The 72,089-nt window shown below is 41.9% G+C and overlaps 1 long non-coding RNA gene across 1 annotated transcript; it reads right to left on the bottom strand.

Moving 5' to 3' along the window:
* Nucleotides 1–12,571: 12,571 nt before the first annotated feature.
* LOC136017180 (uncharacterized) lies at nt 12,572–25,864 on the bottom strand. The gene is made up of 3 exons (XR_010613854.1): nt 25,726–25,864; nt 24,046–24,150; nt 12,572–13,015 (listed from the first exon to the last, which is right to left on the bottom strand). It is a non-coding gene; the product is annotated as an uncharacterized LOC136017180 (long non-coding RNA).
* Nucleotides 25,865–72,089: the final 46,225 nt, after the last annotated feature.

Here is a 72,089-nt window from a genome sequence, read left to right as displayed (position 1 = left end):
ACCTGCTTCTGGTTCAGCAGGACAAGGAGATCCCAAGATGTCCCTTCCAACTTTGGTGATCCCAAGATGTCCCTCCTAACCTCAGTGATCCCATGTGAACATCATGAAACATGTATGATTAACAATATAAGGATGGTAATTCAAAATCAGGGCCTGGGAGATGGCTAAAAACATAGACATCCAAGTGGCATCTTCAGTCTGGACCTGAGTAGATCTTAAGAAAGTCCTGCAGGATCATATATATATGGGAAGAAATGCCTTCATGTTTCCTTAAAAGCATTTCTGAGGGGTGAGAGGAAAACTTGGCATTTTGTGAGTAAGTCAAAACTGACATTTCTGTAGAAGACTGCCTAAAATTTGATGATTTCTTCAGGTCTTTTTCTTGCTAGAATTAGCTTGAAATGATAAAACCAGGTCTCTTAGGGCCTGTCCTGGATAATAGGCATGGCAATTTTTGTGTGTTTTTGGTGGTAAGGGCAGGAGACCATGTGAAATGCAATTATGTGGGTGTGCATGTTTGCTGTGAGTATCTTGGTACCTTAGCTAGATAGATTAATTTTAGATGTTCCTAATTAGGTTTACACTGAATGTTGATAAGGGAATGCTTACCTCAGCCCTGAACCTTCTGTTTCAACTTCTCTGACTAGGGCTAAATCTTGTAATGCAGTGGGATTCACCAGCCCTGGCTTAGATAAGTTTTTAAATCTCAGTGTAGGCTACACACTTTGGGCCTGTGTATAGCCAATGGAGTGAAGCATTTGCCTTCAAAGAGCGATTCATCTTGTCTTCTGGCAGATGTCTAAGTTAAGACTCACCCTTTGCATGTGTCTATCTCTGAACTCCAAAAGTGAGGAAGAGCAGCCAAGTTAGATGTATAACAATCAATCATTGAAATTGAGAATCAATCATTGAAATTGAGATGCATCTTGTATGTTGTGTAAATTCCATAAATATCACAGATGTCATAGTATTTTGTACCAGTCAGAGTTTATCAGAAAAAAAAAGTGAAAACGTGTCAAAACTTTTTCCTACAAAAACCCTTTTCACTTGTTTGTCTTCTAATCTTCTTCTAATATGTTCTCCATAGACTTCATCAGCAAAGCATTTTTGTTTTGGGTGTGTTGTTTTTTATTTATTTATTTATTTATTTATTTATTTATTTATTTAACTCTTTTGGTCCAAGCTCTTCTTTCTTCTACTGGATCTGGTTTGGTAAAGATCCAAAGATACAGAACTGGGAAAATCAACAGTTAATATGAGTAACCTGTGATTGAGCCCAAAGCAAAACAAGGAATGAGCAGGTTAGCTGCCACTGAGTAATTCAAATTCCTAAGCAAGATAGGAGATGAAGAGCTGAGGCTCTATCAGCCTCAGACAAAAAAACATAGAAAGATTACTGTAGTGGATTTTCTACTTAGAGCGACAAAGAACCAAATATACCCCTTCAGTAGAGCATCCTCAGGTTCCCAAAACATCAGGTTGCTGAGTTCATGCTACCAGGGACTGCCTGTCCCTACTTACCGCCATACAGGTCTCTGTGTATCTCTGACAGTTTTTCTTAAAAAGTCTGCTTGGACTTGGCCCTGTGTGGTAGATTTGAAAGAAAACTGCACCTTATCTTGGGACAGACTTTGAAGGTCACTGCTCAGCATGTCTTTAAATCATCCAGTTACTATAGACACTAATGTTTCTATGCTGTTTTCTTCACTAATGCTTTCTGTATTTGTATATACACTTGTATATACTCTTGTTGCAAATCTAAGTGGGAAAAAGACAAAGACTAGCAACACCTCAGCTGTTCAAACCTGTTTAAATGCTAAGGCTAATATTATAAAACAATTTCTTGTTCTGGTAGGTAGCCAAGAAACTTATTCATGGGAGACAAAGTCAGTTCCTACACAGATTTGACAGAAGAACCTTCTTGACCTATGAAGCACAAGGTACACGTGAAGTATAGTTTGCACCTTGCTGCTAAGTGCTGACAATAAACCTGAGGACAACAAAATTGCCTTTTTCTTTCTGAACACAGTGGGAAGGGTCATAGAGCATCTAAGCTTCTGCCTCTGCATTATAGCCTCTAGAACTGGGTCGATTTCTGCAGTGACAGCTGCCACAAATACTCCCAGCCAAAGAGCTGAGGATCACTGGGGCAATCCCATCTAGATGTAGTCAGAAGGCCACCTCTGTCATGCACCTGCACCCCAAAAAGGTGCCAGAGGAGATCAGTAACATCCAGTGAAATAAGTTCAGCTAATCCATTATATCAAAAATATTTAAGGCAGTAGATTTATGTTGTTGTCTTGAAAGGAGAATGGCTGAGGATCATAGGTCACATATGATCTAGGAAGGATGTGCATGGCCAAGGCTTCTGTCAAAGACAGTTACTGCGGACTCTGTTTCTTGTTATTTCCAGTTAACGGACTCTGAAGCATTTTCTTTGTGAACTGAATTCTCCAAACCCCACACACATTGTTGGATGAAAACCAGGTAATATCCAAAGTTAAATGAAAGGTCTTGGGACATGCTTCCTTGTGATGAGCAAGAAAATTAGGAAAAAAAAAGACTAGTTAAGTCCCTGTAATTCTGGGTTTGAGTTTTGTTTCAATTTTTTTTTTTCCAGATAGATTTGCAAGATTTAAGTAGAAAATTTAGGCTTGGTTCTCAAAATATTCAGCATGTGATATCATATATTACAATGTAATGTCATGAAAGACTTAATTGCAGATAATCATTATAAACTAGCAGTGATGGATGGGGCAGAGGAAAGGGATGGAGCCAATGACCTTGGAGCAATCGAAGATAAAATTACTCAAGGTCTCAATTATCCCTTTCCCTGCACTCCTACTGGTACCTCAGTACAACGGTGGTGCTGTTGTAAATTAAGGCAGAACTTGGATCTCTTTCTCAAAGCAGACTTTCTGTGGGCTGTCTGTAGGGAATCTCAGTAGTCAATGCAATGTGTCAGTAGCCTACAGTTCAGAAGAATGATCCCATTGTAACAAATCAGAAGAACAAAGAACTGCACCGGTGGTCTTATGACACAAGAAAAGTCAATATTATGTGATGTTGGAAAATGCAGTGGATCAATCAAGATATTCCCATGTCATCACACTAGCCAGTGTCCTTTCTGGACATCTGGAGGTTACAGTCACTATTACTACTCCACGTGCATTATCTTGCAGTTTATTGTTAGTAGGCACTTTATGGATGCAATAGCAATATTTAACATGTATGGAAAAAAGGTGCTCTCTTTTTGATAGGGACACAGTCCTGAAAAGTGGATTTTTGACAAGCAAATATCAAGGGGATCAAAATAATTTGACATATTTTTCTTCCTTTCTTGTTTTTTATATACTTAGTAATAATTTAGTATCTATGGAAAAACTGGTGCTCAGCATCTGGTTCAGTTTTTAGTTATATATTTCTAGGCTATTTGTGCCACGAAGGGTCCTGGGAGCATGCATAACCCCAAGTCTGTGACCTATGTCACTGAAATTAATTGGTGTGTTGATTTGCTTGAATGCTTTGATGACAGGAATCCTATTGACAGAAAAGAATAACACAGGAGTTCACATTCAGCATCTTGTCCTGAAAATTATGTCTTTTAATTTCAAGAATTCAAGTTGACAAATGGATATGTACCACAAGAGCTGTTGTGATTGCTTCTGAAATGCTTTCCCAGAGTGTACTGCACCTGCTAAGTGAAAGCCTCCTAGAATACAGTTTTATCTAATTGTGACAAGGATGATTATGAAATGCATCCATTACCTAGATTGCATGAGTCCTGTCAAAATAGGAATCCATTATGTTGGGAATGATACATGCACTAGATACTGCTATTTTAACAAGCTCATTAGGAAACACAAACATGATGAAAGGTAGGGGGTAGGAGAAACAGATATTGTGAGTTGAATATAGGGCTCAGGAACAATTTTGCTTTTATGCTTAGAGGTCTTTGTTGCATGGTAAAACTTGTATGATACTTCAATCAAAGTCCCCCAAACATGACTTGAGAAATTATTGTGTTTATTAACTTTACACTAGATATTCACATAACAATATTTCTGACCTTCAATTGTGAAATCCAAGATTTCCTGGTAAAGACAACATGAAAACGTAAATGTTCCTTGTAGGAGTGTATGTTATTTTAAAGCTTCTAAAGCAGTGTGCTTCAAGTAGTGGCAAGCAGCTTTCTGACAGGAAAAAATTCTTAAGATATTATTTGAGAGGCAATTCACAAAATGTATGCATTAATGAAGACCAATCTTGCAATTTTTTTTCCAAACATGTGCTTACTTGTGACATTCTTGAAGTATGGATAAAATAATGGTTGTCATACTGTATGCCATAATCATTATGAACTTGATGGATAAGAAAATTGTGTCCGAGCTGTGAATTGGGATTAAACAGATCAACACAGATGTGCAAGAAGGAAGCAACAGCAAACTGTGTAAGTCTAGTTTTTCTTGTGTCATTGGTAGTGACTTCAAATAAAGTGCAGGAAAGTACCAAATCCACCTTAGTGATTATCCTACTTCTTATCAGGCTCAATGTCAAATAAAAGTGACAAAGATTTAAGGTCTCAGTGATAAGGGTCCAATTGGAAATGCACTTTTATTATGTATTTATAGCCTGTTAACCAAACCGAATCTAAAACACTTGAGCCATTGTGAGATGCAGTTCTCATGGTCTAATACTAATTTTCATTGATCACTTTTATGACACAATCATCACCTTTGTGAGATTCAGCTTTTGCTGCAAACTTGATGCCACCATAATTTGGGAATATAATAGCATGTGACTTGCTAATGAGACAGCCTAAGTATCTCTGCATGGCAATCATTTAAAACCAGTCTGAGCATGGGTTGTTTATCAGGCATTCTCTGCTATAAGGAGCATTTGCTTCATTCAGATTTCAGCTACAAAATATTTATGGGATCTAATATTGAGAGGAGCTGCACTCATGGTAATGGGATCAAAGCTTTCAAATGCGAGTAGAGGTGGCATGAAAATGGCTGTATCTAAAAGGGCATTGTTTTGTCTCTCCCTGGAGAAGGTTTGATATAAATGATACAGAACAATTGTATATCAAATGCCACAGTCAAAATGGAAATGCTTTTAAATCCTGGAATTCATGTGGCAGTTTTACTGGGACACATACAGGTCAGGCAGTATAGACTGGCTGTAATTGAGAAATTAATAGAAACACTAGTGGAAAAGCCAGCTTTACCATAGCTTTGAAGAAGTTCGAGTCTACATACTTGACTGATAGCACTTAATATTCTCTTTCCATGTATATAGATAAAATTGGGATGCAATGATGTAGTGATATAAAAGTTAACCTCATTAATGGACACCAAAATTTCTTGTAAAACTTAAATTTTAAATGCCACTGTTTACTTATGACTGTGTCTGGTGTAATGAGGATAAGAAAAAGCACACATTAAGGTTTCTTTGCTGTCACCCTTCCAGGCATAAATATGCAATGTGAACTTTTACCAGCTGGAGTGGTTATTGTGGTGAATCATTAAATTTCCTTTCTCTGGAGTTATAAAAAATAATCTCTGCCTCAGTGAATGAGTGACAACTTTTGGATAACAGTTAGAAGAAAAGAAAAGGGCCACATCGTCTGCTGGTGCATGCTGGCAGAGCTTCATGGCTGCTCCATCAATTTGCATTGACAGAGTGTCTGGCCCAGTGGCTGTGAAAAGTTCAACATCAGCACTGGGTGGGTTAGGAGAATATAGATGAAATTATTCAGGAAGGTGCCAGAGAGAAAAGCACATGGTGTATTCCCTTAATTAGTGCTTTAAGTGATGCCAGACTGTATGATGTGTATCCCATTCTTTAGGACTAATGAGCAGCTACCATTACATTTTTATCACTCACAGCTTGGCAAATGCACAGCAAAATGAAAACCAAAAAAAGGGGAAAAATCATCTTGAGAGTGGTATTTACAAAAAACCATAATTGGTTACATGCAGCCTAAGGTGGAGGTATTACAGTGGCTGTTTTTAATCACTTCATATACATGTCCTCAATATTGATGTATCTATGGGACTATCTTGCTGTGACCGTGCCTAATTACACACACCAATCATGCATTGCTTTTGGTTATAAACAAGTTAGAACAAGAAAATGCTAATAGAGAGTTCAGCCTGAAGTTTCCCAGGGGCTTAGAGCCTGTCAAATTAGTGGGACAGAAATATCTGGCCTTGTGTTAAGAGTTGCCTAAGACTTCTGCTTTTTCTCTGTAGCATCTTCTTCACTTCAGTGGGCATCATGGACAAGGTACTCACATTTTTATTTTACACCTTCTGTGCTCATTTTGCTTCCCCTTCGTTTGCTGTTTTTGCTTCCTGTGCTTAGGATTTGTATCTAGGACTGTTTAATGAAGATATTTGTATCTAGTATCTGCATTAGAAATAATTTTAGGGTGTGTTTGCTTATGAGGTTGTGGCTTTTTTTTTTTTTTTTGTATTTTTTTTTTTTCCCCCCAAGATCATGACCTTAAGCACTTGTTAACTTTCTGAATAGGGCTGGCTTGAAATAAGGTATGGGATTACAAGCAATGTCTTGTGTACGTATGCAGCACAGTTGACTGTAATACATGCTTGTGAGCACAGGGATCAAAGCTTGCTGCTCATGTATAGTTTATAATATAAAAAAAATGGAATACCTTAAGATCAGTTTTAGGACCAAGCTAATTTAGACAATCTTTTTTTTTTTTCCTTTAAACGACTGGGGTGGGTGTGGGGGGAAAGCACTGATTTCACATAATCATTCCATACAGCAGATTAAAAAGTGCTTTGTTTTGGGCGGATTAAAGAGTATTGTGAAGAGATCATAGAATCATAGAATAGTTAGGCTTGGAAGGGACCTCAAGATCATCCAGTTCCAACCCCCCTGCCATGGGCAGGGACACCTCACACTAAACCATCCAACACAAGGCTTCTCCCAACCTGGCCTTGAACACTGCCAGGGATGGAGCACTCACAACCTCCCTGGGCAACCCATTCCAGTGTCTCACCACCCTAACAGGAAAGAATTTCCTCCTTATATCCAACCTAAACTTCCCCTGTTTTAGTTTTAACCCGTTACCCCTTGTCCTGTCACTACAGTCCCTGATGAAGAGTCCCTCCCCAGCATCCCTAGAGGCCCCCTTCAGGTACTGGAAGGCTGCTATGAGGTCTCCATGCAGCCTTCTCTTCTCTAGGCTGAACAGCCCCAACTTCCTCAGCCTATCTTCATACGGGAGGTGCTCCAGTCCCCTGATCATCCTCGTGGCCCTCCTCTGGACTTGTTCCAGCAGTTCCATGTCCTTTTTATGTTGAGGACACCAGAACTGCACACAATACTCCAGGTGAGGTCTCCCAAGAGCAGAGTAGAGGGGCAGGATCACCTCCTTCGACCTGCTGGTCACGCTCCTTTTGATTCAGCCCAGGATACGGTTGGCTTTCTGGGCTGCGAGCGCACACTGAAGCCGGCTCATGTTCATTTTCTCATCGACCAGCACCTCCAAGTCCTTCTCCGCAGGGCCGCTCTGAATTCTCAAGAATACCAAAGTTAGCAAGTGATCACAGGACAAATCCTTACCTGCAGTGTTTTGGCAGCAAAACCCATTCGGCCTTTGAGTCCTTCCGCTTTTCCTGTTACTTTTTTTGATTAGAAAGTGTTTAGTAGACTTACCAATGTGTTTTAGTAAATTCAAGTTCAATTCTTTAACAGTTTCCAACTGTATCCTTTGTCAGATCTTCTGTTCTCCAGAAACAATTTTCCTACTTTTAGTTAGAAACTAAATAATTTAATTTCAAAGAATCAATGGGCATAGAGAAATCATGATCTGATTAAATTAAATTATTCAGTGGTGTGAGAACTTTTTTTCCCACATTGAATGCAAATCCCTAGTAAAACAGAGTAAGAATGGTTGAACAGATCTAGAAATTGCAAAATAAGAGTATGTGCAAGCAAAACAATTACATGCTTATAGATTGAAATTCCTTCCCTCCCTGATGAATAAACCACATGACTTAAAACAAAAGAGGGAAGGCACTACCAGTTTAGCTTTTCAGCTAGGTTTTTTCTCTCAGGAAAGATGTTGATTTATGTCATCTGAGAAGATGGGGGAGAAGGGAACCTGTGTGAAATTTTCATAAGCTTTCCATAAATAACCTCAGTTTGTCTCCATCTTCCTTTTGGAAGCACAACAGATTCACATTTGAGTCTTGTTTTGGGGTCTGAGCTGAAACATCAGGCGCTTAAAAAGAAAGTACCAATTCATATTTCTTAAAGTATGCTTTAATTTATATATTCTTAGGCAGACTTATTTATATATTAGAATACAATAGCAAAAAATGTTTATTCAGTTTCTTTGTTTGCCAGGATGAGTGTGATCCGATAGAAAAATGGTTGGTAGCAGGGTCTACTGAGAAATTCTTGATTGTTCATTGAAATGGAGGGAGATGTAATTTTGAAGGAAATTGCTATATACATGAACAACTTGCTGTTTGTTTCATAGATGGGACAGGAGAGGGCAAATGTACTCGACCTCTTATTTCAGACTGTAGAGCAATGCAGTAGCCAATTTGAATATATCTGCCACTGCAGAAGAATGAAAATGATGTTTAAGAGGCTTCTTCCATTCTTTGTTAAAAAGAAGCACTGCAAACAGCAGCCTACATGAACTGTTCAAGGGAACCCTTGGCAAATGTCATGAGGTGGGGATAAAACAAACCAGTCATGATGGTAAGCACAGTTAGATATTGAAAGGAAGTTGCTCCTCAGTGTGGAGGAAAAAAGCTGGCTTCTACCTGAACTTAAATATTCATTTTATTTGCTGGAAACATGGAAGGAAATAAATGTTCATACCTTGCTATGAATGTGTCTTTTGAATTTTTATTTTCCTTGTTCATGAAACATCCAAATTCATCTGTGGAGCTAGTGCTGTGAATTTCTTTGTCACCACTTTTATTCTGTCAAGATGTCTTACCTATAGATAGGAGCTCTAGTGTGTTTGAGAAAAACGCTGAAGGAGTGAGAGTTCCCTCTTGTAGACGGGGCTGCGCATCCTGCACAACTTCAACCATGTGGGGATATGGGACTGTAATGCTTTCCTTCTCATGAAAGGTTCTCATAGTTTTGTAAGCAGAGGGCAATCCTAGGAGTTTGTGTATTGAACAGTCTGGTGGTCAAGAGATCTTTTTTGTCTCAAACCAACTCAAAAGATAAGAGGAACTGAGGGAGGTTGTTTGTGGTGAGCAACATGTTGTCACTTGAGCAAACATCAGGGGGGCAGAGAAGAAGATCATTCTCCACAGAGTTGGGGGATAGTTTTCCTGTGTTGCCTGCCCTGAGGCTGCAGAGATCAACTGCCCAGGCAATGAAGTGGTCAGAGACAGCGCTACAGACACTGTGTCTGTGCCGAGGGCACAAAGTCAGCTAGGTCTGGGGGCTTATGAGATACCCCGCTACAATCTGGAACATTCTAGATTAGCTCTCCATGCATGTGCTAGCATGCAAATGAGTCTCCGCCTGTGGGAAGATTCCAAGGGAACCTGACCCTATAAAAAGGCAACTGTTTTTCAGCCGTGTGGTGCACGCTCCTCCACCCTGGACCTCAGCAGGCTCACTGACTAAATGGATATCAACTCACAGAGAAGTTACAGGATCCATGGGGTGCTGATCCTATTTATCTGTTTTCTCTAATTCTTTCTTTCCTTTCTCCTTTTCTCCCTCTACTTTGGATCTTTTATAAGAGTAAGAACTTGCCAAGAATTTTGTTCCTCCTGACACAGTTTAGGAAAGTTTACAATAAGACTAGTTGTTGTTTCATTTCAGCCTCTGGATAGCCTGTGGTTTCTCCAGTGAACCACAGAGTATTGTAAAAGATCACCCTCCCCCACACCTGCTGAGCAGGACAGGACAAACAGTCATCACATCTGAGAAGGGAGAAAGCCATACTTTGTGCTACTGATGGAAAGATTCTCTTTGATCTGCTTGGGCTCCGCTTCAGGTTTGTGATGGGTTATCCTCCCTGTTCTGTGCTTTGTATTGCTTGGGATTTTTAAACACCACATCTTTACAGGGAAGACTGGTGAAGACATAACTGCACATAATCCAAGATGTGAAAAGGGCTGTGTGGAAGAGCTTATGTGTATATAAGCATCTATATGTGAAATGGCAGATGTAGAGACTCTCCACCAGCAATAATGAGTTAGAAAAGGACCAGGTTGCATGATGTAACAGGGGAAAGAACAGAGAAACTATGTGGTATTGACCAAGGGCAAGTAATAAATGTTCAAAAGAACATGATGGCTAAAAGCATGATGATACCAAGAGCAGATGCACTGTACACAAAGCACATCTCACCCACCACTGCCCTTGCTTGAACCTGGGAGCTCACCCCCAGCACACAGCATAGCTCAGGCAGCAATGACAGTGGTGCTAATTAGGGTGATGTGTTTTATGATGGTACTATTAAGCAGGATTATTTATACCATCATACTTCTTGCTTATCGCTTGCCAAATTCAAAGTGTTCTCCTTTCAGGTAATGAAGCTCAATGTTTTTGTACCTTGTGATGTCCCATTATTCTGCAAAGACACCTATGTTGGTAAGGTACAGTGAGCTGACAGTTTTATTCATTGACTACTGTTAAATACTCATATTCTGTATGGAGCTATTATGTGTGTTGTACTTTAGATAATGGGCTGTACACAATAACAAAATCTAGTCACTGAATGCCCTTATAGGTGACATTAAATTTCACGAAGAAATATGATAGGGCCATGCAGAAATAACTTCTACAAGGCAACCTTAATTTTCATCCTCGATTTCTAAATATTGCCTAATAGGTTCTGTGGATTCTGAAGATTTCATTTTTAGTCAATGATGACAAATGAAATTCTCTTTAAGTGTATCAGTTCACTAAATAGGCCTGCATGGTATTTTTATGTTACCCTGGAAGCCTTAGACAGTACCCATCTGGGCCCTGTCCCTGCACAGAAAAAAAGCAGAAACTTTTCACACGAACACCAGACAAGTGGTGAAGGATGAAATCTTAACCTGAGAAGGATTTTTTTTGTTTTGTTTGGTTTGTGGTTTTTGGTTTGGTTTTATTTTCATCCCTTAAATGTTGATAGCCATTCTGAGGTAGTTTAGTTCTCTGTTCCCTTCTCCAGGACACTTCCAAATATCTAGTGTATTATCCAGGTGAGAAAAATCCTGACCTTGCTGACTTGACTGCAAAATTCCCCCAAATCTGCTGGTTTCAGGAGTTTAAATATTAAATATTATATTAAAAATTCTTATGCTATATATTGTTTATAGAATCACAGAATCATAGAATAGTTAGGGTTGGAAAGGACATTAAGATCACCTAGTTCCAACCGCCCTGCCATGGGCAGGGACACCTCCCACTAAACCATGTCACCCATATTTAAAGTTTCTCAGACACATACACACATGTGCATATATGTATATACACATACACAAAATGCCCTTTGACCACTGTTTTCTTTCTAATCCTGTCCTGGGAGGAACATCTTATCCCCTCACGTTGCTAAATTATTGTGCCAAACACTTGTTTTCTTGCTTTAGTGAACTGTCTCCTTCTATGGCACATCTCAAGACTTGCCTGGAAATGCCACAAAAGGGTGTACTGAGCTTGCCCCAATATTGCCTCCTAATCACTCCTTGCCTTCCTTATTTGATCATATGTTTGACTTCAAATGTTCTTTATTGCTTTCCATGTTATCTGCTTGATGGTCCAGATCTACTCTCCTTCTGTCATATCTACCACAGTACCTTCTCTTTGACTGCATTCCCCCTAAACTGTTATATCGTGGCTGCTCTGATGTTCTCCTCTCCCTCCTGGCCCACTTCTTGTGATGCCTTTACTGCTTCCTAGTGCCAGTATTAATGTGTGCTGCTGCTGCTGTCCCCTTCGATCACACTTCTAAACATCAATGTCTTTAAAGTAATTTCAAAGCTTTCCTTCCCTCTCCCTTTGTAGTCTTTAGTGCAGGTTAGATTCTGTATCAAAGGCTCTGTGCTCCCTGAGGAAGTAGGTACCCAAGCATCATATTTAAAAAGTTGAGATTTTATATTGGAAACCAAATGTTCTCAGGTGCTTTGCCGTAGGCTTGAAGGGCTGAGCTGGCTCTGGGAAGCAGCTGAGCAACATCCGCAGGGTGGCCAGGTTAGCCATCTCAGTGAGCAGGCAGCCTTTGCTCTTGGTATGATAGTCTTTCACCAGCATATTTCCCAGTGCCTGACTTTCCATATGCCTACCACACTTCTGAGGCTGACATCAGCAAATTTTTACCTTTTCTGGAGTTGGGAACTGTTTTCCAGAACGTTTGGATGGTGAGGCTTTTCCATGGTGTGGGAGAGAGGAAACAGAAGTATGTACTAAAATAGTTTTAATACTAAAGAGCTCTACCACATGTGCACCTCAGTAGTACATATACTCACTAGTATATTTAGTGAAATTGCTGAGTAAGTGATAAACGGAGGCAGGGAGCAGACCTTGCTGTGCAAGAGCAGCTTCCACCGGTTGCAGAAAGGTGGAGCTGAGTACCCAGAACTTTGCATTTGTTATTGTGCTCCTGTAGCAGCCAGAGAGTTCCACTGAGATAGGAAATCCTATTAGGATAGGTAACACAAAAATGTGGATGTTACTCTCGTCACCCACCTTTAGATTAGGTTTTAGTGCTAATCAACCATTTATTTCCTTTTATAACCAGTGGATACAAAAAAAAAAAAAAAAGAGTATGGAGAGCAATTCTTAGCAGAAAGTGAGTTATCTTGTGGAATTACTTTTCTCTCCCTATTAATAAAGGAGCTCTGAAGAGTTGCTTAGGATGAGCACCCAAATTTTTGTATGTTAACAGATAGTCCACAGAGACAAAATGTTGGGAGAGGAGTCAGACTTTCCCAAGGTGAGTAGTTTAATCCGGAGTGAAATCCAAGACGTGACTTGCAGTTCAGCTTTCTATCCAGTAGAGACTATTATCCTTGGACAAAAAAAAAAAAAAAATAATAAATTGTAAGAGAAGGAAAAGGAGCCAGCATGGGTTTTTGCTGAGCAGTAGATAAGAGCTAGAGATAGGAAACACTGGTAGAGAAAATTGAATCTAGTGCTATTAGGTGGGAGATCATAGGGCAGTTCTGGTATATAGGAAAAGGCTTCTCTGACATGATCATTAACCAGCACCTGAAGGGTATGAGGTGGTGTCCTGAAACAGTGTGGCCTCAGTCCTGTGAAGTCCCAAGTGTCCAAGGACAGAACACTCTTCCCAACGGTGTCACAAGTCCATCTTACCTCTGCTAGAGGTCAAACAGTGTGAACAGCAATTTGCTTTACTGTGACTGGCTGGCTTCAATGTCTCCGTATAAAATCCAGATACAGAATGGCTTCATACGCATTCCTAGAAGCTGATGCCTGAGATCTGGTTCATTAAAATACAAATAGTAGACTAGTAAAATGGAGTCTACCAAAGTACCAAATTTGCACATTGAAAAGTAGGATGCAGTCAGATTTTTCCAATCATTTATGAGCAATAAGTATTCAGTAGTTCAGAATACTTTTGACTTTTTGGCTGCAGATTCTGGAGGAAAAGTTTGGGGACATGTGGGGACAGAACTTGCTAACGCTGAGGATACCCTTGGATGGCATTGATGCACAGCACTGATCTTCACAGCATTGATCTGAAACCCTTGGATTTAATGCATCATCTTGCACAGTGGACTTGCTGTTAGCAGCTGGAATATGCCACTTGCAGCATTTTGCTTGTGAGTTTGTGTGCTGAGAGCACTTTCTGCAGCCCGGCTTAATGTACAAAACCTCTCCACAGAGAGGAGGGTCCCACCAGGGAAGAGGGAAGAACAGCTTTTCTGCAGCAGAGCTGCCAAAGTGGTTTGTTCAGCGTGCTTTGTTTCGGTGTTTTCAGAATAGGGATATTACTCAGCCAGAAGAGCTTTGCAGTTTGGAGCACAAGCTGGTTTAGAATTGGGACTAATTTATATGGAATGGGTTTATTTCTGCAGTAATGGTTTCTTCTAGGATGAGAATGTTTATGTCTTTTCCCTTTGGAATCATTGTTGCTCAGACCAGACTGTCTAGACAACTCAGTTTTCAGGCATATTCACTGCACTGTGCCTCTACAGTGGATAATAATATGTAAAAGCCACAATATTGCCAGCTAAGACAATCTCTGCAGGGAGAAGTGACTCTGGTGTCTCTTTTCTTGGGAGTGAAAGTGAAGAAAGTCTAGTTTTGTTACTGCTGTTCAGGAGAAGAATGCCCATAGTCTACTGCTCCTCCGGCCCACATGGTCTGCTGCTCCTCCAGCCTGCATATTGCGGGTATGAGCCCATGACCCAGGAGTCTTGGGCTCTCAGATCTGTCACTTCATTAACAATTCCTTTACCCCAATCTGCAGGAATATCTGGAGCATTTGCAGAAAACAAAAGAGCCAGGAAGCTTTTAGTTGCCTACTTCAAGTAATACATTCTTTAAAATACATTTGTTTTTCGGAGAAATAGCTGGTGATCATGCTATGTAAATACCATTCTAATGGTAGTCCACAGGGAAATGGAATAGCCTTTTCCCACCACTTTGTGGTTCCAGGTCATATGGAAGATCCTGACTAGCTTGATCTTGTTTTATGTAGCCCTTCCTTCAAGGATGCTCAGGAAGCATGGAGTGATTTGCCATGTGTTAAATGACCAAATAGTACTGTGAATGAAGTTGTGGGTGATATTTTCCCATGATTTGGAGTTTTGTAGACTGTGCTTTTGCTCCCTTTGGTGAGAACTCAGAATACTGTAGAAGCATAATTAATTTCAAGTAGATGCCTGCTGGGCCCTTCTGCACAGTCTTTGAGATTTTAGAAAGTGTTAAGTAACTTTTTAAGCTCATTTTAAAAACTTTTGGAAGAGAAGAACTGATGATACCACATAAGTAAATTCTGAAATGAGGATTCCCTTTCATAGGCTACTTACATACTACACAACCTTATTAACATAGACTACTTGCACATCCGAAGTTACAATACCTGCCCTAGGATTTCTGCACTTCCCACTGACTAATTGAATTCAGCACTTGCAGGCTTTTGCCTTTCAAAACACTCAGGAAGCAGAGATGCTCCTGGAGCCTTTGGACATTAGTTGATGACTCCCCTGCCTGTAGAGGTTTATAGTTTAGAAAGCACATGTGGGCTAGGTATCCAGGGCTCCCATGGGTATGTAGAAGGGAAAAAATAGGTGCCACTGACATGTAACCTCTTTCAGGCAGTGGAAATGTGAAGAGGAAAGTCAGATGCTGTTTCTGGTTAGATATGCACAGTGTATTATATTTACACTGTGTATCTGCTTATATGCTGTGTGTAGGGCTGATGGCAGCCTTAGCACAACTGTCCGTCCCAAGGTTATTGTGAACCTGGTGTTCGCCCGTGGAGGGATTCAGAAGGAAAGCATGGGAACACCCTTCCCTTCTGGGTCACTGACTACAGTATCTCTGCCAAGGAGACCGTGTCACATAATTATTTTCAGGAAAATATATAGTTCTGTAAATTAAGACTCTACTCCTCTTCACAGAAAGGCTGTTCATTGCTTTAATGGTTAGAAACTTGATTTCGATTTCCAGCCTAGCTATATTCACAATCAATCTTGTCCCATTTGTTTTTATGCCAGAATCACTCTATACTTTAAATATACATATATATTTTTTTCCTCTTAATGGTGTTTTGAGGTTGTTGAGACTGTCTCTTTTATAATGAAAAGCAACAGACACATCTGCGGTGGTTTATAGTTAGAATGAGGCAGAGGTGAGCCTTTGTGGCATCTCAGTATCTCTCTTTTGATCTGAGACACATATACTCAAGTTGCTGAGGTCCTCTCTAATTGTCTCTAGTGGCCAGCTCTCTCCTGCACACAAAAGCAGAAGGCAATGTACTGTTGCTTAATGATACTGCTAAAATATCTTTCAGAGGTTTCTTAAAGTTCAAGCACTTCTCAAAGTGTCTGTGTTTGATCTGAGTTGCCAGCAGAGACAGTGTTGTTATCCAACTACCAAGACTCTGCTCACTTCAGGAAATACATTGAATATAGTATATAAGTAAACCCCTTTCAAACAATCAGACTCAAAGTGATTACCAAATTGCAGGCATCTGCTCCCACATATTCCATGGGAGTAGCAGCATCTGGCATCAGTACCTTCCCTGAGTAGGGAATTTCTTGCAGCCTACAAACCAAAAGCAAAACCAAAGGAACCAATTAACCTCTAATGTGATCAAGATTTGACTGTGAGTTTTGCCAGCTTCTCTACGGCTTGAAAAGCTGACTGCTGATCTGCAGCAGCAGTGATGAGTGTAGACATGTTAGATGGCACTTGACATAAAGCAAGGCATTCCTGCCTGGGTGCTGTTACAGCATCCCAAAGAGACAAGTTTATGAGGTTTCTTTTGAGCTTGTCAGGGAATACAAACTCTTACAGAATCTGTAGCTGTAGTCCAGTATGGCTTTCAGACTGAAATGTCTGTATTGGTGCTTTGGTGGCTTTTATTGCTCATCCAGGTTTCGAATACTGCACTACACTAAAATTGTCACTTGCTTTTACAGTTGGTAAGACTAAGGGAGGGGAAAAAAAAGAGTATATAAATCTTTAGTCTTTCAAGAATTCAGTTTTGGACTTGACTTTACTTATGAAAGTAGCCTGTGGAACGAGTCAAATAGCGTATTTACTCACATGTACTAAAGTTTATAGTTTCAGAACAGTAATTTATCTGCAGTCACTTAGAAGAGATTTTTATGGTATCTTCAGCTGTAGGATCTAAAATACGACCTGTTTCACATCTCTCTGGGCAGACTACAGAGCATGCTGGCCTATTTCAGATGTTATCCTTTATTCTGCTGCATCAGGGCAGAGAGTAGGGCAGACCTTCGCCTTTTCCAAGGATGCCTACTACCTGCTGAGTCTGAAGCTGGGCCTCATTTATCGCCAACAGCTTCAGCAATAAGGCATATCAGTCTCCACATTGGCCAAGTGGGGAGCTGGTGATGCTTGTTTCAGGGAGTTTATAATTATTCGTAGCCTTTTGGGGAACAAGGAGGGATTTTTTCCCCAGATGATATAACTGTATCCCAAATGTCTAAAAAGCCTTGGTACAAAGTTAAAGATGGATGGAGTGAGTCTGGTGTAAGTTGTGTACAAGGTGTCTCTGTATCTTGATAGGAAATTGTTGTACTTTCCTATGGAGCAGGGTGTCTACATCCTGGAGTCAAACTGTACAATCAGCTTTACAGTTCCATTGTTTCCCCTCCACTATTGAGTTAGCAAAGTGAAAAAAAACCCACATTTTAGCAACCTACATGCATGTTTTCTTTCACTTGTGCCTGCAAGGTTAAGGAGGGCAGAGGAGTTATTTCAGAAGCTGCATTTGTTCTGTAAATGGTTGTATTTCAATTCACACTTCGAGGGTAGCTTTACAAAGAAAAGGTAGAAGACATTTTTTTTTTTATTAGAATAAGGAGGCCTAGAAGATGTCTAACAATGCAGCCTCCAGCTTTCCAGTCTCATTCAGGCTCTGTGCAGCCAGGGCTACAAGCTCTTTGATGGACATGAGGCTTCCCAAGCAGGGAAGTGTTGTGCTTTGGCTTTCATCACACTTTCTTCCGCAGCATGTGAGCATGTTTCTGCTTCTTTGGATCAGACTGCTGAAAGTGATCAGCTTTCTGATTTTGAAAGACAAACTTTTTTTGAAGACTTAAAGGTTGCAACTTGTAATGCTCCAAACACAGTTGTGGTAGTCACCTGACTGCTAATTTCCCATTTGTGCTGGGGACCACGCAGGCATGAGGAATTGCTGGCTTTGGCACAGTTGTCATGTCGGATTACTGTCAGAGGGATTAGATGTACCCATGATGATGATGTTGAGAATGTATGCTACACAGAATAGTAGCGTGTGTCTCCTACAAACACCTGATCAAAGCCCACTGAAGACACTATTTGCATTAGTCTCTGCATGCAGCATCTGTCCCCTCCCACCCATCTGGTACCCCACTGAGCTTTTGAGGCATCTTCCATCCGTGTTAGGCATCTTGCTCTGTTTTTAATTTCTGAAATTAGCTTTGCATTGGTGGAGGAGTTTAAGGCTCTAGATCTTTACATACCCTTCAGAACTATAGTTGTGAGACAACAGAAATTAGACCTGTCAAGTGAGGCAGCCTGAGCCCTGCCAGTGGTCTGACTTGGATTAGCATTTATCTAGCAGAGATGCTCTGGGTCATTTGAGTGCCTTTTCACCCTCAATGAAAATCTCTGCACGCTGCATAGATGGAGGAGAGGTATGTCCTCTGTGGGCAGGGACCTGAGGTGCTGTAGATGCACCACTTTATCACCGTCATCATCCCAAGGAATTCAATGCCTTGAATCAGGCACTGATCTATCTGCTGAAAACAGCTGTTTAGCCTTACCCAGTGTTAATTCTTTTGACATTTACTGGTATACAAGCTATGGTGAGGGTCTCCTCCTGCCCAAATAACTAGGTTAGACCCTCAGTGTAAGGTTTCCATGTTAGTTAAGCAAAGCAAAAAGGGTTCAGCAGCTCCAGAAGTCCAGACCCTGAAATACCCTGTGCATAGTGCTTAAGCAGAGATGAGGAAGAACCAAATCCTGGTTTTCTCAGAAAATGATGCCATTTTCATGAAATCCCTGTGAAAGATCCACTTCTGAGCTCTGGGCTACAAAACAGCAGTAATTAGCTCAAGAAAGAGAGGGAGAAGAGCTTCCTCTCCAGTTGTGAGCTGCTCAGGAATGTGCTGAACTCAGTTCTGCCAAAGTCATGGTAGTCCTGGACATGCCCACAGCAAATTCTTATGGCTGAAAATTCATATCAATAGAAAGTCTTTGCTCCTTTTTGGTTCTGTAGTGGCTATACAGGGATTAAGAAGATCTGCATTTTGGACTTCTTTACAGTTACGCAAGCAGAGAACACATTTACTGAACTAAACCTCCTGCCTTCAGTATGGTTCTTCAGTCCTATTAAACTGCTCTGGCTTTCTATATTTATATATTAACTGTCTTTCATAAAGTCATAGAATAGTTGGGTTGGAAGGAACTTTAAAGATCATCCAGTTCCAACCCGCTGCCATGGGCAGGGACATCTTCCAGTAGACCAGGTTGCTCCAACCCCTGTCCAGCCTGGCTTTGAACACTGCCAGGGATGGGGCAGCCACAGCTTCTCTGGGCAACCTGTACCAGTGCCTCACCCCCCTCACAGGGAAGAACTTCTGCCTAATATCTGATCTAAAACTCTCCTCTGTTAGTTTTAAAGCCATTCTGCCTTTGTAATATCTCTCCATGCCCTTATCAAAAGCCCCCTCTCTGGCTTGCTTGTTGGTCCCTTTAGGTACTGGAAGCTGTCCTGAGGTCTCTCTATAGCCTTCTCCAGGCTGAACAAGCCCAGCTCTCTCAACTTGCCTCAATAGGAGAGGTTCTCCAGCCCTCTGAGCATCTGCTCTGGACTTCCTCCCACAGGTCTACGTCGTTCTTATGTTCAGAGTCCTAGAGCTGGATGCAGTACTGCAAGTGGGGTCTCACAAAAGAAAAGTAGAGGGGGAGAATCACCTCCCTTGACCTGCTGATCATGCTGCTGCTGATGCAGCCCAGGAAACAGCTGGCTTTCTGGGCTGCAAGAGCGCACTGCTGGGTCATGTTGAGCTTCTCATCAGCTATCACCCCCAAGTCTTTCTCCTCAGGGCTGCTTTCAGTAATTTTTTAACTATGTCACACCAGAACTTGCAGTGAACATGCAGAACAGGGAGTTTTGCCACATCAAATATTAACAAATTGCTGAATACTCCTGAATGGTGGCTGGGATCAATTTGCAGTGTAGTTCTTGAAACCTGAAAGCTCCTGGAGGATTGCAATAGCCAGATGCACTTGCAGAGCATGGCTGCAACATATGCTACCGTTATCAGCTGATCATCCTGGCAAGCCATACTCCTTTGCAAACCACTTGACAGATATTCAGGTTATTCCTGGTGAGTGATTAATACCTTGTTTCATGCAACCCACCACAGGTGTTTGATTCAGGCAGTTTCATAGGGATAACAAGGTCTTGGATATCTTAAAAGAACTGTTCTGGGAGTTGAACATAGCAATAGAACTCTGTGCATAAGTGTTTGGGTCTGCCCTGCATGGAAGAAAAGGTGTTACTGCCCTGATGATTCAGGGGGCAGCTCTGGCTGTCCACTTGGTTCCTTGTTCATCCAAACATTTGAAGGCTGTATGAGCACAGCTGCCAAATGTGTTAGGCCAGTGGACTGCTGTCAGCAGTCAGGTATTCCTGTGATCTCTTGTGCACCTGCGTCACCCAGCTTTTAACTGAGAATAATGGGAAGCCTCAGCCAAAGCCTGAATGCCAAGTTGACTCTGTCTGAAGCTGTTCCTGAGCCTTGGACTGCTGGAGCAAGGATGAATAACCTAGTGGTGCTACTCCAGGCACAGCCTTAGGAGGGACCCTTACTGCTAATTTACAGGTATGTGCTGACAATAAGTTTAAAACTCTATAGAGAGACTTTTTAAATTGATCTGATCATTTTTTGAGCTGCGATGCCAAGGGTTAGGTACTATCCTGATGCAAACGAGCCCAGGGATGTGCGAGAAACTCCCAGCCTGGTCCCATGAGCAGCCAGCCCCAACCCACTGAAGATCCCCCTTCACACTGAGGTGCAGTTTAACTACTGGAGAATATAGGGGAACAACATGTCTTGAAGGCAAGCCTGAGAAAACCAAAGCATGGATCTTGGACTTTGACAATTTACATGCCAGAAAGGCTGAATCTAAAGAGTGAGCAGAGAGATCTGTTGCTTTACAGCCAGTTGCCCCACTTAGTTCTTTGCTGAGAAAACTGCCATACAAGTCAGGTTACTGCTTTGTAGGGATAAGAACATCTGAGGACAGATACATGCATTGGCTTTCAGCTGCAGTACCCATGCATATAAGATACTTTAATTATGGGAAATATCAGAGTGTGCTGGAGGTAGCAAGATCTGCTGGCTAATCCATTGCCTCTTGCAGTGCTTTGGGAGGCACCCAGGGCAGTGGTGGTGGTGGTGGGTGGGGGTTAAGCCAGATTAGATGAGAGAAACATTGAGAAGTACAGGAGAAGGCTGATATAAAAGCTATTCTATCTGTACTTGGTGAGGGCTTGTGATATTCTGTACCTTTGCTGAAATTCAGTCTCCTCTTTTGATTTAATACCCAGGACTGTGAACTCACTCACTCCTGAACAGCACATCACAAAAGCACTGGTTGTACCATGTCGCGGTGAGCATGGGCAGTGGTGTGTGTCTGAGTTCCTCTGTCCTGTCGATGCAGTTAATATTTCTCTGTCCAAGCTGAACCAAAGGTAAAATATAAATTGGTACTATCCATGCATAGCTTCAGCCTGTAGAGAGGCTTCATCGATCACATTAGGGCTGAAAGGCAGACTTGTTCCCTTCCCAAGAAGGCAGCCATGCTCAGTGCCAAAACGTGTTATAAATGCACCCTGTGTCTTGGCATTAGCTGACGATGAGGGAGGTTGACAAGCATGACTAATGGTGGAGGTGAAGAAGCCTTTTCAGAGCTATGCCTAAAAAGGTTGGTTTTACCAACGAGTTCTGCGCAAGGATCCTGGCAGCTGAAGCCATGCCACATCTCTGTCCTGTGTTAGAGACAGCAAGGAAGTTCATCCCACAGATTTTATTGCTCTTTGATGTTGGATGAGCAGCAGTACTTTGGGAAGAGCAGCAGCACCGTACAGCGATCCAAGAGCTTGCCAGAAGCCAGCAGAAGAGGGAGCTGTGAACACGGTTTGCAGCAGGGCTGGAAGTGTGACAGACGCGATGGAGAATAGCCCTTTCATGTTGTCCTCTGAAGATGCATTAGGGTGATCCTAAAAGAGTTCTTAGGGAGGAGTAAGGGAGGAAAGATCCAGGGAGATGGGGAAGAAAGTGCAAGGCTGACACAGCTGGCTGTTGGGATGGATGGAGGTACAAAACCCTCATCAGAGGAAAAAGCGACACCTGAAGGGGAAGAAAAGAAAGTCAAAGTAAGGAAGATGTGGTGAGATAAGAGAGATCCTGCTGTGTGACACTTTCTGTTTTTCACCCCAGTTTCTGTGGCTCATGAGAGTAACACCTTCTTGGCATGTCTGGCCAAGCTTGTCTTAAGATGTTACTAATGTCTTTTTGGGAGGATTTTTAGCTTTTGCTGGTAGTCATGGACTTTGTAAAACTTGTTTTCTGATATCCGTAAGAAGGGATTTACTGAACTGACAATCGCATTGGTTGTAAAACACAAAATTAAAATACTATGTGCTCCTAAAAAGCTTTGGCTGTTAGGGCTCAGAAATGGCCTATCTCATATTTCTGGTCATCCAAAATGAATTCCCATGTTTTGGATTTTGTCTGTTGTGGATTATTTAAACCAGTGAGTATGGTGTCCTGATCTCTGTGACCAGAGCTCTGGTGGAAATTAGGGAACAACTGACCCATGCCACAGCAGCCATGGGAAGGATGCTGGGGAACATTATGTATTTCCAAGTAAAAGCATAGAGAGTGACAGCAAAGATGCCAGCAGATGTAAGGAAGGACACAAGGAATGCATGATGTAATCAAAATTTGTCAAGGAATATTGCTGAGGAGAGCCAGGACCAAAACACAGGCAGCAGAGTGGTTTATTCATGTGGCTTGGAGAAGAGAGCTGAAATTAGGAGATTTAGGTCTTGGCTGCAACAGACAGCCATCTAATCCATCTATTCCAGAGCTAGAGCTGCTGGCAGTTTGGGTCAGAAATACTTTGACACCTTTTCAAAGCACTTTCCAATCCCTGTCTGTGATGTGATGCAAACATAAAGGTTGGGAGATAATTATCCAGCTGCCTATGTAATCTGTTTTATTTCTCCAGTCTAACGTCCATTATCTTCAAAATCAGGCAATGGGTTCTTTTGATGCAGCCTGTGCTCAGAAGCCATGTACAGAAAGCAGAAAAGTAGGGCAGCTGGCCATTTCAGAAGTGAAGCTAGAGTTTGTACCTTGACTGCACTTTTCCATCTACAAATGGACTTTCATCTTTTTGCTTCCCCCTTACCCCTTCCTTTTTCAGTAAAGACAGAGAGAGAGAGCTGGGCTTGTTCAGCCTCGAGAAAAGAAGGCTGTGACGAGACCTTAGAGCAGCTTCCTATACCAACAGGGGCTGACAGGAAAGCTGGAGAGGGATTTTGACAGGGCATGGAGAGATATTAGAAAGGAGGAATGGCTTTAATCTAACAGAGGGGAGATTTAGATTAGATATGAGGCAGAAGTTCTTTCCTGTGAGGGTGGTGAGGCATTGGCACAGGTTGCCCAGAGAAGCTGTGGCTGCCCCATCCATGGCAGTGTTCAAGGCCCGGTTGAATGGGTCTTTGAGCAACCTGGTCCAGTAAAAGGTGTTCCTGCCCTTGGCAGGGGGGATGGAACTGGGTGATCTCTAAAGTTCCTTCCAACCCAAGCCATTCTGTGAAAGCTGCAATGGCTGTTCAAAAGACTTCTGCATTAGAAGGCCTGGGATGGAGAGACTGTATCTGGGGATCGCTTGCAGAAGCTGGGTTTGGCGTGGTCTAAAGAGTGTTTCTCTCTTACAATGCACCTTTTAAAATGCTTGTGGGGTAAAAGATTTTGATCAATTATTATGATAATGACATAAAGTGGAATTATGAGCATAATGATAATTACCATTTTTATGCACAGTTAAATACTGCATTATAGAATTTTTCTGTTTAATGAAATTCATTAAATTTTGACAGGACATGGAGTTTAGGGTCTCTGAAGCCCTAAACTTAATGTTAAACAAATTAAACCTGTGTCTGAAGTTAGGTCTATTAGCACAAATGTGGCCTTGAATTAGTTGCTAAAACAGGACTTGGTGAGCCATTATCCGGTGGGGTGGTGGTGATGAAGCAGCCCTCCCTGACTACAGCTACCTGGTCCAAGTTGAAGCAAGTCAGCTTTTGCTTACCTTTGTGTGTACTCTGTGTTGCTTAAGTGTCTTCACTGGTACTTTCTCTGGGCAGCTCGTGCTCGTTGAAAAGGCTGAGTTCGTTAGCATCCAGCCTGAAAAAGCCTGGAGGAGAAAAGCTGGTTTTCTAGAGGTATTGGAATAGAGGTTTCTGGAGGGAAGCTAGCCCACATCTTATTAGGGTTAACTTCTTATCCATGGTCCAGGCTTCAGCTCTCCCATCAAGATGTAATGAAAAGAGAATAAGAGGATAGGGGTATGGTTAGTCCTGCTTTGCTGAAACACTTTTACAATTAGATGTTGAACTTTATTGCTGCCACGTATCAGAGGCTTGTGAAGGAACCTCCTGGAGTGTACTGACAGTGTGGAAAAGCCCAGTGTTTTGAGTCATGTGGCACTGAGAGAAGAAAGATTAAATTTTAGGATGGGAAGGGCAGCTGGGAATAGACTCAACTACCAGCAGCATCCTTGCTCCACATTCATCTTTCTGAACAGCTGAACCTATTTGAGGCAGGTTGTAGATCATACCTCACACTATAGCAAGTCAAATGGATATCCTCTGTCTCTGTAATCATGGCCCTTTCAGGTAGGCGCCAGTGAATGGGAGGTTTCCTGCAGCATCGTTCTCCAGCATGGCTCTGAGTCTGAAAGGTGGAAGGGTTTTTGGGATGAAGTTTTTTTTGTTTTTTAACTTCAGGGCGCTAATCCTATATTGCATTATACCAGTGTTAGTCTGTAACAGCTATTTTTTTGAGGAGAAATGTCATTCAGGTAGCTCCATCATAGACATCTCCAGGTAAGCAGCAGAAGGGCCAAAAAGTGGTGAGAAAATACTTCTGAGTTAGGAAATAGAGAAGATAGACAGAGGTCATCCTCACTTGAATTTAGACATGGGCAATATAATTTAGGAATCTGGGCTAGTTATCTAGTTGCCTTTATCACTGTAGACCCAGTTCAACTGGCCTGTTCTAATTCCCCTGACAGGGCACCATGGAGCACATCTTCCATGAGCCCATTTTGTTCTTCTGAGACCATCAGGGTCCAGACAGTGGTGAGGGTGGAAGCTGTGCTCAGGTTTGTAGGATAGCTCAATGGAAAACTCCCTGCTGCCACCCACAGAAAGGACTTGGAAGGATGCAACAGCACCCTTCCAGCTTTCTTACAGATTGTCATACCTTTTGCAGGGACAGTTGCCGGCACCCATCTTTCTAGTCCCGTTTAATTGCTTTTGTCCCTTTGTATTGTGAAAGGCTTTCAGAAGTGTGTACATTCAGAGATGTGGTTTGTTTTTGCTTTTACCAGTGTCTGTGTAATGGAAAGAGCTATTGGAGGTATTAAATTACCAATTTTCTCACAGGTATCCAGAGTGTTGATTGTTATGGTTGTTTTTATTGATGTCTGATCTGGAAACAGATTGCTGGATTTGTTGTTCTTAATATAATGTGACATGTCTCAGCATGTAGCCATAGTAATGTAATCTAACAAGAAAAAAGGCCTATTCTGAAAGTACAGGCATTGGTTATTGCCCTTTGGCTGGAAAAATGGTTGTTTTTTTCTTTTTTTCTTCGCAGTTCTTAATCAGGGAAGATACTTCAAACCTTTGCAAATTCTGTTTATAACCACATCATTATTAATGTGGCATGTAATAGCACCATATTGACTTGTGTTGTGTGGGCTTACCTAGAACCCAGGTTGCTCTTGTCTTGGGAATCTGATAGTGCATAGTCCGGGTAGTGCATTCAGGGTCACTTTCAGGTTTCCTCTCAGCATCAAGAAATTCCATTTTGTCCACTGAAGAATTTTTGGGCATCTCATTAAAGGTGATCCACTAGTTTCCTGTTGGAAGGGAGGAGGAAATACTGAGCTTGTGCTGTCGATTCCAGTGTTGAAACCCCAATGTTTTCCAACTCATCGCAAGAAGCTGGCCACAGGGGAGGCAGAAGCATGGCCTGTAGCATAGCACCTATCTGCAGCCAGGTTGGGCTTAGCCTGGGTCGTGTTTGTGTGGTGAGATCAGGTGAGCATGCAGAGAGCACTAACAAACAGGACTATTTGTGCACATAAAAATACACATATATTGAGGACAAAGGTGGCACATGCCTGGGGCTGGCTTTGTAAGAGCCTAGCAGATACCCAGTTTGTTAAACTCCAATTGTATTGGACAGCAGGACATACAAATGGGAGAGAACACACACTTTGCTTGCTGTGATGTCCCTGGGAAATATGTCTTTAATGTAGCTCTTGATGGGGGATACTGGGGGAAATCATGTCCTGACTATATGTGCTGAAATAGTTCCCTGTATTGTTGCATTACAGTCCTTGGATTTTAAAAGGGAATAATGAAATACTGTCCAAAAACAAAAGATGACTTGGTTATAAAGGTGTCCTGCTTTCTGGGGTTAAGGAGCCTGGGATTAGGAGCCTGCTTTCTGGGGTTAAATATCCTATTTAGGGAGTGGGTACTATGAGAATAAATGCAGCACCCACTTTTGTTAACCACATTTCGTGGAGCACTCTGCTTGTGAGGAGCGGTTCCTTGTAGGACTGAACAACAGCCCAGTCCATGCTGCAATCGCTCTCTTGGGAAGTAGAAGTGATGAAGGCTGTGAAGAGGATCCTCTTTCAAAAATACTTATAACAAGCCTACTCTTTTTTGATAAAAACATTTCAGTTTCATATTCTGGGTTTTATTTTTAGCAGCTCTGGTGTGAAATCTCTCACTTAAACAGACCCTGCTCTCTGTTTTCACTGGCACTTCTGGCATAAAGTCAATAAACTTATTGTAAGAGAAATCTCTGGAGAAATTTTCAGAACTTTTTTAGGATGGCGACTGGTGGAACAAATGCATTATAGTTTATATTTAAACCACACTGATCTGAGGCATACATTCAAGTAGTAAACAAACTCATGGCTATTCTCAGCTGAGTACTTAAAACTGCAAATGGGAAGTGCTTGAAGGGCTATGGAGTCCTCTGGTCCATCTTTCTATGCCATGGTATGGTCAGCTGGGTTCTTATTACTCCCATGGTGTGCTTGTCTAAGAGCAGGTTTAGAAAGTCAGCATTTAGAGACTCCCTTTGGTACAGTACTGGAATACATTACGATAAAAATTGAACTAAACCTCCTGATGACCCCCGATCCAGTCTGAGTACCTACAAGAGAAAGACAAACACTAGGAGCTGCAATTCATTCTTCAAAGGAGACCTATAAAACCTTCTAATGGCAGCTAGAGAGGAAAAAATTTATGCTTCTGAATATAAAGAGCCCAAAATTCAAGCAAGATATTGGCTTCAAGACGTACTTAATTTTTCCCCACTGTGTGTTTCCCACACTGTGTGTTTCCCTCACCTATGCTAATTTCTTGCCTTTCCGTATCACAAAAAGGCTAATCACCATTTCTGTGCTCTACATTTTCCTCTCACGTTGTCCAATTGGTTAATATAATTAACTTAAACCCGGAGCAACCGTTCCTCATTTGTGCTTAGTTTGAGGTTTTAATTTTAAGCTTGTATGTCACATTTGAAAAGAAGCCCTTGTGCCTGCAGTGTGCTCATTGTATTTTCAACTGTATCCAGTTGATTAAATCCAAGATACCGCTTCTTTCTGAAAACTTCATCTGTCCAATGAATCTTTCGAGGTACAAAGCAGATATTCTGCATCTCTTGATGCATGTTGGGCAAGAAGTGAGCATTTGGAAGCTGTAATACTACTTGGGTTAGAAACTGCTCATGGGGTTTGGTGGACCTGTGATGACAATGTTCAGAAGCTAGTGGAGACAAACAGTGCTGGCAGTTTATGTTTTTCTCTTAAAGGGGACTATAGCAATTTTCCTGATATTACTGTGCTGGCATACAATGCAAAAATGTTTATTACCACTCATGGTGCAAGTGCTTAGAGAAACTTAGGAAACTGAACATCTCTTGTTCAGGAGCAGATTATTTCTTGCTATGGAAAATCTTACTGGAAAATCAGATTCTGAGATCTCTCAGCTTTTCTGCCAGAGGTGTTCTGCCAGTTTGAGGGAAAAGAATAGTTCTGATAAATAAATTCTGCATGTGTATGAATGTGAGGAACTCTGGAGAAAATGATTCATTCTTGGAAAAAATGAAAAAAAGTGTTCTATAGAGCAGAAAACAAAAGAAAATAAAGAATGATTGTATTTATGAGGAAGAAGATTTAGGCTCTTGTTTCAAGCAATAGGCTGCTCCTAGTTTCCCTATCTGCAGGGAGATCCTTTGTTAACATTGATTTAGAAGCTTTCAAGGGCAGAGAAGAAGCTTCTAGGGGCTGTGCAAAGCAGATCCCGTTGTTCACTGGGAATCTTGTGAGTGATATTCAGCATGGGTGGGTACCTCTGTTAGAGGCAAAAAGATGAGTTTTGCTCTATTCATAGCACTCTGTGCCAGTACTAAAGCATGTAATAGACATCAGTGTGGTTTGCTTCAGAGGGTGTGTAGCTCAGTGTTAGGATCCATAGGTACATGCAGGGGCATCTTCAGATGATATAGATACTTCCAGGTTTGCTTGCAGAATGGCTCACCTGTGTGCTGGGCAGCACACTGTCAGGGTCTTGACCTTGGTAAATAGGGGAAGCCAAGCTGGGATTCGCAGATGTTACATCCTAGTTTGTTGTTGGATTTTAATTTTTTTTTTTTTTGACACCTGTTGTTGAGGGGAGATTTGGGTCCTTCTCATGATGGCCAGCAGCTGGCTGTAACCACATTCTTCGGGAGTGGAGCCCACATGGCTTAGAGCAGCCCGGAGTCCCATGTGGGTTTTCTGGAGAAGAAAGTGTAGGCACATTTTTAAGATGACATAAATACACCAAAAGAATCTTTTTTTTTTTTAACCTTAATTCCCCTCCAAACAGGAAAATGCTTTGAACATCCTTATTCTTCACCAAGGCTACCAGCAGATGCTTAGACTTCCTAAAATTTATTTGGCACAAAAGACGAATCGTTTCAGCGTATAACATTTTTGCTTTCAGAAGGAAACTTAGGTCCTGAGAAGGGAAGCCTAACTTGAAATTGTATTTTGTGTGTAGGCTGAGCATGAAGCCCTGTACATCATAGTACTCATGGTAGTGGTAACTTGGTAACTTCTAAATCATGAAAGATTTGCACAAGTGCTGCGGGGTTTGAAATGTTTTATGACATGTTCATTCACACTAAATCAGACTCTGCCTTTTTAGAGTTTTCTTTCTAGACAGTTATGCAAATGGAAAAAGACAGGAATGGATTTAAAATTATTTTCAGCATTGCAAGATTAGCAGAAAGTGACAGACTGCCATGAAACCCATGGCTGCCTCTGCTCCTGCAGACTTCCATCCCTGGTAGGGATGGGATGGGCAGCAGTGAGGAGGAAACAGATCAAGTGCCTTTGCTTTGTCTTCATTACTGAAACATTAATGTGCTTGGATGGATCTGTTTTGTAAAGTGGATATTACAAAATTATAATTAAAAAATATTATATCTAGTGTGGTCCTTGATGTCCCCAGTGTGCAACTTCTCACTCTTAACTTTTTGTCTTTTGGGTCTTGTCTATGGATTAGACCTTGCAAAACCTCTACACTGACAATTGTCTTGCTGTGGTTGAGCTTGTTTGCTTCTCTTGATATGGAGGGTTGAACTAGCTTCTACCATGCCAAGAGCACAGACAGGATTATCCTGTCCTGTTACACTCCCAAATTAGAAGCGCAATGTTTAATACTACTCACCAAAAAATGACAACGCTCTTCAGTGCCTGCATGCATCACTGAAAAGCTCAGCTCTCCTTGTGCTTTTTTGAAGACTGTTTTAGCCAGAGCATTTTCTATGTGCTTTCAACTTGCATGTAACTGCAGTTCTTAATAGACTTAATGTAAAAGATAAATTAATGAAAATGACCTCCTGAGTCAAAGCCTTGCATACTGTCATCTAGGATATCTGATATAATTTGAAAGAATAATCCCTTAAAAGGACTGGAGTTTATAAGGTCTGACCTCTGTCACCAGCCTGGCTGTCCCTGACACAGGTGACATGCTGAGGGCAGAGGTATTTTGTACTTGAAACCTTCACTCTGATTTATAAGTACAAGCATGTGTTCTCTGAAGGCCCATGTCAAAGAAGCTGAAGAAATCCACACGATCCCCATTGATTAATAAGATTTTTGAGTTCAGTTCCTGGTCAAGTTTTCATTTGTGAGCTACTCAGTCCGAGTCCCTGTTTTGCTTTGAAAACAAAGGGATAAAAAAATAAAACTAAAAACCATAAAATGAATGTCAAAGCCTTCCTATTTTGTTTGGAGGGCACTTGGGTTGCTTTTACAGGGCTCCTCTATGCATTAGGTGATAGGAATAGGATTGGGAGTTTGGTCTGTGACTCTGAAGAAAACCTAAAAAACACAAGAATTTCCTCAGCTCTGACAACCCTTGTCATACCTAGCACTGAGAGATCCTGATCTACCACAAACCATGGCCTTGTCATTCTTGAAATGTTTTTCTTGCTTTCAGGACACTACCCTAGCCCAGTTTCCTTTCTGCCTCTCAAATGCCTCTGGAAGTCAGCAAGATCACATCTTTCTCCTTCTGGGTCTTGAGAGTTCTGTTGCTGATCTCCAGTCATGAGTTCATGAATTATGATTCTCCAATACACATTAGGTCTCTTAATACAGACGTTTTACCTACCTATCTCTGTAGTCCATACTTGCCTCTCTGTTCCCATCAAGTCCTTGCCCCTCTCTGTGGTTCTTCTCATGAAATCCATCCTTCAGCTCAAGGTCACCAAGCATGACAACAGCTCTTCATCCAAATCTCTCAGCCGTTTCTGTTAACTCCCTCCCTAGCTCCTAGGCTGCACCTTGTGCTATAAACACAACAACCCCAGAAAGTACATCTCAGGTGAGGGAGGTTTTTCTGTTGCAGAAAAGCCCTTTTAAAAGCACAGGAGTTCTTACTTTGAGTTTGGTTTTATAACCATTTTTGCAGCTCTTATTTGTGCCTTAGATCTAGAACAGATCCTTACCTCGCAGTTGCTGGTCTTTGGCACTATACAAACCCTCTTCCTCAAAATATGCTGCTGGGAAAAAATAACCTTGTCCAGTAAGTGATTCTCACATGGGAAAAATAATGAGAAATGTGGAGTGCAGGAGTAACTGGCTTTCTGTACAATTGTAAACAGCAATCACGTTTAAAAGCATCATCGTCTGATCTCAGAGCATTCAGCAACAGAAAGGGAAATGCTGTGTTTAATGAATTAAATTGTTAAGTGAAAATAATGACCCATTTCTGACTTGTAGGTACTTAATCGCTGCCTTTGATGCTGGTAGCCCTTCATCAATGCAGGACATGAGCAACTCCTGTGTGTGCTTTTTCTAAGCCTCACTGCTTTTCTTTGTGCTAGCTATGCTTGATTTGTCTGCCCTGTTCAGCTGTCTGGACCCTAACTCGATGGCTGAATAACTGCTGTGTATATGTTAACAACAAAAACATGCGGAATCATGGAATTGCTGGCTGGATGAGGTTAGGAGGGACCTCTGGAGGTCGTCTGGTCCAAACTTCCTGCCCAAGTAAGGTCACCTGCAGACAGTTGCTCAGGACTGTGTCTAGATTTTTTTTAGTATCTGTAAGGATGGAAACTCCACAACCTCCCTGGGTAACCTGTTCCATTGGTCAGCCACTGTCACAGCATCAGAGTGTTTCCTGATGTTCAGAGGGAATCTGCTGTGTTTCGATTTGTGCCCATTGCATCCAGTCTGCTGAAACGAGCCTGGCCCTAGCTTCTCTCCACATTCCCTTCAGGTATTCATACACATAGATAAGACACCCCTGAGCCATCTCTACCCTGGGCTAAACAGTCCTAGCTCTCTCAGCCTTTCCTCATGGTAGAGATGTTCCAGACCCTTAAGCATTGTTGTGGCCCTTCATTGGACTCTCTCAAGTATGTCCATGTCTCTTTTGCAGTGAGAAACCCAGAACTGGACACAGCACTGCAGATGTGGCCTCACCAGCACTGAATAAAGGGGAAAGATCATCCTTCTTAACCTGCTGGCAATACTTTGTCTACTGCAGCTGAGGATATCATGCCCCTTTGCAGCAAGGGCATGTCGCTGGCTTGTGTTCAACCATACGTGTTCATGTGTGTGCCAGCACCCCCAGGTCCTTTTCTGCCAAGCTGTTTTTGTGGCCTCTGGCATTTACTGGTACATGGAGCTCTTCTTCCCCAGGTACATGACTTTGCACTTCTAGTTGAACTAGAAAGCAAATGTCTTTCAATATTTCTGCATTAAGGTTTCAATTCCCTCAGACAATTCATTGCCTCTCAAAAACATGAACGAGGTCTTCCTATGCTACATGGCAGAAGCAGTGCACTTGCAGCTCTCACAGGGGAATGGCTGTGTAGTGTGATGTGTTCTGGTTTCTACACCAGTGCATCAAGCAGGAATACCTCCTGTCCTAGTGAATATTTCACTAGGACAAACTCCTTATACCTGCATTTAACACAAATGAATTCTTCAATGTGTCAAGGAAATTTTTCTTGAGCATGGAAACCAGTTGAGAAAATATAACAAAAGGTAATGGTTGTTCCACATGAGAGAAAAAGATACGCGTAGGCTATAACCCATTTAGGGATGTTTATTGTCAGAGTGTTTCCATTGCCTGAATGACTTGCACTTGTGGCAGTGACAGGGTCAAGATCGTGCTGGGAAATATTCTGCTGTCATTGGTGAGGCTCTGGCTTTTCCCAGACATTTTTCTGGAGAGGTAGAGGCACTTCTAATGCCAACAATTGAACCTTCCTGCTGATATCTTTAACCTGTTATACTTTCTTTTTTCCTGTGAATAGCTGCATGTTGTGTGAGTCATTATTCTCAAACTACTTACAAACTCCTCAGTTCAAGGATAATGCGTGTATGTATGTAAACATATACAGAAATACAAAGACAGTGTGTGGAGAACAGGCTCTTCATTCCACATCAAATCTCTCCTTCCAGCTCATCCTGGAAAATGAGGGAGCAGAGTTTCAAACCTTTCCAGTATTGCTATAACCTTTTCATATTTTCTTTGTGCTAATGTATGTTTAAGGTGTGAAAAGGGTGAGAAGCCTCCTTTGGATGGTTTACCCTTGGCACATGCTGTCTCAGGTTGCTGTCTTTGTAGGGCTTGTCTGACTTTAAATATAAGCACATGAAACACCAGACCTGGTGGTGTTTTGTGGTGCATAGGAAAGGTATTGCTACAGGTTGTCTTGTCCAATACCTCATAGTGAGACGAGGAGCTGGGGACAGTCTGCGATGGCAGATGGGGGTGGACTTTTAGATGGGCACTGCTGATGACTGTGATAGCTGCTGTGCCATATTTTCTACCCCAAAAAGCTGGCTTTGGTGTTATGGAGAGTAGTACAATTGCTTATACTGTACCTATAGCACTTTAGAGTCCTTTCTACATTTGTGCTGATTAAACCACCCTTCCCAGGAGCTGGTGAGGTGAAAAATGCTGTGATTACCAAGCTGGTATTCTAGGATTGCTATTGGCAATCAAATTGGGTGATTGTCCTGTGGCTGATTAGACCAGATGTGCAGGACATTTTTAATAAACTGCAAAACAATTGAGATGATTTGATAGCAAACCTGAAGAGAATGGATTAATAATTTAAGACTCAAGCAAATATAGTCTTCAGAAGTCAAGTATTCTTGCAGGTGGACTATCACTCCCACTTATCAGTCATGCTGCCCTTGTCGTCCAGAAGAAACCTGTCAGACTTGATGGGCCCCATGCCTTGCATTCCAGTTAAAGCATATAACCAAGTCTAGTACTCAGACTCTGCATGCACTGCACTGATGTGTCTAGTGAATTAAATGTGCGTACCAATAGGATGAGGAGTGTGCAGGGGTTAGGCTGATGAAGAGGTCAGCTGAGTAGTCGAGGCACCACAGGAGATGCAGTCGAGATGCTCAGCATGGTCAGGCAGATGGAAAAACCTGCTTAATACACTATGTTCTAATCAATATCATCATTGTGGCTAGTGCAAGTTAAATTTGTTAGGTTGGATTGGGCAAGATGTAGGAATGCATGAGGGAAGGTGCTTCTTTTGTGGTGGAAAAGGGCTTTGCTCTTTTGATCCAAACTGGGCCCACTCCTGTTTGTCTTTCTCTTAGAGACTTGCTCCAAATCATTTCCATCAATGTTGTACACACATTCGAACATTACTACTACCTTAATTTTTAAAAAGGAAACAGCCAAGCAGAAAAGGATTTGTACTAAGGGCTGTCACAAAGCCAAGTGTTGGACTGTCCAAATCAGTAAGATCAGAGAAATGCACTGAGGAAATCAAATTTCCTGAAAGCTCGTTATAAGGGACAATTAATGGAGAGCAGGATCCTTATCAAATGGCAACTACATCTTCAAAATAAAAGTGATTGCTGCCATTGTGGTGATTAGACCAGAGGCTACGGGCACTGTGTATTTAGTTTATTCCAGAACTTGCACTGAGAAATCAGATGGCAGTGTATCAGAAACTGTAACTATAAAAGTACCATTTTCAAGACTGTTTGTAGGAAACTGCTACTTTTATGTGATACCTTGTCTCTGGTCGTGTTGAGCTGCCCAGTCTGGTTCAAACGGCTTCCCTACATGACCTCCCTGAGGTAGATGTTCTCCTGATAACCTCTATATCTTCAGATCTTACTGGGATTGTATGTTTAAAACACCATTATGCAGTCCAATTAGAGGCACTTTTCTTTCATGGGCTTCAATAGTGATATTTAACAGAAATACTTGTTTAGCACCAGTGGAAAGTCAGGCTTTTGTTATGTGAAGCCTTTTAGAGGTCTGGAGAGCAGCAGGAGGCTGTTGCTGAATTCAAGTAACTTCTTATTATCTGTACATGAGGGCTGTATTTAATTTCTAAGCTTACGAAGAGGCAAAGCACCACACACTTTGCTCTGTGTCTGAATATAAAGATAGGAGGCAGGCTACAAGTTTCTCCAGGTGTGTTGTGTTATTCATGCAAGAAGTTCACAGGAGGAGGTGAAATGCGTTATGTCCTTTTCCAGAACAGTCATTCCTAGGTTTTTTGGTTGCTTTGCTCAGAAAGGCTTTTTTTTCTTTACGGTTTTTGTTGTTGCTTTGTTGTTGCTTTGTTGTTGCTGTTGGTGTTTGTTTTTTTCTCTGTCTGAATACCACTTCTCACTCTTCCTTTCTAAGCAAGGGTTTTGCTAGTGATAGCTTTCTTGGGCTATACAGTATGGGTAGCAAGTGCATTGGCTACCCAGACAGAAATGCTAGTGTTTTGTTTGCAGTGCTGTCCCACATCCTCTGCATAGAACTTGTTCGTAGCTGATCCTGAGCACCCAAGCACCAGGCAAGTTGTATCCATGATCCAAAATGAGCAGGGATAAAACCTTTCTACCCTGCACATGCCTATACAGTGCAAGAAGGTTATTTTAGAAGTGTTTTATAGTGGCTTTAAACAACTGCTTTGGTTCCTTGCCTTGCACATAGCTGCCTGTTAAAGCCAGTTGCCTTAATCACCAGAAGTCCAACTCTGCAGGATTGAGAGGATATTAAAACTAATAAATGTAAAACATCTCTCTATGTCTTTCTTTATGTATCTGTAGAACTGGGCCTATGGGCAGTCAGTTAACGTATCTATCTGCCTCATTTTCCTGATCCGTAAAATGAGACTAATAACACTTACATCGCAAGAATATTCAGAGAATTAATGTGCTCTGAAGGTTAGAAGTGGCTTATGAATAGTGATCATAGTGAAATAGAAGGGAAAAAAGTAAGAAAACCTTCCTCAATCAAAAATCTGTTTATGATATCTCTTTTAATGGAAGTGCTGGCATGAGTTCCGGTGCACTGGGTTATGGAAATTTAGGACTGGAGAAAAAGTTTCTAAAGGAGTCATTTAGTTAGTTTGCATTTGCTTTGATTTACTCCCTGTGTTTTATGCTTCCAGCTCCTATGTACATATTTGTAAGGGATTGGTTCTTGCACTTTCAGCATTTCTGGGGAAGGAGAGGCACCTGAACACCAGGACATGAGAGAAGGGGTTTTTGAGGATGTCTGTTTTAATGGCCATTGAGCTGAGCCTTTATTCTGAAGCGGGCACCATAATTACTCTGTTATAAAATGGAGCAGGGCAGGTCTTTGTGTCTGCTGTACACCTACACCTTCCCATCCTCAATCTCCTAATTATGTCATTACTTGAAAACTCCCCACTATGGAAAATTCTAAGTTTTGAGGATTCTTTATAGCAGTCCCAGAAGAGATTTTTGGAGACTCCTGTATAGTGAGTTTTTGTTTGTGATGGTGTCTGGAATAAATGTCACAGATTTTGAGTATTTGAAGTATGTTTTGATTTTTAATATTAAACAATGGAAGGTCATTAGAAGTACAGGGAACTAATGAAAGTGGAAAATTTGAGGAGAAGCTGCTGTCCTGCCTGATGGTTTCATGCTTGTGTCATTTCTGTTTCACCAGGGAAGAGTTACAAGCAGAGCATAAGTCTTCGGAAAACATAATTCTTCTGTCTGCCTTTCTGACTGTTACTCTTAGAAATACAGGCACAATTAGGTTAAGAGCACTGAACAAATGTCTCTAGGAGAAAAAAGGATGACTCATGCTATTTATTCTCCTACAGCATAAGTGTATATCCCTCTATCCAATAGCAATGTCAAAAATATGAATCATTTCTGCATTAGCAAGAGCCAAACTTGGGTGCTACTGGCAGTTCACTTACTTACAGTTGTGTCAAAATGAATCACCATCACAGGGTTTTCTTTGTCATCCTGTAAAAATTATACCCGCAGATTCTAGGCACTCTTCTGTATTTGACATGAATATCCATTCATGATTAAAAAGCACTTGCCTGGTTTTGTAAGCAGAAAAACACAGAGTTACCATTAGTGTTTTGTGATTGCAGCTACCACGTTACGGCTTTGTGGTTGGTGCTAGAGAGCAAAGCTGAGGGTGAAAGCATGTGAAAAAGATGCCAAGTACAGTGTGCAAGTGTGACTGCTCCTAGCGCTGCTTTGCACTTCCAGCCCACCTCTTTCTTAAAGATGATCCTCTAGCTTTATAAGCCTTGAAAAGGCTCTCTGTGCTCCTGCTGAGGCAGCGCAATGCTTTTGTTCAGCTGGATTAACTGAGGCACAAAGCAAGGTTATGATTTTCAGAAGTGCTGAGCCTCCGCAAGTCTCTTGGACCCTGTGCAGGCTCTCAGACAATCAGGTCCAAATGACTCGTTTAGGGCATGCCCTGAATTTCTGTAAGAGCTGGAAATGGAAATCCAGGAGTTGTGACCTCTATTCTTGATGTTAAGCCCATAGCCACATTTCTTCTCAATACAAGTAGCAAAATGACCTTCAGCTGAAGAAAACTGAAGCATCAGCAAAGCCTGTTCATACCTGGGGTGGTTTGCTGAAGGTGGCCGTTAAAAGAGAATTTTCAAGGGCAAGTGCACTTGATCTGCCACATGCTGCTGGTGTGAACTGGAAGGCATTTGGCAAACACCCTGGGGATATGGCAAGCGTAGTCCCAAGAGCTTCCTGGGAGGTGCTTCTTCTCTTTTGTTGAGAAAACAGAAAAGAAACCCCTCTTTGAGCAGCAAGTCAGCACACAGGCTGGTATTTCAGACACAGTGGTGTTCAGCGTTGCTCCTCATGAAGATGTCAGCCCATCCACACTGTAAATTGATGCATTATATGCTTCATTAGGATACAATATCAGGTTGGGGAACTGCACTGACAACAATATGGTCCAAGCATCTGCACCACAGCTAGAATACGGCTGATGGTGAGCATATACTGCCTATGTCTGCAGCTAATTCTGGTCAAGGACTGGAAATAATTATGTAATCTGTGCTATCTTTGTATTGGGAAAGGCATAACTGTAATACACAACTGTGGTGTGTATTACCCATGGACACCTGATTTCTCTATCAGCAGATTCTGTGTGGAGGTTCCAAGTGGCAGCAGGAAATGTTGGATACATATGCTCGGGAAGAAGTTGGGGTTAAGGTACTTTTGGGACAGTTTCATCTACAGCCTGAACTTCCTTGCATTGCTTGTGAACTGTAAGCTGGGTTGCATATTGGACTCTGGAAAGACTACCTTCCATAGTCCATAAAGTCATGTGCTGCCTATGCCTGCAGCAAAGCAGGACCTGAATATCTTGCAGATGTTTGTTAGCTCTGCTTGGGGCAGATCCCAGGAGTAGTGAGCATGGAGCTTGGTTTCTCCTAGAGGTTTTGGGTGGAGTGAGTTAGGTCAGATCTTCATATGTGACATATTGGTAGTGGTTGAGATATAACAATGTTGGCACTGTGTGACATTTGCTCATATGTGATTGCTGTCTCAGAGCAAATCAGTGAGGGCTTTGCAAGGCTTTCCACATGCTGTAAGAAAAAGCTGAATTTTTTGTTTAAAGCTGGATTGTCCTGTTTTCTGTTTTCCGAATGTTCCCCGTAAAGAAATAGGGAAGAAAGAAATGTCCGTTCCATCAGCCAGTGCAAGACCCTGATAATCTTTTGATTGGCTTTGGCAGCCCATGCTGAGATGATTGCTTTCATGCCTGTTCTCTCATTTCAACCCTTCAGTGTAAATGAATCTGAGCTATCCAACTGCAGGAGTTTGCTTGCAGTTTTGGGAGTCCCACAGCTGGTATCAAGAGGATTACGAATGTGCAGCTTGGAGGGGTTAATGTTGTCAGCAAGGGAAGAACATGGATTTTGCATCTTTTCCAAGGGAAGGAGAACTGACAGCCTGTGATTTTTGGATTGCTGGAAGGTGGGTTGAGAACTGTTGAGGTGCATAGACCCTCGCACCGTGATCAAAATGCCCAAGAATTGTTATCACTTGTAGAAACTGTTATTTAATATGGCTTTTGAATTTCAGGAAAGCATTGCAAACCCCTGCACCTAATTAAGTGATAAGCTATTTCCTTGGCAATGTCACATGTCCAGAAAGAAATAAATAAGAGGCACAATTACTATAATAGCAGATAATATTTAGCATCTGAAATGGATTTAGTAAAGCATTACCAAAAGAAAAAGAAATAAAAGGTGTAAATTTAATCTCCATAATGATGAGGGCTTTGCATGATATCAAACACTAAGATACCCTATTAGCTGATAAGTAGCCCTTGTGCTGGTTACCTCCGGGAGCCATGTTTGCATTTTATGGTAATTATTTCTTGTCTTTGGGCTTTTACGAAGGAAAAAGCCCAGAAAGTTAACAGTGAAATTTTATAATTAAACTTCAAGATGAATTGAGACTTTGTAGTAATAAATATTTTCATTTGTGCTAAGTTGTAACATTTTGTTAGCATGATATAAAATAATTTATGGAAATATTGCCAATTATGGACATTTTCATGCAAAAGAAACAAAGAATACTGACAATAATGGATCAGGTAGCATTTTTTAATACATCATGAATGTGACTATGTTATTAATGAAGACAGCTTAGTTTAAGAAAATGCCAGAGCCATTTTTAATGAGAGGAAAGCACACATGAAATACAAATGAAAGCTGAAGAATTAATGTGACCATCATGATCATGTTCTCCCCAAAAAGTGTGCTTGATCTAGACCCTCTACGTTCATGTGTTCTTAGATATGGGAGTAGGAAAGCAAAAGCCCTAATACTAGTTCTTATATCAATTTGCAGCATGATCTCACGTGGGTTGCAATCTATCTGGACTGATTTACCTCATCTCTAGATTAGGTTTTGCTAAAGGGACAATTGGCAAACAAGACAGAAATAGTTGCAGGTCTCTACAGAAGTCATTATCAGACCATTGTTGAGTAGGCGTAGCAGGATATTTCAGTCCCCCTTCTTTCTACTGCCAAATACTGGCAGTATTTAACTACTGTGGGAGGTGAGGATGGATGTGTTTAGAGACACCTGTTAAACCACACTCCCCGTAAGTGTCAAAGTCACCGTCTGAAGTTGTTTAGAAGCTGATCTGTAGCCTCTGCATCGCCACAGCCCCCTAATTTATTCAGAGATTGCATTTTATAACCTATAATTGCTACTTAAATTGTACAGAAGTTGTTGGGGACATCATTGTCCTCCTAACCAGCAGACTGGAGATAAACCAGTATACCTACTGGAAAGGGCTTTGGATTTCTGACAACAAAAGGGAGATTCAAATGTTCACCAAAAAATAATGAATCTATTTATCTCCTGAACACCTCGACCAGCTAATTTTTCAGACTTGACCTGGCATAAGACCATGCCTGTCATATATTTGACAGGTTTGTTTGGTTCTGATAATGTTGAGGAAGTCAGCTGGGCTAACTAGGTTGATGCCATAAGATGTAGCCATAACGATGAATGTGATGAATTGTTCAAAACAGAGAGGAGTAAGGATTGAGGGGATTTATATCGATCAGGAAAGATCAGAATGAAAAGGATGCGTTGGAAGGTTCATTTTTTTTTCTATCCAAAAAGAAGCAGCCAGCTATAAAAAGATTCTGTGATTTAAAGGAATAAAAAGGAGTAATATCTTTTGATTAACTTTAAATCCTGACAAATGGAGAAGCGCTCACAGTACTAACAAGCCAAGAAAGGCAAAATGTTTTTTCTGTCTGTTGCTCAGTGTTTTGAGGGAAGCAAAACTCCAGAAGGGAAGGTTACTGCTGCCTCAGGGGAGTGAAAGCCAAACTGCTGCGTCTCTGCCTGGTCCGTGGGGGTACCTGGTGGCTTAAACCCCCTCTGCGCTTTAGGATCTAGATTCTTTCTCTTTTCATGGGCTTTACTTCTGCTCTTGGAGTCTGTTCTGTGTCACCCTGTGCTCTGCCTCTGGCCCTGTCACACATCCCTTGGATGATTCAGTAAAGTGTATAATTATGTCAGTGTACCCAGTTAGTTGTTACTGGAAAGTAGGAGCTGAGTGAACCGGTTACATGGTATTTGGATGTTTTACTGGTTTTGTTATTGTTTCCTGGCTAGCATGGTGGCATAGCAAAAGAAAAAATCCTTGAAACTGGTGCAGTGGCACTGTGTGGGCATCCTGTAGTAGGCAGGTTCAGTGCAGCCTTGCTGCTTCATGTGGACCTGGGGGCCAGTTTACTTTAGTGCTTTCATTCAGCCACAGGAATATGTCTCAGAGCATAGATGTGTCTGGCTGAGCAGTGAGCTGCAGAATTCCTCTCCACACCGAGGCAGTCTCAGCTCCTTCTGTGCCAGTGGCAGAAAACAGGTGTTTTTTGGTTATGATTCACTTGATCTGCTTCGGATGCCTGCTCCAGGTAGAGCTGAAAGGGACTTGATCCTACCTCACTACTGGAGTGTTGCTGCCTGGCTCAGCCCACACAGTAGCTGTCTCCATCTGGCTGAAGGGATCCCACAGAGACTCTCAGTCCTTCTGAAAACTATACTGGGATTTTTAGGTAGATTTGGATTTTTTTTTAGCATTGTTTGAATGTGGTCTAGTGGGTAGGTCCTGCTTAACAACAGATTGCAACGTTTGGTTTTAATAAAAAAGGTCAGTTTATAGCTTAAAGTGAGGCAAAAAAATTGTGGTTGTTGGATTGAGTTTGTATCAATGCAAAGGAGACTTCATGTTGTACAATAAAAGTGACGCCATAATTAAACATAAATGTAGGAAAGTCTCATTCCTGTAGGATTTAGGTAGGATGTCAGCACCCTGGGAGTGATTAAATCTCAGTATTCAATGGTGGCTTATGGAACACTTGAGTTTTGAGTGCCTGAAACACTTTAGGTTTGCCTTTCGGAGATGCTCAGTTAGGACAAGGCATGTGCTTTGTGTTACCAAAGTTAATGCTCAGGATGGTCCAAAAAAGGAAACCCCCAAAGAGAAACTTCTGAAACTGATTCCTACACAGCCATACAAGGGCAGTGCAGTCTTTATCTGGTGCCCTGCACTGGTCAGGCATGGTGAGACCATGATGGACCCTTTGTTAGTGGGGGGTGGGTGTGGGGTGAGGGGAGAGAAGGGGGAAGAAAAAATAAAAGGGAAGACAAATAAAAAAAAAAAAAAAAAGAAAAACTTGAAAAAGAAAAGGAAAAAGAAACAAAAGTTCTTTCAGCTCTGTGACATCTTCCTGATATGGGGCTGTGCAGCAGACGAGCATGAGACAGTTTTATAACAGATCGTCTGAGAGTTTGTATGTCTGGAGGTAGAGATGTAGATTGGTTGCAGAAGAGAAAAGCAGAGATGACAGCTGGTTAGGGCTTTTGGAAGAGGATCTTAAAATATGCTCAGTGTCCTTAGCAGGAGGCACGTAGCCATAAACACAAAGTGAGCGGCTGGCATAGTCCCTGCAGTGATTCAGTTCAGCGAAACTCAGCCAAAAAAGGGAAAAGCAGAAAAGGCATTGCAAAGAATTCAGAGAAAGTCCAGAGAAATTTGGAATGGAAAGAAGATAGTAATGCAGCAAATCCTGCGGCGAACAAAACCAATGTCATTTATGGTAATGTAAAAATAGTGTTTTGTTTAGCAAAGACCAGCTGTAGAATATCCTGTACAGCTAAAGGTAGCTCTGCTGCTTGGGGTTACTTTACAGTCATCTCCCTCATTCTTGTCTGAGTGTTCTAATTAACCTTTTGTGCCCTGACCCCACATCCACTCTTCATCTGTAGCTGTACTTGTATAGAGTTATGATCCTGATTAGCAGCGCAAATCATGGCTGGAAGGAGAGGTTTCTAATTAGTCTCTGTCTCCATACAAGCGAACTCCTTTGCTAGCTGTCCATTGTTTGCCATAACATTAAATTGTTTCTTTTTAATTAAATGCCTGAAGGTAAGACCTCTTCATGTGAATTTGTAAAGGCTCATTTACAGACGGGTTTAGTGAAATAATGCATGATCTATGGAATTGTCCTGGGTTCAGCAGTAGCAGTCATTTTTCTCCTTCTTAGTAGCTGGTGCAGTGCTGTGTTTTTGACTTTCAGCCTGGGAACAGTGCTGGTAACACCAATGTTTTCAGTTGTTGCTCAGTGACGTTTAGTCTGACCGAGGACTTTGTGAGTCTCGTGCTCTGCCAGGGACGAGGGGAGGCCAGGAGGAAGCAGAGACAGGACACCTGACCCAAACTAGCCAAAGAGGTATTCCATACCACAACATGTCATGCCCACTTACATAAACTAGGGGCAGTTACCTGGAAGGGTGAGATCACTGCTTGGGTTGGGCTGGGTATCGGTTGGTGGGTGGTGAGCAGTTGTATTCTCTTCCCTCATTATTTCCCTTATCATTATTATTACTGGTGGTAGCAGTAGTGATTTGTGTTATACCTTAGTTACTGGCTGTTCTTAACTCATGGGAGTTGCGTTCTTTCAATTCTCCCCCCCATACCTCCGGGAGCAGGGAGAGGATGGGGGGGAGTGAGAGAGAGACTGCGTGGTTCTTATTTATGGCTGGGCTTAAATCACGACAGGAATAAAAATAGCTATTTAATTCCAATGTCAGCGTGACAAGACAGTACAACACAGATGCTTAGCTGTGTATTTTAAATTATTCTTTTCCAACAGCATAGTACTTACTCCTCAGTTTGTAATTTTTAAATTGCAGGTACTTAATGCTCAGCAGTAACTCCTGGCTGCTGCCAGACTACTGGGTGAGCGTGTGAGGCTGCAAACCCAGAGCATGGCCAAGGTGTACTGGTATATAACTGCAAGGGACATGAGACCTTGGTCTGACTTTTGTGCACCACAGACTGAATTAGGAGGGAATGAAAACCTTGTAAAGCCGTTTGCAGTGTTAGATCTTTTAAAGTAAAAGTGAAGGTATGAACAGAGCAATGAGGCTGGATGTGTTTAACAGTGACAGATAACAAGGGTTTTTTTGGGTTTTTTTTGTTTTTTGCTAATGTAGCTTGTTTCCCCTGAGTTGAAGTGACATCACTGTAATACTCTCAGTAACAGCAGATAAAAATCTGGGCTTTTAAAAGGTAGATTTTGATTGATTCATCATCCGGCCTTGCGGCTCAGGGTTTCTTTCACTTTTTGCCTCATGCTTCCTTTTAGTCAGATCCCTGATCCCTCAAAAATCTGTCCCCTGGACAATTGCATCAGCTTCCTTATTTACAAGGCAGCTCTGTGGTCTGCTATCCTTGGGAAATGAAATGCTCTTGGAGAATGAAATTCCTACTCTCACCTGCTCTAACTACATTCTCATTAAGATTACCCAAAGAACCTTGGCTCCGTAGCCACCTACCCAATTTATTTGGAGCAGTGTTCAGTTTTGGTTGCAAATTACTTCACCTAATCACCAGGCAATTGTGGCCCGATTCCCAGTATTGTGAAGAATATAATCACTGCTTTACAGGCAATAGCCTACCCAGCTGAAGTTTCACCAGCGATTCACAGCTACAACAATGTAACAGTATTATCCCACTGAAACCTGCTCCTCTGTGCCACAAGCACTGGAGCTTCCGCTCCAGAACTGCTTGGGTGATTTGCCACTGCCCATGCAAGTGTCTGGGCTCCCCTGCACCGACCTGGTGTGAAAGTGGGAGCCAGGTGTTTCAGAAGAGCTTACAAGGGCAGGACCTATAAAAGGGGCTCTGTGGCAAGAAACAAGGCAAGAGTCAATGTTTAAGAGAGGCCAAGCAATGTAGGAGGGGGTCATTGTCGTTGGTACCATATGTCTGCCTGTATAGAGAGGAAAGAAGCCCCTGCCTCCCTTTCCACCCATCCTCACCACATAGCTATCAGAGTTCTTTTCTGCTGAGCCTCAGGGGTTCTTCCTTCTTGGTGTTTGATCTCTAGGACAAGAACCAGGAGTCAAAAGAGTGGGTGGATCAAGAGCTCTTAATCATAAGCATCCTAATCCTGAGGGGAAACACATAGCAAGAGCTCCGGGTAGTGTGATAGCAAGACTACAGCCCTTCCCTGTGATGAGAGCTGGCTGCAAATTTGGACCTGCTCTGTGGCCATTTCCACCATGTTCAGAAAAAAAAAAAAAAAAAGCCTTTTGATCAGTTAATTTTTGCTGTGCTGGGGCCTGACCCAGGTTGCCCAGAGAAGCTGTGGCTGCCCCATCCCCGGCAGTGCTCAAGGCCAGGCTGGACGGGGCTTGGAGCAGCCTGCTCTAGTGGAAGGTGTCCCTGCCCATAGCAGGGGGTTGGAACTGGATGATATTTAAAACCCCTTCCAACCCAAACCATTTTTTGGTAAGAAGGATGCTGTGAACTTTCACTCGCAAATTTTGCATTGCGATCGTATTTTCCTGCAAAGCTACTACGTGGTTTTTAGAAATGTTGGCATTTCTGACTTCCAAGTTTCCATGCTTGAGGATTTACTGCCTCTTGTGAGTTGTTCACAGCCCCAGGTACTAATTTCTACTGATTTCCCCTCAATTTGCAGCTTTAATGTCCATCTCTGGATATTGTGGTTTAGTCAAGGACCCAGTGGCATGAGTTGTCTCCCCTGGTTGGTGTGAGTGGATCAGGAAGAAGTTGGTTATTAGCCTCCCTTTACACAAAAGCATTTAGTGATCTCCAGGTGCCCTGGGGATGAGACTACCTTCTGTACATCCCATGCATAACCTAGTGAAGGTGTGTGAGACTGAGCCAAGCTTGGTATGGTCCATCCTGCATGCTGAGGAGCATGGTAGGTTGTGAAGTAGTCTTATTCCCACAGTGTGGAGAGCTTGGAACATGGTGCTGTCTCAGTCACCCAGGTGACAGCAAGGGCGGGCCATGGGCACTAGTGTCTCTTGGACACGGATCCCTTCACTCTTCTCACCCATCTCCCCATCTCTACATGAGGCGATCACCCAATCTGTGGGCTGGGGCAGCACAACTTCTTGTGGCAATAACCTCATCATTTTCCCTCCCTCATTGCCTACGCTGATGCTCTGTGTATGGTGTGAGCACAGGCAGAGAGAGCATCCTCCGCATTTCCCCAGTGCTTTGGTCTATATTGGAGGACCATAGGAAGCTTTATCTATCCTATACCTTCCCCAATGGACAGTCAGTGCCTGTAAAGTTGTGCTGCATCAGAAAGATTTTCCTACTGCAGATCCATTTGTTTCTCTTGCTTTTTGGCTTCCAGAGAGGTTTTGTGCAGCATTCCCAACTTGTTTCCACTTGGGTGGCTGAGGCAGTCTTCAGCCTTCAGAGCCATTCCAAATTCTATTAATCTATTTTTGTAAAAAAAAAAAAAAAAAAGAAAAAAGAAAAAAGTGGGAAAAAAAGAGAGAAAAAAAAAAAAGTTTTTCTGTGTTTACCCTGACATTTTGTCCATTACCTCTGGAGTTTGCCCATGGGAAAGAGCTAAACAGCTGAGTCTCCATTAAAAATATCCTCACTAAACAAACTTTGAACCAGATAAATGGGGGTGCTGCGCTGTGCATCGGTCCTGCTCTCATAATGCACTCTCCCAGTTTATTCAGTTTTTTGGCTTCATCCTCAAAGGAGACCACCTACTTAATTCAAATCCTCTGGAGGAGTTCTCAGCCTGATGAACAGGACAGAAGGATTAATGGAGAGTAATGTCTGGGAAGGCAAACCAGGAGCAGCAGCTGACATAGCTAACACTCACAATTATGTTGGTTTTAGATATAACATCTGCGGCTGGTGTTTTCACACATTTGCAGCGTTTTCCATACCAGCAAAGAGAAGGCTGAACAGCGCTGAAGTGCCTTTCTGAACAGAAAGGGTTCAGAACCCACAGGTGGGAGATGCAGTTCTGCAATAAGCCTCCATTTCTTGGCATGTTGTAAGTCTCCCTTAAATTGTTTTTGATCAGAGATAATCAACAGCAATCTTGTTTTAATATCAAGCCTTTCTTTATCTGCAAACTCCACTCAGCCCTGGGCTGGCTATTGCAAAAAATAGCTTTGTTCGTATGCACCTCCTTCCCATCAGCACTGTCGGTGGTCCTGGTCATGGTGTCATCTTCAGAGCTGCAGGGCCTGTGGAAGGCTGGAAGGGGGATGTGATGGCCCATTCCCAGCCCCTGGGCTGCAGGAGCTTTGCCAAACCCCAATTGTCCCAACACCCTGAGCTTTAACAAGGCTCCTAAACAAGCTGTCACCACTGGTCCTTCTTGTTTCCAGATCTTTGTTTTGCTCCACTTGGTTGGGTGATAGCGGCTTGGTTTTATGCTACTTAGCACTGTTAAATGGAAAGCAAGAATAACGTCACTGCTGGATACTGACTTTCTTTCTGCACTAAATATGTGGCCTGGATGGCAGGAAAATTCAGTGATCCTGATTGTCTCTTCTAGCCCTCATCCTTATTTTCAGCTAAACAAAGAAGACCCTGCTCTGTTGGAGGGGCTTTTGGACTGCTTTATACCATCTCTGGTGCACCACACTCAGGTTTGTCTTTAGGCAGCTCAAGAAAATTGGTTGATCTTAACTGATCCCCATTGGTAGAAATGAGGTGGTCCAGCAGGATAAAACAGAGGCAGGAGAATTAGCCTTCATGTACTTTTGTCACCTGAGTGAACCTCTGGGAACATGGAAACAGAATTTGGCTGTATAGTGGAGTACTAAGGCATAAAATATGGCAGCATAAAATACAGATTAACTCCCTATTTTTTCTCTTTATCTCTGGCACTTGCTTCTTCAGCATTTCTCTCTTAAAAATTAAAAATGGTCTTGTGATGTGACTGTAATGAACAGTCTTGAAAAAGTGTGAATATTTTGCAGTTTTATTCTTCTTGTGCATACTCCACTATCCTGGAGATGGCTGAACATCTGCCTGCTGATGGGAAGTGGTGAATGAATTTCTTCTTCTGCTTTGCTTGTGTGCATGGCTTTTGCTTTACCTATTGAACTGTCTTTATCTCAACCCAAAGTTAAGAAACACCAAGTTTCCTCACTTTTACCCTTTCAATGCTCCCCTCCATTTCACTGGTGGGGAGTGAGCGAGTGGCTGGGTAGGGTTTGGTTGCAGGCTGGGGTTAAACCATGATGTGTGGAATACATGAGGCAAGGATTTTGAACTTTAAATAAATTGATTTGCAGCCAAGTTTTTCATTGCTGCTCTAATTTTCTTAGTATATGGTGTTTTTTGTTTTTTTATACCATGTTAACAGCTTGTTAGTACTGCTTTGACATCTATGCTGTTAAGTACAAGGGAAGTAATTGATTGCTTTTATTTAGATCTCCTCTTCACAAAGACGATTTTTCTTTGTTAGACTGTGTTTCAGTGCTGTGCGTTAAAAAGCTGGATTTCTGGAAACTCTTTCTTTAGTGGGAGTAATTTTTCAAGAGAACACCAGGCCCACAGTAGTAGACGAGTGATGCTGAGGGAATGATACTGGGAGCTGCCGCTGGTGAGCGGGGCTGGGGTGGCAGTTTTCTGATGGAGGATTTTCTGTTGCTGTGTTTTTAAATTCTTATTCTGTGAGAATGCCTAAGGGCATCATCAGGATGCTTTACTTCAAGTCTGTTATTTTAAGTCTTCAGGGATTCTGTGTGTTATGTAAAAGTCAAAATGATAAAGCCAGGCAAAAAAAGGAATGAAATGAAACTTTAAAAATTTTGACCTACAAGAAATGTTCTGACCTCATCAAAGCAGAGGCATAAGGACAACACCAAGCTATTTCAGAGTATTTCATTTCACTGCAAAGTTAAGATTCTGACTTATTATTCCAATTTCAGTGGAAACTTAATGCTAAATTACTTGACTTTCTCATAGCAGGAGACATATCAGCTGTAGCTTTGCATCTTTTTGTGAACTGGAGATATAGCCCAATTTTTAGCAATCTTCATATTGGTGTCCACCCCGTCTCTGCAAATCACTTCTAAGAGTGCAGATAGAGATTTAGAATCATAACAGAAATAATATCCTGGATGCCTTGATCACAGATAAACACAGACCTTTGCTACTGAGCTCCAGCAGCCCATCTCTGACTTCAGTATTGTTGTAAATGAAAGGACAGTGAGGTTAATTATACTTGAGGGAAAAAAGTCGTTGACAGTTGGGAGCATTTCTTGCTATTGGTATCAGTCTTGCAAACACACAGATGTATGTTACACAGAGGAGTGCTAGTAAGAACAGTCATATTGTTTATGGATTGTGTTTGATGATGTCTGAGATAACATTTTGCTTCTCTGTAAAACACTGAATTTAATCCTACTTTCTGTATGGCTATTTTTATTTCCTGTATGGTGTTTGTGTACACAGCCATTTTTGGTCAGAAGCTGTCTACAAAAATAATCACTGAGCAAAACCAAGTGTGAAGCAGAGGTTTATTGGGGTGAAATATTCCTCTTGCCCATCCTGGAGGACAATATAATTGTGAAGAACAGTTTCCTTCTCTATATGGCATGTAGGGAAGATGATCTCTGTGAAAAGCCATTTCAGTGAACAAGGTCTAGTGTGAAGGTCTGCAGCTAAATCACCCATGGTGGAGGACTCTTGACTTTGCTAAGACTTACCAGGGAGCACCTGATGCCCTGAACAGATTCACTGTGTGCTGTGGGCTTGCAAAGATCCTGGTATCAGCGGCATGTGGGAAGGTCTGCAGTGCAGAGCCACGCTTAAGGCTTACATGAACAATGGTGGATGCTGTCATGTCATGTCTTTTAGCTGCAGCTGTTGGAGAAGTAATTTTGGGTTAAGAGAGGGAAAAGCTTGTCTTGGCTTTCATTTCCCAGAGAATCCCACAAACCCTTTTTTCCCTTACCTTTGCTCTAGCCTTTGCACAAAGCCATCCTTCCCATGGATAAGATTTCTTCCAGTGTTGTAATTCATTTATTCTACTCCTGGACTCTTTTCTATGGAATTAGTATTCTGCTTTTTCTATCCAGACACTCTTCAACATTGTGTCCAAACAACTAAACTAAAAAACACAAAAGACCTTGATAGGTACCCAAGTGGAGAGAAAATTATATTCTGCCTGTTCCAATACAAGGAAGAAAAAAGCTCTGATTTTTTTCTGGCATTTGGAAAACGAGGTTTACCTGAATTGCATAGGTGTTGCACTTAATCCTGTGTTTGGTCTTAGACAAAGCAAGCTGCCCCAGCCCAAATATTGTCTAAAAATGCCCTCTTTTGTGCATGGGTTTCACATGAACATATTCATGTGGAGGGATTTATTTGTCGAGAAAGAAATGATTACAAGTTAGATTTTTATAAGTCTTGCATTTTGTTTTCATTTCTTTAATGAGCTGTAATTCATTTAATTAGTTATGATTGATCATATTCATATCCTCAAACATACAAATGCATGCCAATATACATACAAGAAGGTGTGCCGATGTGCCTCTTGCTTTGCTTTGTAACTAAGGGGGTTAAGAGCAAATGAAATAAACTAATGAATAGCAAGAAAACTGAAGAACAAATATCTGAAATACTCTCCTTTTCCAGTTGAATAGATTATAATTTCAAGGAAGTCTTACAGATATCTTGAATGTGTCAAATTATCATTGTGTTGATTTATTAGGTTCACAAAAAATGTTAGCTTCACCACACAAAGAAACCAATCATTTCTAATGGAAACCTTTAAACAATTTTTTCTGTTCAAAAGGGAGACTGTAATGTGCAGCACTGAGCCTAATTTTCATTAATTTGTGCCTGAGCAAAGAGATCTTTTTTTCATGGAGTAGGAAACTCACTTTATGATCTGCACAAAAATGAAGTCGTTTGGAGACATGAGGGGCCAGTGCCAATGCACTTTCACTTAAGGAGATGTGAAATATCCTTGAACTCTCTTTTTTTCCTAGCAGTGCCTGTGACGCCATAGAGCCAGATGATCCCAAGCACAGTTTGGAGAATGATATGCTAGCATGGCTGCTCCAGAGCTGGGAGCATTAGCAGTTTGGCAGTGGTGATTTTGATTTAGGAAGAGGAGTGAGAAACTGAAGGCTTGTCCCTGTTCCATTTCTCAAGAATGAATTTTGGTTTTGAACAAGATAAAACCTTGACAGATGGGGAGGTATGAGCTGCTCTCTGGGTGGCTCTAGAGTCTGGCAAGGACGTGCCAGTAAAGTTAGTTAGGAAATATGACTGCTTGGTGACCATTCCCTGTATGTGAAGGGCAGCCTCATACTCCCCAGTGCATCATGTACAAAAACAATTAAGCTCATGCAGTTGCTGAAATTGCTGAGTGTTGCCCCACCTGGGCACTTATGGGTTTCCTGTTACTTAAATAAAATGCCAGTGATGCTATACCTGACCCTAGATACTTCAGCTTTATAAATGTCTCACAAAGACGAGTACAGCAGTGTGGATCCCAAATTATGGGTGTGGGTGCTCCTTTCTCCCAAAGACTACATGCCTTTCAGACACCTGGTCTTGGGTGAACCAAGTTGGGCACTATCAGCCTGCACACCTTGGCACTGCCATCTGCCTCCTGAATTCCTTGGCACTTCCTGGTGTTAAAAACCAGGGTAACACAGACCCATTAATTCATCCCCTATTTTGCTTTTTCATTCCCTGCAGTGCAGCGTCTGGAAATGCATATCTGTCATCCTTTAAGGAAAATAGTTCTATTGTGGTTGAGCATCTGTTATGGCTTTATAAATTGCATGCCTTGTTTGGAGTATAGCTTACTGTAATGACTTTTGAATGATTATATCAATATAAGAAGTGATACTTTTTTGCACTGCAAGACCTTTGTCATTATGGAGCATGTTTGCAGTGTGGTAGGTAGTAACTCTTGACATATTCAACCTGTGCAAAAGTCACACTGGCAACTTTAATTTTGTAAAGTATGTGATATATATTTTCTATGAATACCCAGATTTGTTTCATACTTATACAAAGTATCTGAATATTTACAAAATATATAAAATTAAGAATAATTGAATTAATTTGTACTTTTCCTACACTTCCTTCTTTCCTCCTGAAAAGATGTAAAACCCAAAGCACCTTTTGACTATTAGTTCCTGCTGTTTCAGGTTTGAATCTTCTGTGTAAATATTTCATGTTTTGTCTTTGCAATATGTATTTTTCAAAAAAAACCTTAATTAAAACTTAAATTCCAGTCTTGATTACAATTTACTTTGCATATTTGGCATACACTATATTCTTTTTAGCATAGCTTGTGTAGGCTGTTTTTATGCTTTTAGGATATTGGACAAGGATGTACATGGGAAGTGATTATTCCTCATTTGCCAAATGCAGAATATTTATAAATTCTTTCCGAACATCCAGTTTTTGACACAGCTGCAACAAGCACTTGGGCATGAAGGTTTTAATTCATTGTTGTGTTTCAAATTTTTCCAGTGAAGTTAGTTAACCTCAGAGCAGGAGTGGAGATGTTGTTTTAGCCCACACTTCCCCTTCTATTTTTATTTCTTTAAAAAAAAAAAAAGTAATATCCCTTCTCTTAGAAACCAAGTCTGTAAATCAAGTCTAGAGTAATACTTGGTGGCATATTTTCTCTTATTCTCCCAGACAATATATAATAAATAAATAAATAAGTCCCCTTTCCAATTCTGTTACCTTAACAAAAAAATAACAAACAAAACAATCTGCTATAAATGATATCTGTAGCCAGGTACTGCACAGCTCTTCGCTTCATAAAGACGCTGATACTTAGTATGGCAGAAGGAGAAAATAAAGCACTTTTGAAGTGAAATAATCCTATTTTGGAAGAATCCTTTTGTTTAATAGCCCATATACTTTCATTAAACTTAATTCCATCACTCAGATTCTGCTGTCAATGAGATTATACTGTGTAGCTTCTGGAACTCAATTGCAGCAAAGTAGATAGCAAAGCATAAATACTTTGCACTGCTATTACTGCAAAGAGGCAAACACAGTTGCATTTTACCCTGGATATCTTGAGTCATATCAATCTTCTTGTGAAGCAGTAAACCTCTTCCAAGTATGGGGGCCAGTAACCATCTAGATGTCTTGCTGGAGACCTGAAGGTTGTCATAAGGTGACATTGAGTGGCAGGGCTTGTATCTTTGTAGTCACTCTTAGCATTCTGTATGGGTAAAAAAAAAAAAACCAAGTAGTAGGACAAGGGAATGCTAAAGCTGGTTTGAATGTGCAGGATCTCCGCTCTGTGCTGCACCTCTTAGGGTCTGACTGAGAATCATAGAATAGGGTTGGAAAGGACCTTAAGATCACCTAGTACCAAACCCTATGCCATAGGCAGGGACACCACACAATAACCGTATCACCTAAGATTCTGCCTAACCTGGCCTTGAACACTGCCACGGATAGAGCATTTACCACTTCTCTGGGACACTTGTTCCAGTGCCTCACCACCCTCACAATAAAAGACTTCTTCCTTATATCTAAGCTAAACTTCCCCTGTTTAAGTTTGAACCTGTTACCCCTTGTCCTATCACAACATTCCCTAATGAAGAGTCCCTCTCTAAAAAAAAATTGGGATGACGGAGGCTGTCCCTATAGCAACACCTACTCAGTTTTGCCTATGGCTTTGCAGTTGTGAAATGTATGAGCTACTTGAGTCATTAAGGGGCAAGGGTTCACCTTGGGCAACTTAGGTAGGCCTCAGAGCAGCAATATCTTGCAGTTGTATGTGAAGCTATGATTAAGCACATCCCACAGATGCCCATTTCACCCTGCTAATGGAAGGTAAATCTAGAGGGCACCTTAGGTGGAGGTGAATCCTTGGTGGGACCTCCAGCTGTAGCTCCTGGGGCTTGGGGCAAAGGCAGGTTAATAAAGGTACTAATTTGGCCTCATGCTGTCTCTGTCTTTTTTGCTGGGTATTCCACATGTATCACCACTTCTCACAAGCAGGCATCACAACTTCATTTGGAGGAAAGAGATGGTGTGAGGAGCAAGGAGACCTCCCTTGTGAGAGGAATGGGCTGGTGGGACTGAACCAAGCAGAAAGACAAGAGGCCAGGAGAGGAGGCTGGTGTGAAGCAATCTGAGTAGGCACTTGGTGAAGGATGATGTTGGGAGATAAGCTGATTCCTCTGTAAGTTTCTTTTCAGATAGATGAAGTAAAAACACACATGTAGAGAGGAACTATTGTGGACCTCAAAGATGTTTTCTTAAGGATATTGGTTAAATATTGTGGGAGGAGATGGCCAGAAGCAGGGACACTTTCTACGTGCTCTATTCCATCCAGTCATTACCTAACACTGTTTTCAGGGACAGGAACTTGCATTGTATGTCTCCGGTCTTGGGTTTGATCCAGAATGGCTGTTCTGTGATGTATAATCCCACCAGCAGCGCAGAGGATGGGACTGGGTGAACAGAGGGACAGTGAACTATTTTAAATACTTAATTACTGCACTGGTGACACTGGGCCTTGTGTATCTGCAAGCCATTTTGTTTCAAAACCACTAGAATTTTTCGTTCTATGTTAAAGTTTTGGCTGAGAAGCAAAGACTAGAGCTAAGAGAGAGGAGAAAAACCTGCTTCAGACTTTGGTGCTAGTGTATAACAGTCTTGCTATGAAAAAGTCTTATAGACATCAAATTCATTGCAATAAACTTCCCCAGTGCCTTGTTGCTCAAGCCCCTGACTAAGAAGCAGCAAGATTTTTGCTGCTGGTGCTCCTGCATAGCTCTTTAAGACCTAGGAAGTTTGGCAGAGCTGCGATTTATCACCTGCATGCAACTGTACCCCTCTCCCATGAATACAGCTTTGTTGTAACAAGCCTGAGAAGTTGGTTAAATCAGTAAGTCAGGGTGTCCCTGAGGATTTGGTTTCACATTGAAGGTATCAGACTTTTGTTTATTGCTTCCACACGAAGTTTTGTACATGAGCTGCCACCAGCAGTCCTTGTTCAGTGGAGATGAACGGTGCTTTGTTGCGGTGGAAGAGCAAGCCTCTTTTACACCCAGCCTGTTCCCCCATCTCTGCTACCATGCAGTGGGGCATGGTGTGCTTTGTGCTTTTGTTTTTTTTTTTTTGTTATGGAAGAACCAGCATCTCTGCAAGCCCTGAAGGCCACTGTTGTGTTTTGGGTTTAATTGTGTTCATTACTGCTTAATAACAACTCCTTCCTCCAGGTACTGACCTCCAAATCTCATTGGCTTTTGGTAGTGCTGTTCAGGCTTTGTGTGTTTTAGGTAGAGAGGAGGCACTGCCATGAAAAAGAAGAAGCCCTGTAACAAGAAGGTGAAACCCTTTGCCTGTGTCCACCTTGCTTTTTCCTGGTGTTTAGAGAAAAAACACACTTTTTTTGTGTGTTTTGTACAACACCCGGCTTATTCTCCTCCTAGCCCAGTTCTTTACAGGTGCAAAGCATTTCTACCATAAGCATGAAGAGCAGTGGTGCCCTAAGAAGATAAAGGAGTATTTTTACCCAGTTCTGAAAGCACAGATCTGAATTTCACAGCCATGAAAGCACCCTTACTTCAGACTCCCTGGAGCTTTAAGAAGCACTCAAATACAGGGTAGTGCAGGGGAGCTCAAATATGCCAGAAAACCGCTTAGTACTGTGATTCAGACACACCTCTTTGGAAAGGAGTTTTGTAACGAGGAATGAGTGAGGTGGGAGATTCATCAGGAGAAAGCAGTTGCTGACTGTTGCTATTGGTTTATAAGTCCTTATGTAAGGCCTAGTTTATAAACAGATAAAGATGATTTATGCTATACCTGGGAAGAAAACACTATTTAATATTTTAATTTGTTTAGACTGAATTTCTTTTTCAGTTATTCACAAAACCAGACTGTTGTGTAGACACAGGTGGGAAGTACTGATTTTAGTTCAGGGAGTGTAAACATGTTTGGTAAGAAATAAACTGTTGATGTGGGTGAACAGGAGGGAACCTGGTTGTGTTTACCCTGATGACTCAGCAGTGCAGTCAGAGGCAGGTGCGAGATGAAATTTCTTGATGAAATTTAACAAGGGCAAGTGTAGAATCTTGCATCTGGGGGAGAACAACCCCATGTACCAGTACAGGTTGGGGGTTGACCTGCTGGAAAGTAGCGAAGGGGAAAGGGACCTGGGGGTCCTGGTGGATAGGAGGATGACCATGAGCCAGCAATGTGCTCTTGCGGCCAAGAAGGCAAATGGCATCTTAGGGTGCATTAGAAAGGGAGTGGTTAGTAGGTCAAGAGAGGTTCTCCTCCCCCTCTACTCAGCCTTGGTGAGGCCGCATCTGGAATATTGCGTCCAGTTCTGGGCCCCTCTGTTCAAGAAGGACAGGGAATTGCTTGAAGGAGTCCAGCGCAGAGCCACAAAGATGATTAAGGGAGTGGAACATCTCCCTTATGAGGAGAGGCTGAGGGAGCTGGGTCTCTTTAGCTTGGAGAAGAGGAGACTGAGGGGTGACCTCATCAATGTTTACAAATATGTAAAGGGTAGGTGTCAGGATGATGGAGCTAGGCTTTTTTCAGTGATATCCAGTGATAGGACAAGGGGCAATGGGTGTAAACTGGAACATAGGAAGTTCCACGTTAACATCAGGAAGAACTTCTTTACTGTAAGAGTGACAGAGCACTGGAACAGGTTGCCCAGGGGGGTTGTGGAGTCTCCTACACTGGAGATATTCAAGGCCCGCCTGGACAAGTTCCTGTGTGATGTACTGTAGGTTACCCTGCTCTTGCAGGGGGGTTGGACTAGATGATCTTTTGAGGTCCCTTCCAACCCTTGGGATTCTGTGATTCTGTGAGAGGCAGTGGGACAGGCATGGGATGGGGACCCACCATGGCAGCACATGTTCAGTGCAGGTTTGCTGCCCATTTCTTGGGTCCTCTAAGCTGGCAAACATAAATGCACAAACGCATATAGAGAAAAAAAGAATGTCCAAAGTCATTTATAGAGAAATCCTGCTGCTGACTGGGGATACTGCAAGTTTCTCAGCATCCCCAGTTGGGAGCTGGATACTCCAGCTTTGGGTTTGTAGCCTGAAATCCCACAAAGAGGCCATGCAAGTTGACACTTAGCTTTTTCCCCAAAACCTCACTTCTCTGGCATTACATTTCAAATTACTCAGCTTCTTTGGTTTGCTTCCTCTCCCTCTGGGTGTACAATTGATATCTCATACTGTATCTCTAATATAACACAGAACTAAATGCCCTGCATGGCCAGATAACTTGAAATAGATAGCAGTCCTCCAGCCACTGGTTCTGAAAAATGAAATGCTTTGAGAATAACTGAGTTAAACATTCAGGTTTTTAAAGCCTGGCACACAGTAACAGGACATATGGTGCCTTTATTTTAACTGTTTGAATTATTCTTTATTGCTCTATGGTCAACTACCTTCAAGCAGAAGCTTCTCTTCTGCAGAAGAGGTAATTCGGGTATTTCTGTGGGGCTGTGCAGACATGGCAAAAGGTCAGCCCAGCTGCCTTCACACCACACGGTATTTTTTTCACCTCTGTCATATTCTCTGCTACCTTGAGCATCTCTGCTGAAGGTCCAGCTGTGCAGGGAAGGTGTACCTGTGGCTTCTGGAGGGAAAATCGTTTGCATTTGCAGGGCCGGAAGAAGTCATCGGCAGGTGGGGGTGCACAGGGCTCTGCAGTTGCTGTGCAGGAATGGCCCAAGCTCATCATTCTTCCCCAAACCCAGGGAAAGTGTTCACTTCATCTTCACTCAGCTGGAATAGCAATGACCTGCCATTAACCTCCTACTAGCTAACATTTTATTGGAGATATTGCACACGAAAAACACCATTTTAAGTCTTCTATAATTCTGATAGCCAAACACTGCCTGAGCTGATATGAGGAGAGGAAGCTGGAGGATATTTTGGATCTTTATGTGAGGAATCCAACCTGTCTCAGCAGAGACATGAGGCAGGTAGTAGAGGTGCACCTTAGCACGGCTGTTGCTTTCCCCATGATAAGGAAAAAAACTGAGGAAAAATCATCTGGAGGTGTGACGTTGCACATATCACAGATGAGGTATGATGCTGAGAGGGGAGATGAGACTGCAGAAAAGCTGCAGCAACCTCTGGGGAAGTCCAGTTCATAAACCAGGAGAAAGGGCTGGGTATGGACACACCTACGGAATAGCTCCAGCAAGGTCTGAGTGCCCAAGCAGTGTGCTTGGGTGGGGGTCCCAGTGAGTCTGGTCAGGGCCACTAAGGCCTATTGGTGCCCTCAGGGTAATGGTAATGAAGCTAATCGGAGTTAGAGGAGCAGATATCCTCTCTGAGACTGCAGAATTGGCTGTGCTATTGCATATTTCCCAAACCTTCATTGATACCACAAAAAAGGAGAAGATTTCCCAAGGTAGGGTGGGTTAACACAGATGTGGAAAAAAGCAAGAAATTTCCACTTTTCATCAGGATGTGGGCTTTTCTCACCAAAGCCAAAACCCAGGATCACAACAGGAGGCTGATCACCCAGATTATCCTCCAGCCTCCTGCTTGTCTTGGCACAGGTGGTCTTGCAAGCTTGTTGACTCTGTCACCATCTCTCTACTGACAACCTGATTTCCCTCTCTCCAGCAGCTGGTGTTTTAGCTCCTGCTTATGTTTTCTTTCAAGTCTTTATGAACCAGCCAAAGCTCATTGTGCTGTTCTGACACTGAAGTCTTTCAGCCTGAGAATTTACTGCTTCTAGTTGTTTCATGTCTTCAGCCCTCATGCTGTTTTAGGCACCTGTTCGCTGCTATGGAGCAGTTTGCCTCATGCTTGAATGTACTGTGCAAAAAAAGGTTGCTGAGTTTCTGAACCACTGGAAATTGTGACAGTTGCTGCTGAAAAACTAACAGTTTGAGCTACTGCATCATTTTCTGCTCACTGACTTTCAGAGAGGAAATCTTCCATGCCAGCAGCTGAAAGAAGAGACGTGGAGATGAAGTGTGGCTTCCTTCATGCCTGGCGTATACAGGGTGATAGGGCTCAGTTCCTGCTACAAGTGTGGAATTCACAAGGAATAGCACAAGCACTTGTGGAGTAAATATCATGGAGGATGTTTCTTTCCCCTTCCTGTTTCTTGAGGGCAGACACTTCATCTAGTCTCTGGAGGGAAGGACCCTAATCAAGAGCGTAACTATGGCCAGCATCCTGAGTCAAAATCCTGAGTCATGCCACGAACCCTCGTTTGTTGGAGCACAGATGTAGATTTAAGACTGCTCATCTTATTTAATCCTGTGCTGCTGCTTGCTGGCTGATTTGAAGGTGGATCAAAAATGGTAGCAATTAAATACAAAGATATTTAATGATTCATATCTTAATTATGGAGCATTTCATGACAAAGGATTTTACTGAAGGTTGTTGACCTCTGCACAGTGGGGAGAACTGGAGTACACATCATGCCCAGCTCTGAGGTGATTAAGTGTGGAAAATGGACTTGGCATCTGATTTGCTGCCCCCTTCCAGCATAATCTCCATGTCCTTACCTGATATACTGACATCTGTATTGATACTTTAATCAATATAAAAATATATATGCATAAACACACACATGTATCTTTTCCATGCTTATAGAGAACCAAATCAAATTTTCATCTGCATGGGTCTAGCAATCACCAAGACAGCAGCTAGCTCCCAAACCCTTCTCTCTGTGCTTTAGGATAATCAAATGTGCAGAATGCACTTACTTGCATTAGAGAGGGATCATCAGGATAATTGCAGCTTTGGTACAGGTGTAGGGTTGTGTTAGTGTGATTTTAGTACCTAAACTCATCTTTCTCTGCCCAAATTAGGACACAGACAACCCAACAAGAAAGTCTGAGAAATGGTGGAAAAAAAGGATGTGTGGGAGCTTTCTGCATTTGTGGTTTGTCACACGTACCAGTGGAGCTGCAATACTCAATTAGTAGCACTAATCAAGATCTGGAGGATGTGGTTCTCCATTTGACAGAATTATCCCTTTTGTATTAGTCTCTGAAGTTATTTTAACTTGCATTGACACAAATTAAACTGGAATCTTGCTGTCTATTGATTTTGTCAGCAATGTTTTTCTCCCCTCCTGAAGTCATCTTTAAAGACTTTACTTTTATTAAACCAAATACTGTCAGTTAACTAAAGCCTTTGTTTTTATAGACTCAAGAGAACAAGATCTAACATAAATTAATCATGACTTAATTGACTGAACTAATTCAAGTTCTCTCCAGTCCACTGCACAGCAATATTCCTGTCTTCCCAATGCTGTAACTGAAGGCTAAATGGTACATTGCTTTAACAGCATAAACTTTTTATATCTTTAACACAACATTTTTACTGTGGACAAAAGTTCTAATTTCTTTGGAATTAAGTCCACCAAGCATTTTCACAGTTAAGAATGCTGCAGTGAACACCCTTTTTTGTAATGCATATTAGATTTGACTTCAATTTCTTTCTGTTATCTTTTTTTTTCTTTCTCTGTGCATGAACTAAATTATTTATTTGGTATTACTATTTCAAAGGAAAACCAAGCATTAATTCAATTTACAACAGTATTCTTTCACCCTACAGAGGATAAAATGCAATGCAATGAATTGCTAATGTCACTGATGTCAAGAATGCAGTGCATTTAGCAAAGCTGGCTAAATCTTTTATGTGAGTGGCTCTCCTCAAAAAGGCACTGTTGTCAGGAACCAGCAAACCTACTGCATGCCTTTTGGGTTTAGCCCATGCAGTAAGTCTGGGAACAAACCCAGCAGTTGTGTCCCACATGGTGGAACAGTGTGAGAGTTTGGGCATACCTTGTGGGAGACTTTGCAAAATTAGGGAGATGCTGCTGCTTGATGGCCTTTCAAGGCCATTAGCCACCAGCTCCAGAGAAGACAGCCTTGCAGCTTCACTGCTTCCCGGGGACACCACAAATGTGGGCAGACACAGCTTCTGCTCAAGATATTGAGTACTGACTCACAAGGCAGTGGGCTTGAAGGACTGTTCACCAAATGCATTTGAATAATGAATCCATGCAAGGAAACTGCAGGTTGCTTGTTGGCTTTCCATTGTCGAGAGAGGCAGAATTAATAAAATAGGCTGTTCCCTGCCTAGGTTTTTTTCTTTAGTTTTGCATTTTTTAGCTCTGCACTTCCCAGTGCTACTTTTTAATTTTTATTTTTTTTCCCCTGCAGCAGAGTTTTAAATATCCTGAGCAGTGGTGGGTGTTGCTACAACTTCCCTTAGGAGCCTGTTTCTTAATCTAATAAATCCGTCAGGAAGAGGGTTTTTCCTCATATAAGCCTAAATTTTTCATGGCTTTATTTCATGCTGTTTTGCTTAGTTTTGCTCCTTAGCATTGTCCACAATAAGTTCTACCCCTGGGACAGTCCAGAGAGTTACCGTGTGATATCCCATCCCAGTGTGACTCCTATCTCTCTCCCATTGGATGAACTGTGCATGTTTTTCTTGGTTGAATTATTTATTCAACTGTAAGTCACATTTATTCTCTGTGCACGCTCTAATGTCATGTCTTTTTGGTGGCTTCCCTATGGCGTGTAGTCAATACTGTCTTAAAGTCTGGTGGTCTGCAAGAGTCCAGTGATACAGCAAGCTTTTAAGCAGAGTTTTGGAGGAAGGAATACCCAATTTTAACATCTCCTAGCGGTAACACTTCATAAGAAGCTGCTGCAAGAGATTTCTGGTTTTGGCGTTTGGTGTTTTGGGGCAGATGAAGAAGGGGTTTTGCACTGGTTTTTTTTGCCACTGGAGGAGGATCTTGCAGATGTAGGAACCACAGCTGGGACAGCTGTGGGTACCATCCTGCTTGTGTCCTCTCAGGTACTGCTGGCAACCTTCATGCTGCCTTGGAAATGGCCAAAAGAGAGTTTCTTTAATCAGGTGTGGGAAGATACTCCCATGGGGAACTTTCCGTGTCAAGCCTAGCAAGTACAGAGTGGTTTAGACCTGAAGTGTCAGGAGCTTGCATCCACTTACCCAGTGTTTTGCTAATGTACTTGAAAAAAATGTCTGAAGTGGTACTTCTAGTCTGTCTGTCATTAGTGTCTACTCTTCCAGCTGTTTTATACTGCTACGTCCCTGAGTTGTTTCTTTCTGTTCTGTTAAGATACTTCCATCAGTTTACACGGTATTGAAATAAGCAATAATGCCCCTTTGTGGCTACCATGTTTGTAGTCAAACCTTGGTTCTTTGAAGGTGGCTCTGACCACAGACAAATCCCACCTTGTATTTTATATAGATGTGCATGCAAACTACACTATTTTCAACAAAATAACCGTTAATGTAGCTGTGTTAAGAGTCTGAAGTAACAGATTTTGGTTTCTTGAGGCCCATCTAGGCTATGAGCACCTACAGTACTGTGTCCAGCCCTGGGACCCCCAAAATAAGAAGGATGTGGATCTGTTGGAGCAAGTCCAGAAGAGGACATGAAGACGCTAAGAGGGCTGGAGTACCTCTGCTATGGAAACATTCTGAGAGAGCTGGGCTGGAGCAGCCTGGAGAAGAAAAGGCTCTGGGGAGACCCTAGAGCAGCCTTCTAGTACCTGAAAGGGAAAACAGGAAAGCTGGAGAGGGACTTTCTGTAGGGATGGGAATGTCTTTAAACTGGCAAAGGGGAGATTTAGATGAGATACTATAAAGAAGTTCTTCCCTGTGAGGGTGGTGAGGAGCTGACACAGGTTGCCCAGGGAAGCTGTGGCTGCCCCATCCCTGGCAGTGTTCAAAGCCGGGTTGGATGAGGCTTGTAGCAACCTGGTCTAGTGGAAGGTGTCCATGTCCATGACATAGAGGTTGGAACTAGATGATCTTTGAAGTCCCTTCCAACCCAAATCATTCTGTGATTCTATGACGGACTGGAATACAGATGGAAATGTTCTTTGGACTCAGGAACTCAGGTGTTAGATGAATTAAATTAATGTCACCTTTATTGTTGTTTGATCTGGGTGTGTAGAGTAGTCCTATCATAACTGGAAGCTCTCACCCTGTGAGTACATTCCCTCTTCCTCACCATGGTAAAAAGACTGCAGTACTTCTCACAAATGCTTGATAGATGCACACGCAAAGGATTAATGCTCTTTAAGACTAAAAGAGTTAATGTACCATACAGCCCCGTGTACAATTTAAATTTAAGTTGATGAAATACCAACTACCAACAAATGTAAAAGGTCTGCAGTAAATATATGTAGGGTTCTCCATAATGAAAGTGTCAACATAAGGTATGATTCATTATAGGCTCATCACTTTGCTTTTATGTTTCAGGTCATTAATTGCTGATAATGCTGTAGAGGTTACAACACAGAAGGGATTAGGTGATAAAATTACATTTAAAAGTCTGCCCTTTTTCCTCTGAGGACTAAGAAATTTAAATCTCTAACAACAAAGTAGCATCCAAATACCTCAGAGCAGAGGTAAACTATCAGCATTGTTCTTGAATGCATCTGCATGTAATGAAAAACCTGAAACTGAATTTTAACTTAATAAAGTAAACTGTTTTTTAATTGAACATCGGTTTGTTGGTTTTGTTGGTTGTTGTTTTGGGTTTGTTTTTTTTTTTTTTTTCCCTTGACTGGGAACATTCCCCCTCTTTAATTATGTTTCATGTAAGAGAAGAACAAATAAAATCAATTTATTTTCTGACAGTGAAAAGGGAACACGCAGTATTTCTCAGCAGTTTGAAAAGCAGCATCCCACACCTTGAGTGAATTTATTAAAATAACATGTTTAAAGCAAGTAGTAATTTTTAATTAAAAGAGCTCCTCTCTGTAAATAGATTATATATCTAGGCATCAGGTATTCTCAGTGCACTCTGCATTTTTTCGGTGAGGGCAGCTATGTAATGTATGGGGATAGAAAGCCATTAGCAGGGGATAGAAAACCTTTTGGAGAAGGTTCCTGTTTTCTTTATTGCTGGGCACGTGCCTGTAAGGACCCTGTGATCTCTACTGCATGTCTAACCCCTCCACACACTGAAATCAGCCACCAGTCGCTGGCCCCCGCTTTGCATTTACAAAATTGGAAAAAAATATTCCTTGGGTTCTGCCTGTTTGGCTGATAATGGGAATATGTTTCTGCAAATACCTTGTTCTTCCCAGCATGGCTGCAAGAGTCTTCATTTTCTCTGCTTTGATGCCTTTATCAGATTTTCAGGGTGAAAACAGCTGGGGTTGTACTTAGCTGGCTTTCCCAGGGACCAAAATATGTTTTAGAGGGAATAAAATTGACAATTAGAGATGAATTTTCATGACAGTGTATCTTAAATACCCAAATCCTTCGAAGTTCTGCAAAATTTCCTCTCTTCAGGATATGATGAGTAAAACATTCGTTGTCAGGATTTTTGATCTCAGTTGTAAAGTTTGGAACAGAAACATCGAAGATAAAATGGGAAAGGTCTCATGTTGCATTTGTGTGCCCATCATTGTTTCTTCTTTTGAGAATGACAGTGCTTCTATTTTTCTTTTAAGACAGTTATTTTTTCTCCTTGCTTATTCTGTGCTGGTTTTTGTCATTAGAACAAAAGGAGGTTAGTAAAACATTCCCTTACCCCAGACAGGGAGAGAGTGGGGAAATGATAAAAGCAATACTTCCTCCTTTCCATCACATTTTATGCTTTTTCCATGCTCTTTCCCCACTGAAATGATTAAAAGAAGAAATAAGGAGAGCAGTTTCCTGCTTTACTCCTTTTCTTTTGGTTGGACTTGGTGATCTTAAAGGTCTTTCCCACCCTAGCTGATTCTGTGATTCTGTTGCTGATAGACTTTGCTGGAAATAATGTAATTCCATTTCATGGAAAACTTAATTTGAAAAAAAAAAAACCAAGCCCAAAACAAGCCAAACCCAAACCAACCAGCCAACCAACAAACAAAAAAACAACCAACTAAAAGACCCCACAATTTGATAGTGATAATGTGCTTCTGTGGAGTGAGGAAGCAAGCATGTCTGGGAAGATGGAGCAATGTTTTCTTTTGATTGTTTTGTGATGCTCTGCAGGCTTCTGGGCGCGCTGCAGCCACTGAAGTAGTGGCTTCAACAGTGTTCAGGAGGGTGATGAAGGGTTCTGGGAGCACCCCAGAACCGTGGAATCTGGTGCATTGTGAGCCATGATATCCGTGCAAGTTGCTGGGGATGGATGCAAAAGATGGCAGCAGCTTGGCGGCACCGCTATCGTCAGAGCTGCCCTCCTGGGGCTGTTGGTACACCAAGCATCCCTTCTAAAAGTAGTACTGTGTGAGGCAGGAGGCTGTGAGCCAGCCACTCTCCTTCAATATATCCTTGCATTGACTTCAAATTATCAGTTTTTACTGCAGCAGTTCTGTGGTAAAGACTGACAGGGTAGAAAAGGGCAGAAGGTGTCCATTTCGCAATGGTATGTGTCTGAAATCACCCCTAGGCTGAAAGCCCAGGGCTCTATAATGGGAAATTCTTATCCGTTGTGTTCCAAAAATGGGAGCAGTGATGTGTGAAACTTCAAGGTCCTATAGTACTGTAGCCACGTCACTGTCAGAAAGCTACCTTCCTTCCCCACGACCTCTTTTCCTTATTTCACACCTCTGTAGGAAAAGTACCAAAACCAGATTTCATAGCTGTTGGATGGGGATAAAGGCAGACCCCCCCCCCCCCCCCCAAATACCTTCCTTTGCTCTCTTCTGCATGTGGTGTGTTGTGCCATGCTCAGCATGGGAGCAGATGCTACTGAGTCCTTCCAGCCTCTGCTTTAATGAGCACACACTTCAAAACTGAATTAACAGCTGATGAGATGGGATCTGGTTGCTTCAGTCAAAAGGTATTAAACATTTACGGATAAACAAGCAAACAGGGATGAGGTTGTAGGGATGAGGCCTGAGGTTGTGAGATATGCGGTGAATGGATTTAAAAGGTGCAGTAGTTGCAAAACCCTGATAGGTGTGATCGCTTGCTAATAGGGGTGATGGGCTGCTGATAGGGGTGATTAGGCTGTCAGAGGGAGTGATGGGAATGTTTCACGGTTCTGTTCTGCCCTGCCCTTGCATAAAACCCACAGCCCTTGGACAGCCTGATGCAAACTCTCCTTATCCCTCATTTACACATCATAAATATACCAAAGTAAGAAAGTGGTTGCCCTTGCCCCTATCTATTGGGGCAGCAACAGGTAATTTGATTACAGTCTCACCTCCACTGGCATTTGAACTTCTTCATGGCAGAGGATGAGAGTACAATCCTACTTTACAGACAAGTTAATGGGTTCTCTTTCTTCTCTCCTCCCCAAACAAGGGACACATCTTTGGTAAGATTTGTGCCTCCTACTACGTCAGATGATACTTGGGTGGAACTAAGCTTGATGAATTACCAATTATGAGCTCAACTAATTGTTAGCTAGCTTTGGATTTTAGCGCTAACGCAGTAAGTTAATTTATCAACAGCAATTTCAAGCCTGTATTCCTGTTGTATTCAATAAACCGCACTATTTGTGAACCCATAATCATGAAAGTTCTGATTGAATGTGACCGGATGTACAGTGTCAAGTTGGTTATAATCAGAAATGGAGCCCAACTGCACCCAGCCCTTCTGATCTCTGAGGACTGGCTGGAAACAAAAGGGCTTTTATATTCTGCCAAGTTTCTGTTCTTCTAAGGCATCAGAGATGATAGGGTTTGAAGTGTTGTAAGCTATTTGTAGAGCAATGCCTTTTGCAGAGCAGATGGGATAAGGATTAAACGATACAGATGTATTTACACACGTGTGCATAGCAAACTTTTATGAGGTTATTTTACTGAATAGCCATTGTTTTTAAAGGTGGGGCTGATCCCAGTTGTGACTTGCTAGCTGTAAAGGATGCTCATACTGCTTCCACCTCTGCCTTCCAGTTACAGCTGTACTGTTGTCATGTAAACGTTGTGTGTTAAAGCTTACTCATTATGGAAAGCTTAGAGAAAGTATTTTCCCTTTAAGTTTCTTTCTTTTCCTCAAAATGCAGAATCCTATTATTTTTTATTAGTTTCACTGAAAAACTGGAAGTCTTTGACCAGAATGAGAAAATAGTACTTAAAATAAAAAGAATTTTTAAAAAATTGTTAGCACATAAAAATGGAAAAATGGCAATTTATGGCAAAGGCCATGTTAGGAGATTTCTGTTTACCAGCAGCAAGCTACTTTGAAGCCTTGGTTTGGTATCGAGGCAAAGGTTAACTTTAATGGGGATTTGAACAAGTGTAATTAATGGAAGGAAGGATAACACGTTTTACACATCCCCTGCACACTTGGACTGGATTTCCCCAGAGCTATGTAGACTCTATGACAACAACAACAAAAAAATTCTTTTAAAACGTATTCGGGCTCCAACAGCAGTGGGCCGCTGTATTTGTGCACATAGTCTGCCCTGTGGCTGGCGTCAGCAGTGTCATTTCATTGATTTTTAAGTGGTTTTGGTTATTCTATGTCTTCAGCTGTGGAAATAACTAATTTTGCTGGGTTTTGGTGATTCCAGAGAAAGCTGGCTTAAATAGAACAATTGATCTAGCAAAGACCAAGCAGTTTCCTCCTTATTTCTACTGTTTTCATAAAGACCTAAACCAATAAACAATTACTGCAACTTGATTTAAATAAATAAGTAAAACAAAGCTGCCCAAACAAATAAACAAAAATCCCCAACAAAAACATCCCGCCCCAAACAAAACAAACCAAAAGCCAAAGTGCAAACTTCTTTCAAAAAAAAAAAAAAAAATAAAAAAGAATAAAAAAAGAAAGAACTTTTATTCAAGAAATGGGAAAATGAAACGTTTTCACTTTCCGAGATTGCTGCTATTTCCACCCCCACCTGCCCCCTGCCTTTTCTTCCCAGGCAGAAGTTTCACAGATATCAATGTGCATCTGCAAAACATTTTGGTGTACCTGAACATGCAGGATTTCCTATGGTTAACAGAGGAAGCTACCCTTGCACCAACTATATAGCTACATTCAAGGGGAACTGCCTGCACCTTGCTTTGCTGTGACCTTCCTATGTTGCCTTTTTTAATAATTAACAACATCAGTGATAAATCCCAACCTAGGAGATGTTTTCATTCGTGTGTTTTATGTGGCTCCTGATCCTTGCCCCTTAAAGTGGTACGTCCTCAAGACTTCTCCCTGGGAAGAACCTGGGAGGAAGGACATTGCTCCTGCCTCCTCCTGGTCCCTGGCTGGGACAGTTATTCATTATTTCATGTCTGTTTGCAGTAAACAGTGCAGAAATCCCTGGTTAAATTCCCCACAGCTGTCACCAAACTCACGCTTCATGACCGTGCACTGGCTAACAGCTAACTAGAGCTAACCGCAGTGATGGAGAACATTGGCAAGCCAGGGGACAACAGATCCTCTCTTCGACATCCATCACCCATAACAGGGTGGGATGTCTCTCTTGACCTCCTTTTATCCTTGAAAAAAAATACAGAATGACAGTGTAGGTTGCTTTTTAGGGTTTGGTGCGGTACTTCTGTTGATAGAGACAAAAAGCTCCTAGGTCTATTTGTAAACCAGGATTTTCCATACCATTGCCTTCATTAAACTGGTGACAATTGGTTTTATTAACATACAACTTCCTATGGATACCAGATACTTCACTTTACTGTGGAACCTTAGAATTTTACACTGGAATGTGGGATGTTTGTTAAGATCATGGCAATGCAGAGAGAGTGGAAGAGACTAGGATGTCTAGTCTGGTCTCATATATCTAACATGCCTTCAGTAATGAATACTCCATAGCTTCTCTTGTCAAACTATTTTAGTTTTTTGTTAAGATTACAGTTTAAAAATATGTTTCCTAATGACAGTCTTAATTACCCTTCTCATAATTTCCTTAAAGCCCATGCACTTAAAATATCTCAGTTGAAATAGATTTCACAAAAAAAAAAAAAAAAAATTATTGTGATGTGAAGAATGTTTCCTTGACTTAATTTGCAGTCTAAACTCTCTGATGTATTTGACTTGAGTTGAAAATAGCTTCAGTTTCACCAAAACTTGCAATTTAGCATTCAAAAAAGAGAAAGACTAGCTTTAAATTCGTTGGCTCACTTCAGTCGCAGGAATCTGCTGGCTTAAATTCTGAATAAATTCAGGAGGAAAAAATACTGTACTCTGTACTGTGTAGCTCAAAATAAACAAAGAAAGAAAATAAGGATTATGCTGCTTTTATATAGTGTAATCAAGTTAAAATTTACCTAGGTGTAGAGTAATATAATTGGGGATTTGGGTGAATCCCATAGCCAATGGCATCTTTTGGAGATAACCAGTCTTTTAGAAATGAGATTAAGGGGGGTAGAAGCCTAGTTATGCTTATTAAAACTGAAAAAAAAGAAAAGAAGACAACAAAACAAACTAAGGAATAAATGAATTTAAAAAAAGCCTGATGCTTAAAGAATATGAACTTGAATAGCTTTAAAATATTTCTGATCCTTGTTCCCTGCTTGCAACTAGTATTCCAGAGAGCATGCAGCTATCATATATCTTATATATTGTATCTGGCTACACAGGATTTGGAGAAGGCTGAGGTTCTGAATGACTTCTTTGCCTCGGTCTTCACTGGCAAAGGCTCTGACTTCATCACCCAAGTCTTGGAAGGCAGACACAGGGACTTTGAGAATGAAGACCTTGGGCCCACTGTAGGAGAGGATCTGGTTTGAGACCATCTTCAAAATCTGAACGCGCACAAGTCCGTGGGACCTGATGGAATCCATCCGCGGGTCCTGAAGGAGCTGGCGAATGAAGTTGCTAAGCCACTGGCCATCATATTTGAAAAATCATGGCAGTCAGGTGAAGTTCCCGATGACTGGGAAAAGGGAAATATAACCCCCATTTTCAAGAAGGGGAAAATGGAAGACCCAGGGAATTACAGACCAGTCAGTCTCACCTCTGTGCCTGGCAAAATCTTGGAGCAGATTCTCCTGGAAGGCATGCTAAGGCACATGAAAAACAACAGGGTGCTTGGTGGCAGCCAGCATGGCTTCACTAAGGGGAAATCCTGCCTGACCAATTTGGTGGCCTTCTATGATGGGGCTACAGAACTGATGGACGAGGGTAAAGCAGTTGATGTCATCTACCTGGACTTGTGCAAAGCGTTTGACACTGTCCCACACGACATCCTTATCTCTAAATTGGAGAGATATCAATTTGATGGATGGACCACTCGGTGGATAGAGAACTGGCTGGATGGCCACACACAAAGAGTTGTGGTCAATGGCTCGATGTCCGGCTGGAGACCAGTAACGAGTGGTGTCCCTCAGGGATCGGTGTTGGGACCGGTCTTGTTTAACATCTTCATCGCTGACATGGACAGTGGCATTGAGTGCGCCCTCAGCAAGTTTGCCGATGACACCAAGCTGTGTGGTCCGGTTGGTACGCTGGAGGGAAGGGATGCCATCCAGAGGGACCTTGACACGCTTGTGAGGTGGGCTGATGCCAACACAGCGAGGCTGTGTTCAGATCTAGGACAGGATCAAATTCAGGGGCCTGAGCAGGCAGACAAATGCAAAATGCTCCGCTTGAATTCACAGACAGGGATACTTCATGCATCATTAATGCCTTCCTGGAAGCTAAACCGGTACTTCATTTTTTCATCATCCCTTGTATCAGTGATGCCCTTCTGAAGTTAGCATTTTCCCTAGCCAAAATTTTGAGGGTGATCTCTTCGAAGTCTTGTGTGGTTCTTCCATTTTGGAGAGGAGATTTTGGCCAGAAGCTTGTTGCAGCTGAACACAGCAAGGCTCTGGGTGAGCAGCACTGTGGCTCAGGCCACATCTGTCCACAAGGCCACAAGGAATAGGGGCCTGAAAGAGAGATGGAGCAGCATCAGAGGCAACCTGCAGGGCTTTATAGTAGTTTAACTGAACTACACTGGTAAAAGAAAAAAATGTTGCTCTGTTAAGATACTGTTTGACAGTTCAGCAATTGCTAACCAGAATGCAATGCAAAGCACCATCCAGCTTTTGCTTTTTTAGGGATATCTGCCCTTCTCTCAAGGTCCTCCTACACGTGTTGTTTATGAATTCTTGGCAGCAGCACAGAGCCTATGTACTCAGAGCACCCCCACCCATCCTGACTGATGCTGTATCACCATTTTCTTGCATTTCTTCACCTTATAGTCATCTGCTGTTGCTTGGAATGTAGTACTTGCTGTATTCAAGTTGCTATACTTGGGTAATAAAACCCCAGATTGATTAGGGCTCATCTAGTTGTACAGCACCATGCAAAAAGGATCCGGAACGCACACACTACTGCAATGCAAATGAGATATTTATAAATTTTTGGGGGCTAAGAGAAGTTTGTTCATAAATGTGTATGCACACACAGACACACTCTGGGTTTAATCTATTTGGTGGCTGAAGCAACTGTACCTCTTGTGGCAATAATTTTACAAGGATTAGTTATAAGAGCAGGAGATGGTTCTGTGCAAACAGTGCATGTGTTATAATAGAGGAACTTCTCTGTTTCTATGTTTTAGGTAATGCTTTTGAAACACATAGTGGTATGCTTATGTCTGGTGCATTTATGAACTCTTGACTCTTTGAAGAAAGATTAAGGATCAGTGGCTTTCCTAGGTTTAGAAACAGGTAATTCTTCCTCTCAAGGGAATGTCTCTGGATAAGCAAAACATTTTGCTTGCTGTAGCAGAAATATTTATAAGTTCATTCCCAAGAAAATTTTTGCTCAGGTGGTGTAATGTGGCATTTCTCCCATTTGCACCCTCTCTAGCAAGAGGCATCCACAGTCCCTTTAAGTGCAGAACATCCTCCGAAATAACAGTGAGGTGCAGGATGAAGGGTGTTCATTAGTGTTCTTGTTTTGCTACTTAACACTGAAAGGGAAGCGTTTGATTATGCAGTTGTGCTGGGAATAGTTTTACAGATAAAGCATCTCTCTTTATTTGAGAACAATCATGGCATGTGCTGTATGTTTAAGCACATTATTTCTTGGCTGTTTGCCAAGAGTTCTTTACTTGAAAGTTAGCTGAAATGAAGTGTTAGTTTTGGAAGGGACATGATTCAGTGCAGTATGAACCTTTTCCTGTGAAAATCCTTTCTGCCGTTGCATTTTATTTCAGTGGAACTGGTCGGGGAAGTAAATGTTGTTGTAATTCCATAGATTTTCTATTCAATAGGTGCTGACCTGTGAATGTATGAAATTATGAAATTATGATTTATGAATTGGATTAACTCTCTCTTCTCTCTAAGCCATGGCGTTGTGATGAGGAAGAGCTTAATGAAACCACACCCAGCTCCAACACATCCTTTAGCTCCTTCCTTACCTACAAAGTGCTGCTTGCATTGCTAGTTCTTGCAGTGGCATGGACTTCAGTGTGAATCCCAGAGGATCTGGCAAAGTCTGAGGAAGGTGGGGGCATGAGCAGAATCACCTGTGGGATGAACCCTCAGAGCATTCCTGGGCAGGGTAATTGCTGCTGGG

This window comes from Lathamus discolor, chromosome 6, assembly GCF_037157495.1.
Source record: "Lathamus discolor isolate bLatDis1 chromosome 6, bLatDis1.hap1, whole genome shotgun sequence".
Lineage (NCBI taxonomy): Eukaryota > Metazoa > Chordata > Aves > Psittaciformes > Psittacidae > Lathamus > Lathamus discolor.
The sequence above is the reverse complement of the archived record's forward strand: the minus strand, read 5'-3'. Positions and strand labels throughout refer to the sequence as shown.